Source organism: Rhinolophus ferrumequinum, chromosome 11, assembly GCF_004115265.2.
Source record: "Rhinolophus ferrumequinum isolate MPI-CBG mRhiFer1 chromosome 11, mRhiFer1_v1.p, whole genome shotgun sequence".
Lineage (NCBI taxonomy): Eukaryota > Metazoa > Chordata > Mammalia > Chiroptera > Rhinolophidae > Rhinolophus > Rhinolophus ferrumequinum.
In genome coordinates this window covers 45,681,121-45,753,209 of record NC_046294.1, presented here as the reverse complement: position 1 = coordinate 45,753,209, position 72,089 = coordinate 45,681,121, and the positions used below count along the sequence as shown (strand labels likewise).

Sequence of the window (72,089 nt, the reverse complement as noted above, 5' to 3'; positions counted from 1 at the left end):
CTGTCTACTATAACCAGGAATAGAACACATGCTGGTGGACGCCGCTTCTCTCAACCTGGATCACAAACAGGGTAAGGATATTCTCCATCAAGACCATCAACATATAGAACCAAAAGGAAAGCAAATCCAAATGTACATTGCTTCCAACCCTGGAACTCTTACTGGGGAAAAAAAGAGAAGCTGTGAATTTGGGTGTCATCCAAGAGATAGCTTTCCTCTTTTGAACTTCGGGGTGGGGGTAGGGGCAGAAAAAGAAAAAAGTAATGACAAAAATTAATCAAATGCAATAGCCGTTAAGAGTTAGAAATCAGCTCAATATTTAAGATTTTATGCTAGGCTAAATAGTTTTAATTTGTTCAATTTTAACAAACAATTGTTGAATACCTACCAATCTAGGGAACAAAACAGCATATGAGGGCAATTTGGAGTTAGTAATATTTCAGTGGTCCAGGCGAGTGATTTGGATCTTAAGATATGGAAAGAAAGACAATCATAAAAGACTTTTTTTTTTTAATTAAAGTTTATTGGGGTGACAATTGTTAGTAAAGTTACATAGGTTTCAGGTGTACAATTCTGTAATACATCATCTATAAATCCCATTGTGTGTTTACCACCCAGAGTCAGTTCTCCTTCCATCACCATATATTTGATCCCCTTTACCCTCATCTACCACCTCCCTCATCCCTTACCCACTGGTAACCACCAAATTATTGTCTGTGTCTATGAGATTTGTTTATAAGAGACATTTTTAAAAGTTAAAATCAATATGGTTTCTTTTCTTATTTGAATGTGTGGGATGTCATATTCAGAAGCTAGTTCTATTATTTTTATTATAAATAAAAATATTTAATTTTGTCAATTTTTTTTTCTTCCAAAATGAGAATCCAGCCCCATCCATTTAAATCTAGAAGGCTGAGAGAGCTGACATTTTTGAAGGTGACACTGGTGAATGGTGAAGAATATATTCATGAACACTGACAAGGTGATGTTTATAAGGAAAGACTTTTTTTCAGGGTGTTTGTATCATTAGGCAAGTGGTTTATTGAATTCTTCAGGGGAAGCAGGCACTGGGCACACACAATTTGCCTTTGTGTCAGCCTTCCCAGTGTTCTGTTGCTCCCAGATCTGTGGAAGATACAAGGCATGAAATGACAGCTACAGAATGTTTGGGTATCCTAATGCTAACAAATTATCTTTCCTGTGCTTGAATTGGTATTCAGTGAAATCTATATTTGGAAGTCAGTTTTTCTGATTTGTCATTTCAAGTCCTCAGATAACTCCAGGGTCCCAGGGGGACATTTGGCATATGATTCATCCAGGGTCACGGACATGGAGTAACTGCTTAACAATTCTAACCTCATAGGGATGTCTGATGGAAGTGGGTGTAACAAATATAGACCACTCCTTGGGATAAGTGGATAGAATGATAAATAAAGCTTAATCTTTCAGATTCCATGCAAGCTGGCCACTCAGAGAGGCAGTTGGTCTGCTACAGAATACCATGAAAACTGGCTACAAATGAGTCATAAATTCAATACTGGAAGACCTTTCAGAAAGTGGATTGTTTAACAGTTTGCCATGCCACATGTGGCAGTAAATTATTTAGTTCAGTGTTATTCCTTTACCTTGTCTTATTCTCCCGTTTCTCACTGACTTCTCTGATTTTCATATTGCCTTTATTAACCTGTATCCACTTATATATGGGAGGATTTCTAGCCTTTTTACCAATTACTCTGTTGTCCTGCTTGGGTAAATCTGCTCATCCGTGGTGTAGCCTAGACCCTCAGAACCTAATATATGTTGGTCCAAACAAAAAGGACATGGAGCTTACACAGCATGAGAAGGAATGTCTGAGCTCTGAATTCTGTCATAGCAGAATAGGGCTTCTACTTCCAGTCACAATGATGCTGGATCCCAGGGGAAGGGACATTAGATCTCCGGGTATGAGCTCAGAATGTAATATGTAATGAGCTGAAAACCTGTCCCTGCTCCAATCTCCATGAAAGTTACTAATTAACACAGTTCTAGAAGATTTGGCTTGTGCACTATCTGGCCATTTCCCCTTGTTTAATTTAACCCGGAGTAGAAGTATCGCAGAAGGTCTTAGAGCCTTTCTGCTCACTGCTATTCAGGACCACTTTTACATGCTATGGCATTAACATTATTTTTATATTCATTATTTCTCCACACTATCATGTCATATAGTTCCAATTATATTGTCTTGCTTCTGTTACTGTAAATCGAGGCCAAATCATGTAGGAGTTTAATGTTGCTGGTCCCAAGGTGATACTCAGGGGTAGAGTCTGTGGGGATCGGCAGAGTGGAGAATAAAAAAGGAAGGTGGTAGTCATAGATCCCATAGTTCAAAAATATACTCACTGGAAGATTAGTTATTTCCTTTCAAGAGGAGGAAGCTTCCAAACCCAAAGGATTAATGGCCCTGTGGGAGATGGGCTAGTGGTTGGAAGCCTATTGCAACACAAGTATAAACTTTCCTTTGTAGGCATGACAAAACAGAGAAGGAAAGATATTGCTTTCGTCTGAACTTAGAAAGTTCACGGTCATGGCTATGATGGTGATGCTGCTCAAGGCTGGGTTCTGGGAGTGAGGCACCAAAAATGATAGACAAGAGATCTGAGAAATAATGGAAAAAGAAGAAACCCCTGAAATTGGAGCTGTGAGGAATGGAAGAACATAAGGCAGGTGGTGTTTGAATATTTTTGGTAGGGTAAAGCTAAAGTCTCCTATTTTGTTTCTTCTTAATTTCAGGGTTTCTTTTTGCAGTATAGTTTAAACAGGGTGTTTAAAAATAAGGTACATTCTTTTTTGTTTTTTCTATCCAGAATTTTTGGAGTAAATTTCTATAGAAATTTTGATAGAAAACTTGAGAAAGCCCTTGAAAGTAAGTTCTTCCTTGGTATGTCCATCTTACTGGGTCTCATGTCACGGAAGGGCTCAGGGATTCTCTCAAGCAGAGGTACACCTAGCTCCAATTTACCACACTAGCCAGGCATCATGGAAGAAGAAGGAAATAAAATAAGGAAGAAGAGTTTAATTTTCTTTTTTACTCCTCACAAACCTGCTTTCTGTTCCCCCAGACAGAAAGTTACTGACTTTTTCACAGCCTTATTAAAAAACAGCAATTGTCACCACTTTTGTTCATGCTCCATAGAGCTAAATGAATATTCCTTTTAGAATTCAAATTGAGGTGTCATCTTATGTCTTAAACATACTTAATGCTCATTATTAACTTTAAGATAAATCATCCCCATATTTCATTCATGTATCTGCTTAAATGTTACTTTGTTAGAGAGGACTTCCCTTGTGATAAATTTAAAATCACACCAGCTTAATCATTATCCAGTTGTCACATTTTGTTTTCCTTTAAAGCACTTATGTCTTCTATCTATCATCTATCATCTATCTATCTATCATCTATCTACCTACCTATCCAACTATAAACATTTATATACTGTATACATATTTTTGTGAAATCAGAGATTTTGTGAAGTCAGAGATTTTGTCTGATTTCTTTGCTATACTTGGCAGAATTGTTAATATTTTTGAATGTCTAAATGAATCCATACTTTAAAGGATGGTATATAATCTTTGTAATATCCTGCTGATTATCACTCCAAATGTATTGTATTCTTTTATTTGTTGTGGTTTGATTTTTTAAATTGTTTGATAATTTGTTTGTTTTCTCTGTGGTTCCAAAAGAACAAAGAGGAGATGCCCCCCTTAAACGACACCAAAGCCCACCCCTCCTCTTTCTTCCTTCTGGGAGTTCCAGGCCTTGAAGAGATGCACATCTGGATCGGGTTTCCTTTTTGCTCTGTATATGTGATCGCCCTTGTGGGGAACATCACTATCCTGTCTGTGATCAAAAATGAACGCAGCCTTCATCAGCCTATGTTTTACTTCCTGGCTATGTTAGCCTCCATTGATCTGGGCCTGTCCACATCCACTGTCCCCAAGATGTTGGGTATATTCTGGTTTAATTTAAAGGAGATTACCTTTGGAAGTTGTGTCACCCAGATGTTCTTCATTCATATGTTCACTGCTATGGAGACTGTTGTGTTGGTTGCCATGGCCTTTGATCGCTATGTTGCCATTTGCAACCCTCTGCGGTACAGCCAGATTCTCACTAACCGAACTATTGGTCTCATCTTTGTGGTGGTGTTTGGCGTGAATTTCATTTTTGTTATCCCTCTGGTGTTTCTCATTTTGAGGCTCCCCTTCTGCGGACATCATATAATCCCCCACACATATTGTGAGCACATGGGAATTGCTCGGCTGGCCTGCGCCAATATCAAGGTAAACATGATATTTGGATTAATTCTCATATCAATGGTGTTTATTGATGTGGTTCTGATTGTCATCTCCTATGTGAGAATACTCCAAGCTGTCTTCCACCTTCCCTCTAAGGATGCCAGACTCAAAGCACTTAATACTTGTGGCTCCCATATCTGTGTTATTCTAGTCTTCTTCATTCCAGCTTTTTTCTCCTTCATGACTCACAGGTTTGGCAGGAATGTTCCCACATACATTCACATTCTCCTGGCCAATTTATATGTTGTTGTTCCACCGGCCCTTAATCCTGTCATCTACGGAGTGAGGACCAAGCAGATTCGAGAGCGGGTTTCAGGCATCTTTCTGAAAAAAGGCTGACATGAACTGTCTTAGAGATATTCATTTTAAAATTCAGAAAAGAGAATGTGTTTCTCAATTACAGAATCTTGCAATAGAAAAACGTCTCTGATATTAGTATTATTTCATTCATAATTTCCTTAGATATATACCATTTAGAACATATAATGTGATTAATGTCAAAACAATCACTGTGAAAATTTATGGAACACTTAAAAGTTTTGGACAACTTAGTTGCAAGATTTTATTAGAATTACTTTCTGTATAACCGCTACAGAGCAGGTCTTGTAGATAGGATTGTGTGGAATAAAATGCTTCTTTTTATTTGCAGATAGTCAACTCTGCCGGCCACATTACCAATTCATATATATCCCTACATCAAGGACTACAGGTTTTTAATACTTGTGACAGATTTTTCTATTCCTTTCTTAATTGCTTAGTTCTTTTTTGCCTTAATTTTATTGATACTTTGTTATATATCAGAATCTTATGTCATATAAGTATAAATATAAAAATGTACATGACAATTTATGGGTCTAATAAGAAGAAAAATTCGGAGAAATTCCGTGTGGAATTTTCCCAGGGTCATCATGTAAATGCAGATCACTCTATAAGTAACATATTGTTCAAAGTGAACTAGGCTGCTTGCAGACGTGTGTATATGCAATAAATTAGGTTGCTCAGGAATGAACACCCTTAAATGGGTGAATTCCTATACATGCAATTACATTCTCAAAGGTCATCTAATGCTATAGTAGATGGTATTTATTCTCAGATTCACAAACTTTAGTCATTCATTCATTCATTCATTCATTCTTTATTAAGTTCCTGGTAATGTTGAGCCTTTTTCAACTTGCATTTTGTCGCTTATCAGATGAGTCTCAGTATCTTACGCATGTTTTATAGTTTGTGACCAATGATATGCATTTGGTTAATACTTAACCTCATGGTATCTTGTTACTCACATAGTAGATGCTTAATAATTGATTATTTACTTAAAAATATTGTCTTCTAAGAAGACATACAGATAACTAATAGATATATGAAAAGATGCTCAACATCATTAATCATCAGAAAAATGCAAGTCAAAACCACAATGAGATATCACCTCACACCTGCTATAATGGCTGTTATAAAAAAGACAAGAAACAGCAAGTGTGGGTGAGGATGTAGAGAAAAGGGAACCCTAATATACTGTTGGTTGGAATGTAAATTGGTGCAGCCACTATGGAAAACAGTATTAAGTTTCCTCAAAAAGTTAAAAATGGAACTACCATATGACCCAGCAATTATACTTCTGAGTATTTATTCTAAGGAAATGAAAACACTAACTCAAAAAGATATCTGCACCCCCATGTTCGTTGCAGCATTATTTACAATAGCCAAGACATGAAAGTAACCTAACTGTCCATTGGTGGGTGAATGGATAAAGAAAATGGGGTATATATACAATATTATTCAGCCATAAACAAGAAGGAAATCCATTTGCAACAACACCAATGGAACTTAAGGGCATTATGCTAAGTAAAATAAATTAGACAGAGAAATACAAATACTGTATGATCCAACTTATATGTGGAATCTTAAAACAAAAACTGAACTCATAGATACAGACACCAAATTGGTGGTTGCTAGAGGTAGGAGGTGGAGGGGTGGGCAAAATAGGTAAACACAGTCGAAAGGTACAAACTTCCAGTTATAAAATAAACAAGTCATGGGGATATAATATACAGTATGGTAACTACAGTTAACAATATTGTAGGGTACATTTGAAAATTGCTGAAAGAGTAAATCTTAAAAGTTCTCATCACAAGAAAAAAATGTAATTATGTGGATGATGAATATTAACTAGACTTACCGTGGTGATCATTTCACAATATATACAAATATTGAATCATTATATTAAACACCTGAAACTCATATAATATGTCAATTATAACTCAATAAACATAAAAATATCCTTTTTGCTAAATGCAGAATATTGGTTTTCTATAGCTATTATAACAAATTGCCACAAACTCCATGGCTTAAAACACCACAATTTATTATCGTCCAGTTTTGTAGTGCAGAAGTCTAACATAGGTCTCACTGAGCTAAAATCAAGGTGTCGAGGGGGCTGCTTTCCATTCTGGAAGCTCGAAAACAGAATCTCTCTCCGTGCTTTTTCTAGCATCTAGAAGCCCCCTTCTTCCATCTTCACAGGCAGCAATGTTACTTGTAGCCTTCTCCCATACTCACATTTTCCTCTGACTCCTCTTCTGCCTTCCTCTCCCACTTTTAAGAGTCCCTATGGTTACATTTGAGCCACCTGGGTAATCCAGGATAGTCTCCCTATTTTTAGGTCTACTGACTATATAATAGTCATCTGGAACTTAATTTCAGTTGCCAGGTAACCTAACATAATCACAGGGGTGTAGGATAAGGACAGCATTTGGGCAGCCATTATTCTCTTTAGCACACTAAGTTTTGCAATTTGTAAATTATGTTTGTGAAACTCACTATTCTTGATTTATTTTAATGTCTACATATCTTAGTAATAATAGGACGCATTTGAAAGTCTCATTTTGTTTTGTTAATGTATCCTTGATTCTTAGTTAATATTCTGCAATCAAGGCAATATTGTTATATACGTATACATTGACTTTTCCATATATTCTGGTGGTTTGCCCCATCATTCTGAGTGGGATCCCCTCTGACTCATCTCTTTCTTTTTAACTTTCTTCTTGTACTTCTTCTCCCAGTTATCCCATTCTATTCTCCAAGGCACTCTGCCTGAACCAAAGCTTAGTGTGGTGGCTTCTGATCCTGATCCAGCGATGATTTTATGGATATCGTAAATCTAGTTACAGAAGGATGATGGATTTAGTTCTTAAGGGCAGAATGTGTCTATATTTTCTCACATCTCCAGGCAAATCCATCTCTATGAACTTAATTCTGGAAGGTGGTTTGACACCAGGTTGTTTTGTGTGTGTGTGTGTGTATGTGTGTGTGTGTGCGTGTGTGTTTAATTTATGTTTTTGATCAGGAACACTTTTTGGCTTTAAGTAATAACCTCAGTTTTGATTTTCTATGTAAAAGAACTTGTTAAAAATCTTGCAGGAGCTAATTTCTTTCTAGGCTACCATTTCCTTTTTCTAGATCTGTAACTCAGAATATCTATGAATTTGTGACTTCCTGACCTATAATCCTTCCTTTCTTTATTTATTTCTAATCTACAAAGATGTTATTAGTGTTTCAGGATTCACAATTCCACACTTGTTTTCCCAGAACCTGAAAACACATATTTCATCTATTTCCCCCATTTTCCTATTAGTTTAAGATGAGAAAGTTTTATTTGTATCATTTACTTTAAACTAAAGACAAACTACTTGTGTTCATTTCTAAAATGACAACTATCAAACATCTCAGCTCCATTTCTCCACAAGGGAATGGCCTTAGGTGCTGGGAATACTGTGGAGGCATATTTAAAGTGTTCAAAAAAGGCTTCCCCTGACTTCCAGGACATCTTATTTTTCATATCACCTTCCCAAGTCTCAGCTTCCTACTGCTATTATTTCCACAACCACTTTGGAGCTGCTTAAAACTTCTCCTTAGAGAACATCAGGTCAGTATAAAACTTTAAATTTTAAACTCTTAGTGTTGGAACATAGGATGAATTGAGGGCAGATATTATGTTTCCTCTGGTAGAACATACGAGATAGTTGAGAGATCCATAAGCAATATGGCTGCATGTCAAGAAAAAAGTCAAGACTAAAGAAAGTCAATAAACCAGATATTAAATATAAAAAATAAAATTATAAAGTTTCTAGAAAACATAGGAGAATATTTCACAATATTGAGTAAAGATGTTGAAAGAACTTTCTAGACCCAAGATGGAGCCACTCCTGCCTGTGGTGTCATGTTAGCAAACCAAAACTCAGATAACTTTTGTGTCTCCTATAAACACTCCGTTTGACCAGAAAGTCCCCAAACACCAAGCCAGCTCTGGGTTCTATATTTAATTCTTTGTTCTTTCTCACTCCAAGCAAAGTTAATTATGTGGCACCAGCCAATAAGATATTTTCTATCTGTCTTTTTCTTGTCCTTTATTCTTTATCCCATTTTGCAGTTCTCTGAAAGGATACTGACCACAAAGTGTTAAATAAAGATTTGTTTGGCATCACCTAAATTGTCTTATTTAATCATTTGTAACAAAGATTTCCTGGAAAAGATCCAGAAAGAATTAACTCATTAAAAGTAATAAATTATTATGTTTTTTAATTTTAAGTTGTTCTGAATCACATATACCATTAAACAGATGCCTACGCAAGCCAAAGACAGAGAGAAAATATTAAAATATTCACCAAAGACATATCTGACAAAGGACTTGTACCCAGAATCTATAAAGAATTCCACAAATCAATAATAAAAACACAAATCAATCTAATTTAAAAATGGGCAAAGGTTTTAAACAGACATGAAGTAAATTTAGGAATGGCCAATTTGCACATAAAAAAAGTGCTTGCCATTAGGAGTTCAGGAATATGCAAAATAAAATCACAATGAAATAGCACTACAAACCACAAATGCTTAAAAATAAAACGATTTACAGATTTAAATGTTGGTAAGGATGTGTATCAATCTGAATCCTCATACATTGTCAGTGAGTGTGTAAAATGGTACAACAACTTTGGAAAAAAATCCAGCAGTGGTCTTAAAGTGAAATACACATCTATCTACCCTGTAACAAAGGAATTCAATTTTTAGGTATATTCTCAAGAATAATTATAGCATATGTCCGCAAGAAGACTTGTACAAGAATGTTCATAACACCTTGATTCATAATATCCAAAAATTGAAGACACTTCAAATATCTCTCAACAGGAGAATGGATAAATACTTTGCTTATTTGCTTATTTGAATTGGATAATCAGCAGTAAAAGAGAACAGATGACTGATATGTAAACCAATATGAATAAAGAACAAAAATGTTAAGTTAGGCGTAGGAAGTCTTACATAATGGAATTTATACTGTATAATTTCATTCGTAAGACGATCCAAACAGGCAATAATTAGGTTCAGCTTCAAATAGTGGAAGATTTCATTCTATCAAAATAACCCTCCCATAGATAACTTAAAATCATGTGTGTGTCTGTGTGTGTGTCTGAAGGCAATAAGTATCTGAGGGCACTGTAAGATAATAAAAAACAGAAACTAAAAGGGAATTTTCTTTTCCTCTTAGTAAAATGGAAACGTGGTGTTAGTTTCCTATTTTTCTGTCTTTTTACCATGCTGTACATTAAATCTCCAGAACTTGTTTATACTGCGTAACTGAAACTATACCTTTTGACCAACATCTCCCCATTTCTTTCAGTCCCCAGCACCTGGCAACTACAATTCTACTCTCTGCTTTTATGAGTTTGACTTTTGTAGCTTCCACATATAAGTGAGATCATGCAGTATTTGTCTTCTGTGATTTTTTTCACTTAGTATAATTCCCTCTATGTCTTTTTGTGTTGTCACAAATGGCAGAATTTGTCCTTTGCAAGGCTAAATAAAAATCCATATACGTGTATAATCTCCCACCTTTCTTTATCCATTCATCTGTCAATGGACATTTAGGTTGTTTCTGTGTCTCAGCTATTGTGAATAATGCTGAGATGAACATGGGAGTGCAGCTATGTCCTCAAGATACAGATTGTATTTTCTATGGATATGAATCCAGAACTGGGATTGCTGGATCATATGATATGGTACTCTCCCAATCAGTTGTCAGACTAGCTAATTAAAAACAATAAGCCAAAATGAAAGTAACAGTGAAGACTTTAATTACTCACTGCAATAGTATAAGGAAGAGGTTAAATGGGAGGAAGGACCAACTACTCTAGTCTCTTCCCCCCCATGGAACCGTGCACAAGTTGAGGGTCAGGTGGATCAGCACAGACATGGGGGTTTTTCTCACTGTCAAGGGAGCCCTGGACAAAAGGTTCCTGAAGTTTTATGAACACAGGGGCCAGAGAGCCCAAAGGGAAAGGGCTAGGAGTGGGAAAATACTGAGAAGTGAGTCAAAGTGGAGAAAAGTGTCTTCAAGGTTTATGAACACAGGGGCCAGAGAGCCCAAAGGGAAAGGGCTAGGAGTGGGAAAATACTGAGAAGTGAGTCAAAGTGGAGAAAAGTGTCTTCAAGGTTTTCCAATAAAACCTTGGACTCCAAATGGAGGCACCTGGGCTAGGAACGTTACTATGCGTAAGAGCGTGGCCTGCCAGGGGGACCTGCGTCCTTCACTGCAACTCTCTTCAGAAACAGCGGTGCACTGGCTGTGCTCTAAGTCTGGTGTGGGAGGGCAGATTTTCCCTGTGAGGCCTGCCCTGTGTAGTAAAGCCTTTGTAACTGCCAACAGTTGGGCATAAAAAATTACACATAGGATTTCAGCCTGGAGCAGGACTCCTCAACTCCAATCCCTTAATTTTTCAAGATCCTCAGCTACAAATATTGGCTACACCCTAATAAACCTGAATGGGTGAGATTTTAATTAATTAAGTCAAGAACTAGGTAATTAGTCTGAGGCAATGGTGGACTAAAGCCACGATGATTACTCCAAGATGCGACATGTCTGAAGGAATGACTGTAACCATGAATCTCAACAGTTACCAAGCCAGAAAAAGATGTACCATAGCCATTAGGGTCTACTTTAGAGAGTCAGGAAGCTTTCTCCTTAAGTTTCAGTATGAATCCTTTTCATCTGTTCCAATGCATTAACTCAGGCATACGACAGCTCTGACCACATCACCGCTGATGATGACCTGAAGCCTTCTGGGCAGCTGAGGCACTACCATTATAGTCAGGGTATGCATACGAGGAGTAAAATCCCCGGGTACACGTGGTCGCCCAGAAACACAGTGTACAATGTGAGGGCATCCCAAGCAAGACATATGCCAATCAGACACCAGGTTACTAGAGTTCCCAAAGCGGCCTCCATGTGGAGCCCCCATCCCTGGGGTTTCCAGACCAGACCAAATAATTCATTTTAGTCCTTGGTTTCAGAACTGCCACAAAGGTCAGTTTCCATTTTGTTTGTCTGTGATATCAGTGTATCAGCCTGAGGAATGTGGACGACATTTGTGTTGGTGTGGAAAGTGCAGGAGCCAATTCCTCCCCTTCCGTCTCACAGTCAGAGCTGTGAGATTGTGGACTCAGCGGTCAGGCTGAATCCAAAAGCTCACAGCAGCTTGCAAAGGCAGCGCGGGGGGTTAATTCAGGAGGGGAAGCTTTCAGGGGCAGTTCTGAAAGATCTGAGAGATCATGAATATTTCCCCACCCTGATCCTCCGCAGACACCCCGGTGTTAGCTTTCTTTTCTGTTGTTGTTATCAATATGCCCCATGTAATAATGAATTTTACATGTTTAATCCCTTATTCTCATCCAGAACTTTTAGTCCAGACTATAAGTATGCAAGACGGACAAAAGAATTTTCACAGAAAAACATTCTTAGACAACTTAATCATAAAGAAACATCAAGTTTAAGCGTTGGTTAGCCCAGAAATGAATCTCTCATCCCTACTGTTTAATAAGCACTCTGATTTCTTACCTATTTGAAACTTTAGAAAGGGGTTGAAAGGGATAGAATGCACTTGTAAGTTCCCCCACAAAGACCAAGATGTTGAAATTGTAAAAGAAGGGTATAAAATTGAAGGAAGGAGGCAGAAAGCCTGATCACACCTGGGAGCAAATGACAAGTGTCCTTTTGGGGAACTGCTGCCTTGAGACCCCAGATTGCTCACCTGAGACATGTAGTACAGGCTGAACTTGTCTTGTCCTCTCCCATCAGCTGCATAATCCTGTCCTCTAATTGTCCATTAAAATGTTTACTTCCCCCTGCGGTTTGCGTGTGATTTGATCATGTGGGTCATTCATATGTCCCCTGATTGGGCCCACTGGTGTGTAGCTTGGGCTGCAAATCCAGGGCCATTATCCAATGCAATATGCTCAGGATACCCGAACAAGAAAGATATAACATTGTAGGGTCTGAATAATGTGGCTTGCGTAAGTGGGATGCACAGGATGGCTACGCCAAATAGGATACAGTGAAATGTTCTGATGGGACAAGAGGCTCCATAGGAGGCAGGAACATTCCCGCCCTTTGGCTTGGGGAATCTGCCCCTGGGCAGTGATTTTAGCAATGGCCAGAAAATGACATGTGGGACAGCCTTTTCATGCCATTTCAGCATCTTCTTACCGTAGTGGCAGTCCATGTGTGTAGGCCTAATCTAAGATAGTGTCCAGATGTTCAAGGGCCATCCTGTCACGAATTCAGGAGGCGATTGGTCTCACATCTGTTTGCCCTGGGGCAGAAGACTCTTTAGTCTTTATGTTCAGTTGACAAGATGCTCTGCTCACTGACTATGTGTCCTTGGCCGAGCACAGGGGCCTCTCTGGTGAGCACCCACAAGGGGAACAAGGCAGAACTGACTTTTATCCCAATGTGCCCTCTCCACAGGGGGTTGTTTCAGATGCCAGTCCCAGGTTTTCCAGAGGCCCAATCAAACAGCCAGACCCGTATATATAGCCCAGGGACCCACATGCCCCATGACGATGTCTCTGCTGGCAGCAGTTCCCATTTGGCAGGAAGGCAAAGACTACAAAAGCTACATGAACGATTTATCCATATCGGTAATATATTCAGCAGTGGGGGCCATCACAATAGAGCTTTGTAGGGTCACAAAGACACCCACCCACAGCCAGGCTTGGGAAAGAGCCTGGGTGGTGACAAAGATTCTCTCCTTGAACAAACTCTAGTCAGGCTTCTCTGAACTTTCTTCTCACTGGGCCATGACATTTAGGCTTCTGGTGTTCATCTCTGCATTGTCTAGTTTTAGCCAAAATCTTGTTGACTCAGTTTAGTGAAAATTCCCCACTCCCAGTCTGACATCTTATCACCCAGGCCTGCCTTCAGCAAAAATTCTATTAGGTCAGTTTAGCAAAGAATTACCTTACCTCTTAGTGATTTTCCATTCACTAACCTCTGATCTTGTTCCTTGGCTACAAATCTCCAATTTACTTTATTATATTCAGAGTTCAGCCTAATCTCCTTCCTCTATTATCAACTCCCCTTGTAATAGCCCACATGGAATAAGGTCTTCCTGACCTTATGTCTTTAAAAAGTGTCCTGAATAATTCTTTAACAGTGGCGGTGACTGCAGAACCCAAATCAGAGAGCATTCATTATCTTCGTTATCTGTTTTCCCCTTATCTCAATGCCAGGGATTGGTGGGGGAGGGGGCAGAGGTCACGGTCACCTGTGCACCAATACCTAAAATGCCCAAGAAGTACAATTTTCTTTTTTCTCCCTACTGAACTCTAACCCCGGCTAAGAGCTTCTGGTCCCTCCTTGAGACAGAGGCACCTCCACTTAATTCCTAGTCTTATTAATTTCTGAAAGTTGAGATGTCTGAGCAAAAGCAGCAGGGCCCTGCCACCCAGCCCTGGGCCCATAGGGACGGGCAGGGGGAACAGCCCCTCAGGATTTGGACACAGTTTTTTGCGACAGAGGGAGAGACCAGAGAGCCTATGGGACAGTGCAGGGCAGGCCAGTGTGAGCTGAGGCCAGGCTTCCCCCAGGCTGTCCTGGCAGTGCCCAGAAGGGTGAGGCTGTGCTGTTTCTGCTGCTGCTCCTGTTCTGTTACCATGGCAGCAGCCACTGTCACGCAGCAAACCCCTCTGCAGGAGGGGTTTGTAGTAAGGTGTTCACATTGTGCTGCTCTCACTAACTGAGCAAGATTACCTACATTTATTACCTCCAGAGGACATCAAATTAAGACTCTAACATCTCTTTAGATCTGCTGGGCAAATGGATCCCAAACGACTCTGCTCTCTTTTTTTCCCCTTCATCTGAAGTTTGAGGAACTGGGTGCACTGCAGGGTGTTTATCAGGGCCAAAGACTGGGGAGGGTCACTCAGCTCACAAAAGCCCCCTGGTCATTCCTGTTGGCAGAGGGTCCTAAGCAGTGGCTAGGGAACAGCTTTTTTAGCTTCCTCTGAACCCCTCTGAGGTGAACAGACCCCAGTGATCCCCATATTCCGGTGTTCATGTCTTTGTGGGCAGAATTTCTGAATTCTTTGTAACCACTGGAATGTGGCAAAGGTGACGGGATGTCACTACTGTGGTTATGTTACATTATCTAAGACTGTCTTCCTAGACTAGTTCTCTATCTTCTGCTGGACTTGAAGAACTAACAGACACATTGTGGGCTTCCTATGGAAATGCCCTCGTAGCAAGGAACTTCAGAAGCTGTGGGTCTCACAAAGTCCCACAAAGGCAAGGAACTGAGTTCTGCCAACAACCTACGTTAGCTTGGACCCAGTGCCTTCCCAACTCTCACTTGTATCCCAGCTGTCACCTTGAGTACATCCCAGTGAGACCCTAAAGGAGAGACTCCAGCTAAGCTGTGCCCAGACTTTTGATCTACAGAAATTGTGACCCTAAAAAATTGGTGTTTTTTAAGCCTAAAATTTAAGTCTACCTATAAATTTGTGGTAGTTTGTTACTCAGCAATAGAAAATGAACACAATTTTTTTATCTAGCATGTTGAGTTACAATAAAGAGACTATTATAATTATAGAAGATGATGAGAACAAAGTTGTTTTTACAATAATGTCATATTTATTTTATAATTGGATAACATTTATAATTGGATAACAATTATTTTATAATTGGATAACGTTTTGAAGACTGATTCTTTACTCAAATTATCCTATTTCTTGAAAAGAAAATGATTTTTGTCAGAGGTGACAGAAGTCCTGGGGTAAGAAGTTACAGGGTCTTCAAATCACCATGTTCTGATCCCTTTTCAGAAGTGTGGTTACCAGTAAGTCCAAAGATCTTAGTTTCATGTGTCCCTCCCAAACATGCATACATACAACAGTTCTTAAGTGTCCTACGCATCTCTGATCCACTAATGCAAGCTCCTCCCCGTCAATTCCCAATATTCCTCCACAATGTCACAGGACAAGCTGGCCTTGTATAATTCACCTGACTGTAATTTCTCCTGCAGTGGACATTATACTGCATCCAGTCAATGCTGTTTTGAATATTGTGGATTCTGAAGATCAGAGACAAGTGATAGTTGTGCACCCTTTTATGTCTGGTGATATTCATTCATGTAATATTTTTGTTCTTGATGTCTTGGGACATCCTCGGAGAAATATTGGTAGGAAGTAGATGTGTCTGGGAAGATTGCTTGGATCCTAGGAGTATACAGTAAAAAAGTTTTCTTCAATAGAAAAAATGAGGCCTGGGTTTGTTTTATTCAACAATGTGTATATCCATCTTTTTACTTTAGATACGGACATGAAAATGGCTACTGGTTTGTAGGATTACAGAATGAATCTGAGTACAATGCCTTTGAGGACTCTTCCACCTCTGATCCCAAGGCCTTGACTCTTCCCATGGCTGTTCCTCCCTGTGGTATTGGGGTTTTCCTAAACTATGAAGCAGGCACTGTCTCATTTCTTAATGTCACAAATCATGGGTAACTCATCTACATATAAAGATATGTCACTTTTCACTTGCAACAACATGGATGGACCTGGAATGTATTATGCTAAGTGAAATAAGTCAGACAGAGAAAGACAAATACCATATGATCTCACTTAGTGGCCCTTATCAAATTAACTAATTTCTATGGGATTCAATTTATCTTTTATAAAATAAAGAAAAATGATAAAACTTACCTGATGGGGATAATATGGAAATTAAATAATCAAATATTTGTAATAACTTCTGCTATTTTCCAGCATATACACACTCATCCAAAGGGGTATGTATTAATGCTTTGTCTTGGCTTCTTTTCTGACTCGAAATAAATGATTCTAAAAACACACAATGCAATATATAGATGATATATTATATTATAGAATTGTATGCTGGAAACCTATGTAGTTTTGTTGACCATTATCATCCCAATAAATTTATAAGGAATATATATACATTATGTACATGTATCACTATTTCTTTATCCAATCATCTATTGATGGGCATTTTGGTTGTTTCCAAAACTTGGCTATTATAAATAGTGGGGCAGTAAACATAGGGGTGCACATATCTTTTCGAATTTGTGTTTCGGATTTATTTGGATAAATACCCAGGGGTGGAATTGCTGGATCATAAGGCAATTCTATTTTTAATTTTTTGAGGAACCTCTGTAGTGGCTATACCAATTTGCAATCCCATGAACAGTACACAAAGGTTCCCTTTTCTCCACATTCTCACCAACATGTGTTGTTTGTTGATTTATTGATGATAGCCATTCTAACTGGTGTGAGGTGGTATCTCATTGTGGTTTTTATTTACATTTCTCTGATGATTAGTGATACTAAGCATCTTTTCGTATGTCTATTGGTCATATGTATGCCCTCTTTGGAGAAATATCTATTCAGGTCCTCTCTGCCAATTTTTTAATTGGATTGTTTATTTTTTTGGTGTTGAGTTGTATGAGGCTGTTTTTGTATTTTTGTTTTTTTTAAAATAAGTTTTGAATATTAACCCCTTGTCAGATGTATCATTGACAAATACCTTCTCCCATTTAGTACGATGTCTTCATTTTGGTGATGATTTCCTTTGCTATGCAAAAACTTTTTAGTTTGGTGTAATCCAGTTTGTTTATTTTTTCTTTTGTTTCCCTTGCCCAAGGAGACATTTTGGTAAAAATATTACTAAGGATAATGTCTGAGAGTTTACTTCCTATATTTTCTTCTACGATTTTTATGGTTAGGACTTAAACTTCAGTTTAATCTATTTTGAGTTTATCTTGTATATGGAGTAAGAAGGGGGACTGTAGTGATATTCAGCAATGAGGTACGTAGCACTTTTTTTAGGATGAGTTCATGAGCGTATAGTCCAGAACTCGTATAGTCCTCCATAGAATTCTTGTATGATTCTTTGTATTTCTGTGGTATCCATTGTAACCTCTCCAATTTTATTTCTGATTTTGTTTATTTGCATCTTTTCTCTTTTTTCCTTAGTGAGTTTAGCCAGGGATTTGTCAATTTTATTAGTCTTTTCAAAGAACCTGCTTTTTTGTTACCTTAGTTTTTTCTATTGTCTTTTTGTTTTTTATCTCATTTAATTCTGTTCTAATTTTTATTATTTCCTTCCTTCTGCTGACTTGGGTTTCATAAACTACTCTAATAGGTTGTAATTCTTCATTTTGGTTTTAGTTTGCATTTCCCTAAAGTCAAATGATGCTGAGCAATTTCTTATGCGCTTGTTTGCCATCCATATAATTATCTTTGGTTAAATGCTTGTTCAAATTGTTTGTCTATTTTAAAAATTGAGTTGTTGTGTGTTTTTTTTAATCTGAGTTTTGAGAATTCCTTATCTGTTTGTGTACAAGTCTGTCATCATATATATGTTTTGCAAAAGTTTTCTCTCATTCTGATTTGTCTTTTTCTTCCTTAAATATGTCTTTGGAAGAACAGAAATCTTTGATTCTTAATGAAGTCCAACTTATCTTTTTTTTCTTTTAAGTATAGTAATTAACCAAAGGGTCACAAAGATTTTATTTTATGTGGTCATCTAAAAATGTGCTTTTAGCTGATACCTTTAAAATTTATGTTAACTGTTTCTGGACTTTACTTTAATATAAAGTATCTTAGGATACTTTATATTAAAGTATAACAGACTTCTAAATTGCATAAAATGCATAAAACACTAAGTTTAGGGTTAATAAATTTTGACAAGTTGCTAACATTAAACAGATCATGAAACAGATATTACTAGTAATTCAGAAGCCACCTCATATCAGCTCCCAGTTGTTACTACCCACAAAAAAATAACCACAATCCTGACTTCTAACACTGTGGACTGTTTGCCTACAAGGAAGCAAAGAATTAGCACCAAACCTGAAAACATGTTTTCTCTCCTGCCTGGGTGGCCCAGGAAAAAATGACTCTAGTTAATTCCTCCTATAAACATACTAATAACTAGACATCCTGGTAAGAATAAATCGACAATTCAGCTCTTCTGTTATCACTCCTGTTTTGAATACACACACACACACACACACACACACACACACACACACACACACACACTCTCGAGGTCAGGCAATTAAATTTGCGAACTCCTCCTAGAAAAGTGCTACATACCTTATTGCTGAATATCACTATGGTCACCTTCGAAGCACTCCCCGTGGGAAGCTTTGCACCAACGCCAGTGCCTAGTCCACCTTTCAAAGCAATTATGGAGCTCTTTTTCTTGAATGGTCATCAGAGCTGTCATCGCATTGCCCTTGATGTTCTGAATGTCATCAAAATGTCTTTCTTTCAATATTTCCTTTATCTCTGGGTAAAGAAAGAAGTAATTGGGGGCCAGACCAGGTGAGTAGGGAGGGTGTTTCAATACAGTTATTTGTTTCTGGCCAAAAACTCCCTCACAAACAGTGCCGTGTGAGCTGGTGCATTGTCGTGATGCAAGAGCCATGAATTGTTGGCGAAAATTTCAGGTCAGCTAACTTTTTCACGCAGCTTTTTCAGCACTTCCAAAAAGTAAACTTTTAGTCCAGTTGGTACAAATTCATAAAGAATAATCCCCCTGATATCAAAAAAGGTAGCAACATCGTTGCAACAAGTTCGCAAACTTAATTGTCATGGTGTGTGTGTGTGTGTGTGTGTGTGTGTGTGTGTGTGTGTGTGTAGCTTTTTTCTATCTGGTTCATTTGTTGTTTATACTTATCGTTTGTTCATTCTCACTGCTGCATAGTATTTGTTTAAATACATCACACTTCCTTTATAAATTCTATTAATGTACATTTGAGCTGTATCAGTTATTGTTACATAGAGTGCTTCTGTGATCATTGATGTACATATCTTCAGGTGAATTTATGCAATGCTTTTGTTGTATAATTTCCTAGGAACAGAATTTTGGAGTCATAGAATATACGTATGATTAGCTTTCTGAGATATTGCCAAATAGTTTTCTAAAATTATTTTACCAATTTATCTTCTCACCAGTAATGTATGAGGATTCTAGTTGCTCCAAATGTTTGCTACTACTTAACATTTTTTTTGTTTTATCCACTCTGACCAGTATATAGTACAAGTGCTAATTGATTTTAAATGTGTTGCCCTTATGGCTAAATAGAACATCTTTTCATTTGGATGAATTTCTAATTCATCCAAATTAGAAATTTGGATATCCTCCTTTATGAAATATCCATACAAGTCCTTCATTAATTTTTCTATGTGATCATGTTCCTTTTTCTTATCAATTTATAGGAGTCCTCTATATATTCTATAATACAAGTCATTTGGTTTGCCTATTCTCTCTGTTAATGGTATGTTTGATGAAACGTGTTTTTAACTTTATTATATACTGACTGATAAATATGTTTCAAATATTGTTAGCATGTATATGTACTTGTCTCTTATTTTAGAATCTTTCCTCACTAAAAGGTTATGAAGATAGTCTCTTTTTTCCCCCAGAAGTTTTATTGTTTTTCTTTTCAACTTTATATTTACGATTTATTTGGGAAGGATTTTCTGTATGATGTGAGATAAATATCAAGATTCATTACTTCATATGGCTCCCCAATTAACCAAGCATCTTTTATGGAATATCATCTTTGTCACTGCATTGCAATGTTATCTCTGTCATAATTGAAGTAAACATATATCTGTGAGTCTGTTTCTGGACTTTCTATTCAGTTTCATTGGACTGCTTTTTTTTTTCTATATTTGCACCAAAAACCACATTTTCCCAACTACTATAGCTTTGCTATAGGTCTTTGCTGTAGCTTTAAAACATGTCTTGTTTTCCGGCAATGTAAGTATTCAAAGTTTGTTCTTCAGGAAAAAGTAACTATTCTTGGCTAAATATATCTACATAGATATTTGGACAGTTTCCTGTCCATGAGTGTGATATCATTCCGGGTAGTCTGGATTGTGCTTAGGTAACAACCCCCTCCGAAATTTTAGTGTATTAAAATATCAAAGGTTTAATTCTTGTTTATATTACATAACTAATACAGGTTTGGGGGTGGGGGAGAACATCTATCATAGTCACTCAGTGATTTATTCTTATGAAGGCACCAGATTTTATGACATGGCATCTTAACAAAACCTTTCAGGGTAAACAAAAGCAGGAGGGAAAAAAATAGAGAAGCAAATAATCACTCTTAAATGTTTCCTCTCAGAATTGATACCAGTCAGGTTACTTTAACAAATATTTTATTTGTCATAGCAAGTCCCATGGCCAAGTCTAACTGCAAGAGGTTGGACACATATAATCCTCTCATGTTCCTGGAAGAAAAAGAAAACTGGAAATATCAGTAAACGCCATTAATGTGTAGCTTAAGTGTGCCAAGCAAATTTTTTTAAAAAGATTTTATTGGGGAAGGGGAACAGGACTATACTGAGCAACAGTGTGTACTTCTAGGACTTTTCCAAGTCAAGTTGTTGTCCTTTCTATCTTAGTTGTGGAGGGCGCAGCTCAGCTCCAGGTCCAGTTACCATTGTTAGTTGCAGGGGGCGAAGCCCACCATCACTTGTGAGAGTCAGAAACCTTGTGTTTGAAAGGACGCTCTCCAACCAACTGAGCCATCCAGTCACCTGGGGCTGAGTGGCAGCTCATTGACTTCATTCTAGTTACAGAGGGCGCTGCTCGCTGGCCCATGTGGGAATCGAACTGGTAACTCTGTTGTCCAAAGCTTGCACTCTAACCAACTGAGCCACCTATCCATCCCCACAATTAATTTTTTAATATACTTTTGACTCTTGTCTTTAGGTCTCTGATCAATTTTCTCTATAGTGTAAAGGAAGTGTCTAAATTCATCTTTTTGCATGGGGATATTAAATTATCCCCATCCCGTATTATAATTAATGTACATATTATTAACTTTAAATATAAAGTGTGAAGCTGAAGGATAATTAATGCTATTGGTCTCAATATTCCTCTTTGTCTCTCTCCTTTCTACTGCATTAGGTATAAGACAACTCTAATTTTTAATCTTCCATGATCTCTGACTGGTCAGCTCTCTATCTGTCCTGAGGAAAATCCTCAGAACTCGCTCCCTAATCTGTTTTGTCCTGACCCCATAGATTACAGGATTGAGAGCTGGTGGAACAACCACATACAAGTTGGCCAAGAAAATGTGAACATATTGGGGAATATTGTGGCCAAAGCGGTGTGTCAAGAAAGAGAAAAAGGCAGGTATGAAAAAGGCTAAGATAACACCAATGTGGGAGCCACACGTATTGAGGGCTTTCAGTCGAGCATCCCAGGAAGGCAGGAGAAAGACTGCATAGAGGATCCTGACATAGGAGACAATAATAAGGAGCACATCCAACAATAAGAGAGAAATGTTGCCAAGACCAAACATAATATTCACTTTGATGCTGGCACAGGCCAGACGGGCAATGCCCATGTGTTCACAGTAGGTGTGAGGGATGATATGATGCCCACAGAAGGGAAGCCTCAGGAGAAGAAACACCAGCGGGACCACCATATACAGGCTCCGCAGAATAGCAATGCCTGCAATAATGCCGATGATTTTGCTGGTGAGGATCATCGTGTACCGAAGGGGTTTACAAATGGCAATGTAGCGGTCAAAGGCCATGGCCACCAATACAATGCTCTCCATAGCAGTGAAAAAGTGGATGAAGAACATTTGGGAAAGGCAGCATTCAAAAGATGTGTCCCTGAGGCTAAACCAGAAGATGCCCAGCATTTTGGGGATGGTGGCTGTTGACAAGCCCAGGTCGATAGAATCCAACATGGCCAAGAAGTAGTACATGGGCTCATGGAGACTGTGCTCAGTCTGGATCACAAACATTACAGTAGCATTCCCCAAGAGTGCAACAAGATACAGAAAGAAAAAGGGGAATCCAATCGAGACATGCACACCTTCTAGCCCTGGGATGCCCAGCAAAAGGAATGAAGAAGGACGGAACTGGGTGTCATTAGACATAGACATTGTTTCTGCCACAATTAGCTGTTCTGTATCTCAGAGACAATGTTGACTTCTCTTACTGATTCTTGTTCTTCTTATCGCTTAGTCCTGATTTCTGAAGAAACACAAGAGAACATTTTAATTGTACTTTGGCCCTATTCAGAGGGGAGATTAAACAATGATTTTCACTAAATACTGTTATATCCTTCAAAATTGCTATGAAACTAAATCTTACATGTTCTTATCTCCAAAAAGAAATGGTAATTATGTGAAGTGATAGAAATGATAGTTAAAGTTATGGTGATAATCACATTATAATATATAAATGTATCAAATCAACATGTACACTTTGAACTTACACAATGTTATATTATATCTCAATTATAATATCAAATATATCTCAATTCTTAAAAAAAAAAAAAAGGAAAAGACATTAGATATACTCTTGTTCTTCTAACCTCTCCTGAGTATCATATGACACCAGGAATAAAACCAGCCTTACCCTGCTGTCATTTACCCTAATGAAAAGACTGATACAAAGAAGAGAAGGCAGGGACAGGTCCAAGATAGTAGATTAGATAAATTCTGTACTTGCCTAATCCCATGAACACATCAAAATCACAGCTAAATTATAGAAAAAATCAACATGGAGAACTATCTGAACAGAAGTCTAGCTGAACAGAAGCTTTATAGCTAAGGATATAAAGAAGAAGCCATGTTGAGACTGGTAGGATGGGTGGAGATATGAAACAGGTCAGCCCAAACCTCCATGTGGCAGACGAAAATTGGGAGGAATATCTCAGCCACAGAGGTTCCCCACAGAGAAGCAAGGGAACAAAGCCCCATATCACACTCTCCAGCCTGCAGTACTGGTACCAGGAAGAGGAGCCCCCATAACATCTGGGCTGTGAAAAACAGTAAGTATTCAACAGTCTGGGTGGGACAAAAGAATGTGGGAAACCCAGAGGTTCTCTTAAACGCCCTACACAGACTCACTCACAGGCACTCATCCTGTGCTCCAATAGAGGGACAGTGACTTGGGGGCCATCAGGAACATACAGAGGGCAGACTGAGGTGTGTTGCTTTGGGGCAAGGGCTGGAAGACCATTTTCCCTGTGTGGGGTCCTTCTCCCATGTAGCCTGCAGGCAGGTGCCATCTTTCCTGTGTTGAGCCCACCCCCACACACACACCCATGGCCAAATCTGAATCTGAATTGGTCTGGCAAGCTCTGTTCACTCCACCCTGGTGACTCACTGAGACCCTGCCACACCAACTCCATACTGCAGGAGGCTTTATCAGTGACTGAACCTTACAGGAGCCGGCAGTTGGCAAAAGGCCTCAGAGTGCCCTGACTCTTTTCAAAATGACCCCAGATCCAGTATTGGTGGTAGCTATTCTCAGTTCACAGCATGGACTCTCCCACATGCCTCCAGGTCCAGCACATGCAGCGACCAACTGTGTATTGCTTTATAGCACCTACCAGGTACTCCCCACCCAGTTACAGGCAGTGGCTGACCTGGGCCTGCACAAGATCCCCCCCAATAGGCCCCAGAACCAACATAGTTGGAGGCTGGCTTCAGACCACAGCAGAGCAACACCCAATTAGCCCCACAAGTGGCACACCCAAAAGGCAGTCTCAACATGCATCAGAGCCTGCTGGGACGAATCCTGCTTCAAGTGGTAAGCCCACTGCACAGCAGCCATAAACTGTAGACATGGCTGAACCCCACAGCCAGTCAGCCTGAGGGTCAATCCCAACTACTGATGTGCCAATGGCAACCAAGTTTCAAATATAACAGGAGGGTGCACACAACCCACACAAAGGACACTCCTGGAGCACCCAGTACAGATGACCAGGGAGACTGTGCCACTGGGTTCCACAGAGCACCTACTACATAAGGTCACCTAGCAAGAGTAGGAGAAGTAGCAGATCTACCTAATACATAGAAACAAACACAGGGAGGCAGCCAAAATGGAGAGACAAAGAAACATGTCTCAAATAAAAGAAAAGAACAAAGCTCCAGAAAAAGAACTAAACAAAATGGAGACAAGCAACATACCCGATGCAGAGTTCAAAACACTGGTTATAAAGTTGCTCAATGAACTGATTGAAGGGAGAACTTCAACAAAGAAATAGGAAACATAAAAAGGGAGATAGAAAATTTAACAAGACTAGTCAGAAATGAAGAATACAATAATTGAAAAGAAGAATACATTAAAGAGAATCAATAATATATTAGATGAAGCAGAGGATCAAATCAACAATTTGGAAGAAAAGATAGCAGAAAATACCCAATCAAAACAGCAAAATGAAGGAAGAATTTTAAAAATGAGGATTGTTTAAGAGACCTCTCAGACAACATCAAGTATAATAACATTCGTATCATAGGGGTACCAGAAGGAGAAGAGAGAAAGCAAGGAATTGAGAAACTATTTGAAGAACTAGTGACAGAAAACTTCCCTAACCTGATGAAGGTAATAGATATACAAGCCCAGGAAGTGCAGAGTCCCAAACAAGATGAACCCAAACAAGCCCATACCAAAACACATTATATTTAAAATGGCAAAGGTTAAAGACAAAGAGAAAATCCTAAAAGCAGCAAGAGAAAGGCAAATAGTAACTTATAAGATAGCTCCCATAGGATTGTCAGTTGATTTCTCAACAAAAACTTTGCAGGCGAGAAAGGATTGGCGGGAAATATTCAAAGTGATGAAAAGCAAGGATCTACAACCAAGACTACTTTACCCAGCAAGGCTATCATTTAGAATCAACAGACAGATAAAGAACTTCCTAGATTAAAAAAAAAAAAAAAAGCTGAAGGAGTTCATCATCACAAAATCAGTATTACAAGGAATGTTAGAGGGACTTCTTTAAGACAAAAAGATAAAAAATATGAATAATGAAATGGCAATAACTACATATCTGTCAACAATATTACTTTAAATGTAAATGGAATAAATGCTCCAGTCGAAAACATAGGGTGGCCAAATGGATAAGAAAACAAAAAACTTACATAGGCTGCCTACAAAAAGTGAGTCTACAAAAGACTCACTTCAGATTGAAAGACACACACAGACAGTAAAAATATGGAAAAAATTATTTCATGAAAATGGAAAAAAAAATATGCTTTAGTAGAAATACTTGTACCAGACAAAATAGACTTTAAAACAAAGGCTATAACAAGAGAGAAAGAAGGACCCAGTAATCCCACTTCTGAGTATTTATCTGAAGAAACTCAAAATGCTACTTCGAGGTTACGTGTTCATCCATATGTTCATTGCAGCATTATTTACAATGGCCAAGGCTATTGTGGAAGAACCCTGGGTGTCCATTGATGGATAAAGAGGAGGTGGTATATATATACAATGGAATATTGCTTAGCCATGGAAGGGAATAGGTTCTTGCCATCTGCAGCAGCATGAATGGACCTGGAGGGTATTGTGCTGAGTGGAGTATGTCAGACAGAGAAAGACAGATGCAATGTCATTTCACTTACATGTGGAATCTAAAGAACAAAACAAATAAACAAACAAACAAACTAAACAGAAACACACTCATAGATAGAAGATTTTGATGGTTGCCAGATGGGAGGGGTTGGGAGTTGGTCAAAAACGAGAAAGGATTAAGTAGTACAAATTGGTTTTTACAAAGTATTGATGAGGATGTAGTGTATAGCATAAGGAAAGTAGTCAATAATATTGTAATAACTATGTATGGTTTCAGATGGGTACTTGATTTATCTGGATGATTGATGGGAGAGAGGTTGGAGGATAGGGCAAAAAAAGGTGAAGGCATTAAGTAGTACAAATTGGTAGTTACAAAATAGTCATGGGGATGTAAAGTAAAACATAGGGTATATACTCAATAATAAGGTAATAGGCATATATAGTGCCAGGTGAGTACTAGACTAGTCAGGGGGATCACTTCTTAAATTATACAAATTTCTAACCACTGTGCTATACACCTGAAATTGACATAAAATAACATTAAATATTAACTATAATTGAAAAATTATAAAGGGAGGGAAGTTGAAGGGAAATAAGAGGTTCAAATTTCTAGGTATAAAACAAATAAGTCCTGGGGATGTAATGTACTGCATAGGGAATAGAGTCAGCAATACTGTGATAGTATAGTATGGTGTCAGAGGGTTCCTGCAGTTATGATGATTACTTCTTTAGGTATATAAATATTGAACTACTATGGTGTACACCTGAAACTTATATAATGTATGTTAACTATATTTTTTAATAAAAATCTGTTTTAAAAAGAAGAGAAGGCAGAAGAGTATCCTCTGCATAATGGAAATTCAGACTCTGAAGTGTAGCCAGAAACAAATGGAAAAAATAAATTCCAATCTGTGTATCTGACAGTTCCACATATTTTGCGTAATGTGTAAAAAGATTTCTTTGGTGTTTGTAATCTGAACTATTTCTCTATTAAGGAATCTAGAGAATCCCAAAATGTGGAGTGCATATTCCTGAGTGTATCTGTGCATGTGTATGTGCGTGTCCGTGTTGTGTATTTATGAATTTTTTTGTGTGTCTGTGAATACCAGATGGCCTGGTTCTTAGAAACACTTTATCTTTGCTTATCCATATGCATTAAAAAAATTCTGTCACATAAAAGTTCTTAATTTTAAAGTTTACAAATAGATGAATTGATTAAGAAGAGACAGGACTGTAAGCAATTTCAATGTCATATTTTAGAAAATAAACAACTTAGTTCATGTCATAATTTGTTTCTGAAAAAAATTACTCATCACATTTAGAAAATGGATAATGACAAAAAGAGATACTTGACAAAGAGTATTTTGCAGTTATGATGAAACATGAACTGAGAAATTATTTTAATGTATAAAAGCCTATCATTTGGAGAGTACATAAGTAAACACATTGTGTAAAGAATCTGTCCAGGTATAGTCATCTTGGGGAGGAGAAATTAATATTCTGGGCTCAGCAACTTTCAAATATATCTCTGCCTTGTATCTATGGGGAGAGAGAAGAAGCATTTAGAATATCTTAAAATTTAATTCCTACCAAGATTCTATCCTAGCTCTCATGTCTTTATGGATGCCTTAGAGTAACACTGAAAGGGGAATTATCAAATGATTTTGTATTACAGCACTCATCTAGAATATGTGAGTATTCTGAACTTACTTATAGTAAATTACAATTTTGAAGCAAACAAAAGAGAAGTTCACTACTGTACAATTTATTTGGGAAAAATTAGTCATACAGAAAATGTGTAAATGATTAAATGTGATGTCTGAAATCATGCAGAAAGCTTAGATTCAAATTTAGAAATGCATGCATGTTGGAGAAAGTCAGAGATGAGAGGCATCCATCTGAGATAAATGCATATGAAGGTAAGTACATCATAATTGAAACCCATGTCAAGGCAAATGCCTTGCTTATTGTGCCCATTTAAAACCTATGAAGAGTAGCAAAAAGAAGAGATAATTTTGTAACTTGGGAAATTCACTCAGGAAATACACACACACACACACACACACACACACACACACACACACACGAGGTCTGACAAATAAGTTTACGAACTTGTTGCAACGATATTGCTAACCTTTTTTGATTTTTTGATAGAGGGATTATTCATTATGAATTTGTACCAACTGGACAAACAGTTAACTAAGTTTACTATTTGAAAGTGCTGAAAAGGCTGCATGAAAAAGTTAGATGACCTGAACTTTTTGCCAACAATTCATGGCTCTTGCAGCACGACAATGCAGCACTCACACGGCACTGTCTGTGAGGGAGTTTTTAGCTAGAAGCAAATAACTGTATTGGAACACCTTCCATACTCACCTGATCTGGCCCCCAATGACTTCTTTCTTTACCCAAAGATAAAAGAAATATTGAAAGGGAGACATTTTGATGACATTTAGAACATCAAGGGTAATACGATGACAGCTCTGATGGCCATTCCAGAAAAACAGTTCCAAAATTTCTGAAGTGTGGACTAGGTGCTGGCATCGGTGAATAGCTTACCAAGGGGAGTACTCTGAAGGTGACTATAGTGATATTCAGCAATGAGGTATGTAGCACTTTCTCTAGGATGAGTTTGTGAACCTAATTGTCTGACCTCGTGTGTGTGTGTGTGTGTGTGTGTGTGTGTGTGTGTGTGTGATGTATATGCCTGTGTGTGTGTGAGACAGTGTGTGTATACACTTGGACTGCTAGGGTTGAGTAGGAGACAGCTTAAATTCTCAATTTTGTAATGTGAAACTATCACAGATAGTTTTCTGTTTTTCATTAGTGGAGAATCTCGTACAAGGTAAATGGAGATGTGATTCCTCTATGTACCAGCATTGATTTGGCAATTTGAATACAATTTTGAATAAAACTCATCACAGACCCTCAGAAAAACTATTGAGTAGTAAGGGAGATAAAATTCCCAAGATGAAATTTAAAAATTGTTTTGCAAGTGCTATGTTACGAAGTGTGCACAGAATATTGTAGGTATAGAGGTGAGTCAAGAAAAATTCCATGGAAGAGGTTAGCCTTATGTTAAGACTCATAGAATAATTCTTCAGCCAAAAAAAGTAAATAAATTTTATTCTAGATGGAGTAAAGAGCAATGACAAAGTGAAAATAAAAGCACAGTGACCATTCGGGATATAAAAAAGAAATCTGTCGTCCTCTCAATGAACTTATCCACAAATTCAGTAGATTGATAGCCAAACTCTTAATTGTCTAGTGTCTCTGTCACTCTTGGAGCTCCATACAGCAGAAACTTATAAAATAAAATCTTGAGATTATCACACTAAGCAAAATAAGTCAGACAGAACAAGTTGAGAACCATATGATTACTCATATGTGAGATACACAACTGAAAGCAACAAACAAACAAACAAAAACTCATAGACACAGACAACAATTTGGTGATTACCAGAGGGGAAGGGGGGAAAAGGATGGTGGAAGATGGAAAAGGGGGTCTAATTAATATAAGGTGTTGGAAGGAGACTGACTCTGGGTGGTGAACACACAATGCAATATAGAGATGATATATTATAGAATTGTACATTTGAAACCTATGTAATTTTACTAACAAATGTCACCCCAACGAATTTAACAAAAATTTAAAAAATATATGGTTACATCCCAAGAAAATCAACTTATGCCATTTATTTCTATTGATTTTCTAGGAGGGCTTGAAACTGGTGCTTTCTTCCTCTCTGAGAGAATATCATTTCTAGTCTGTAAATACGTATCAAAGCAATCAATCACTAATCATTCTATAATATACACTGACCTATTACTTCAACACATATTCATATATCTTCCAATCTCTGCTGCATTCAGACATAAGACTGTATCCCAGCCTCTCATTTGACCTCCTAACTCTTAAGTGCTATATGGGATTATATCTAGCTATCCAGCAGTCATTTCCTCAATGTGGAATCTTCTTACTTGACCCTATTCCACCAACCTCCACATGTGCCAAATACCCACATTCTTATTTCCTGGAACTGATGAACATAAAGGAGAAGCTATAATATTCACTTTCTTTCTCATCCTTGCTTAATCTTGCAGTCTCCTGGCCATCCTGCCACATCTTTCTCAGATGCTTCATCACCCTAGCCCTAGGTCTTATTTTTACAAAAATCTACCCCTCAGGGCCATACTTTATCAGTCAATTGTTCATGAATGTATTAAATCAAAAACATTTATCGATCACCTTTACTATACCTGACACGGTTCTAGAAAATTGAGAAAGTTACCACTTACCCTCTTCTTATTCACATTAGTGCACGTGTAATACAGGTCAGATGCAATAGCTAAATTGATACAGGATATATTGGTGCAGCTCCTTCCACATCAGCTTTCACCATTTAGTTTTGCATGTGAGTTTTGCATGGTCATAGGTATAATTACATATAAGTAAAAGTGTAGCTTCAGGATGTTATGAGTATGAGCATACATTCTCTCTTCACCTTGTTCTCCTTACTTTCACTTTTCCTCCATCTCTCCATACTATCTTCATATAAGCACTTTCTCTATCCCTTTTGCTATTTTTCACAACTTAACCATGATACGACTTACCTTGATCTCTAAATCTCTAAATCTTGGCATCTTCTTGAGGCATGCCATTTGTTATGTGGAATAGAAGGTATTTATATTTTTCTTACAACCCCACTTCCCCTGGGATGAGGACTAGTAGTATTTTAAAGACACATTCCCATCTGGCACCTTACACAATTATAAAGATTATGTAAGGTGCCAGATGGGACTTATCAAGGGGATCACTTCATAGACTGTGTAGATGCATGAACAATGCACTGTACAACTGAAGCTGAAGTAGAATAATATTGTATGTCAACTATAAGTGTGTGTGTGTGTATATATATATATATATATATATAGTCACAGGAGGTGGAGTATAGCATAAGGAAGATAGTCAATGGTATTGTAATAAGTATATAAGATGTCAGGGGGGGAGTAGTTTGGGGGAGGGGGTTATCACTTTGTGAGGGGTGTAAATGTCTAACTATTATGCTGTTTTGTACACCTGAAACTAATAATAAAAAAAGGACACCTTCCCAGAGAATTATTATTTGAACCTATCTGGAAGCTCCCAGGAAGTTCTCTCTCACAGGATACATCTTTATTTGACCTGACTCAAAACTCATTCACTGTGAACAGCTTTTTCCCTGGGCTATTAGTCAAAACAATCAATAGAAATTATTTAACACTGCATCTTTCTGAAGCAGGAACAACAGTTGGAGCTAACAAGACACTGGCCAAACAACTTAAAAGAAAAAATTGGAAAATGAATTGACCATACAGTAAAGACCTGATAAATCCCTAATCTGCCACTTCTGTCTCACCTTGAGGAAATAATATTAAAATATAGAATGTGGCTCATCTGGTGAATTCAAGAAGTCATTTCTCTCTCTCTCTCTCTCTCTCTCTCTCTCTCTCTCTCTCTCTCTCTCTCTCACACACACACACACACACACTCACACAGTGGGGTTTTGTTATGTTGCAGACTGTACATATTTTTAATAAGAAAACTACAGATAAATATCACTATGAATATAGATTTTAAATTCTCAACAAAATACTAGTAAAGAAAACGCAACAGCATATTGAAAAGAATTATACACCATGACCAAGTGTGATTAGTCCCAGGAATGCAAGGTTGATTAAATATAAGAGAATCAACCAATGCATTATACAACACTAATAAAATGAAGGGAAAAAATGTGATCCTTTCAATTGATACAAAAAGAACATTTGACAAAATTTAGCACCCTTTCATGATAAAAACACTCAACAAACTTGGAATATAAAAAAACTATATTCTCTTCCTCGACATGATAAGGGCATTTATGGGGGAAAAATACAATTCATATCATACCCAATGGTTAACATCTGAAAACTTTCTCCCTAAGATCGCTGAAAAGACAAGGATGTCTGCTTTCACCATTGCTATTTAACATTGTATTGGAAGTTTTAGCCAGAGCAATCAGGCAAGAAAAAGTCATTCAAATCAGAAAGGAAGACATAAGTTATTTCTATTTGTAGATGACACAATCTTATATAGAGAAAATTGTAAAGAATCCACAAAAAATCTATTAGAGCTAATAAATTCAGCAAAGTTACACAATACAAGATCAAAATACAGAAATCAGTTGTATTTCTCAACAATAATCAATCTGAAAATGAAATTGAGAAAACAATCTCATTTACAATAGCATCAAAAATAATAAAATATTTAGGAATAGATTTAACCAAGTAAGTGTAAGATGTATATACTACAGGCTGCAAAACACTGCTGAAGGAAAATTTTAAAAGCCTAACAAACGGAAAGTAATTGTGTATTCATGAATTAGAAGACTTAATGCAGTTAAGATAGCAATTCTCTCTAGTGATCTATATACTCAATGCCATCCCTATCAAAATCCCAATGTCCTTTTATATAGAAAAGTGAAAGCTGATTCTAAAATTCCTATGAAATAACAAGGTTCCTGAATTAGCAAAATAATCTTGAAAATGGAAAACAAAGTTGGAGGACTAGAACTTCCTTATTTCAAAATGTATTACAAAGGTACAGTGTTCAAAAAAGTGTGGTGGCATAAAAATAGATATACAGATGAATTAAATGAGATTGTGAGTTGAGAAATAATCACATATGGTTATAGTCAATTGATTTTTGACAAGGGTGCCATGAAAGAATAGCATCCTCAAAATGGTACTGGGTGTGGGGACAGAGTCTCAGAGAGCAGTTTCCAGGCAATCGGCCTCGCGTGGGGAGGTCCCGGCTGGGGTAGTGAATGACCATCAACTGTGATTGGTTGGCCATCAGCTGTAACTGGTTAGCCAATTGGCTACTGATGTAACTGCAGGGCTGCGTTGATTGGCTGGTTGGTTGGCAGGCAGAGAAGTGAATGGTGGACTGTGGATCATGTGGCTACTACTGTGTGTGTCTCACCGGCCGCCAGAGAGAACATGGTGGTATGATTCCCCTATGTATGGCTCCTGTGGGTGTTCCTTTTTGGCCTAGCCATGTTCTGCATTCTTATGTGGGGAGCGGGACCAGAGGCACCAATGACACCCTGCACGACACTGGGACAATTAGATTTCCACATAAAAAAAATAAAGTTGGATCCTTAACTCACACCATATACAAAAAAATAACTCAAAATGTATCAAATACCTAAATATAGTAACCAAAAAAAATAAAACTCTTAGAATAAAATATAAGGGTAAACCTTGTTGTCTGGCCAAACAATTCTCCAGATAATCCATTAAAAGAAAATGGTTTATTCGGGAAAAGAAAAAGAAACAGAACCACCACGGAATACAAACATGCTCACACCAGGAGGGCAGTCCTCCCTGGCCAAAAAAGGGCCTACACAATATGGCTTCCCTTTTTATTTCCATCCCTTCTCCCCGGAGGTTACCATAGAGTTCAACAGGAAGTCAAGACTAGAGAGTTAACAAGGGGCCCAGCTCCACACATAGTCCTCCCAGCTCTGTGGTTAAGTATCTTAAGATGTCAGTTTACTTTCAACAATCTTCATGACCTCAAATTTGGCAATGATTTCTTAAATTGGTCAATAAAAGCAAAGCAATAAAAGTAAAACACATAAATTGAACTTCATCAGAATTAAAAACTGTTGTGAATCAAATGACACTATCAAGAGAGTGTTAAGACATAGAATGGAAGATAATTTGAAAATCATACATCTGATAAGGGCCTAGTTTCCAGAATAGATAAAGAAAACTTACAACTCAACAATGTATAGACAAGTAACCAAAAAATGGGCAAAGAACTTGAATAGACATTGCTTAAAAGATGTACAAAAAGAGAAGAATCATATGATTTCACTCCTTTGTGGGATATAAAACAGAAAGCAGCAATGAATGAGCCAAACAAACAAACTCATTGACAAATAGCAGTATGGTGGTTTCTAAAAAGGAAAAGGAGGCTGGGGAGAGGTTGAAAAGGGTAAAGGAGGAGAAAAAACTTTGAGTGATGAGCACACAGTGCAATATATAGATGATGTATCATAATATTGTACATTTGCAACTTATATAACTAATGTCACCTCAATGCATTTAATTTAAAAAGATGTACAAAAGGTGAAGGTGTCCATGAAAAAAATGCTCAACATCATTAGTTATTAGGGAAATGTAAATCAAAAAGTTAGTTAGATACCACTTGGCACCCAGTAGGCTCCAATTGACAATAATGGAAAATTACAAGTATTAGAGAGGATGTGGAGAAATGGGAGTCCTCATATATTGGTGGTAGAAATGTAAATTGATGCAGCCACTGTGGAAGACTTCCTCAAAAAGTTAAGTGTAGAATTATCATATGACCCCCAAAATTCTACCTCTTGGTGTATATACCTAAAAGAATTAGAAACAAGTGTTCAGACAAATCTTGTATAAGGTTCACAGCAGAACGATTGACAATAACCAAAGTACAGAAATAACCCAAGTATCCACCAACTGACATATAAACAAAAATGGTACATCTATACAATACAATATTGTTTAGCCATAAAAAGAAGTACTTATATGTACTACAATAAGGATACAACTTAAAAACATTATTCTAAGTGAAAGAAGCTAGGCACAAAAGGACACATACATGTGATTCCAATTATATGATATATCTAGAATAAATTTATATAAACAATTCATAGAGGCAAAAATCAGATTAGTGGTTCCCAGGGGCTAGAGGTAGGAAAGAATGAGGAGTGATTGCTTAATGGGTACAGGGTTTCCTTTTGGAGTGATAAAGATGGAACTAGATACTGGTGATAGTTGAACAATATTGTGAATGTACTAAGGGCCACTGAATTTTAAACTTTATGCTGTCTCAATGTCTTTGGCATTATCACGCCATGTGAATTCCCCATGTGCATGTATTAAAATTTTGATTTTCTCCTGTTAAAAAAATAGTTAAAATGGTAAATTTTATGATCATGTATATCTTACCACAATAGGAATAAGTTGTTGGTTATATAAATGCCCAACAGTGCCCAAAGAATTAGTCCAAGCAATTCATAGACTAACAAAGAGAAAGATAAGGAAGAAGGAAGAAGAGAAAAAGATAAAATGTGACCTGTCATAATATTATGTGAAATAAGAAGAACTGAAAATTGACCAAGTAGCAGGCAGCAAGGTTCACTGAGATTTCCCTACAGCTGCTCTGGTGGGATGACCAAAGGGAATTTCTATTCATTTAGTTTCAATGCCTTAGACTCTCTGGCACCTGGAGACTTCATTTCAAATTCTCCCCAAACACATACACACAAAGATATTTTGTTAATGCCTCTCAGGGTATATTGAGGCTCTGTTCTAAACCATATATATATATACACACACACACACACACACACACACACACACACATATATGTTCTTCTTATTTCACATAATATTATGACAGGTCACATTTTGTCTTTTTCTCTCCTTCCTTCTTCCTTATCTTTCTCTTTGTTAGTCTATGAATTGCTTGGACTAATTCTTTGGGCACTGTTGGGCATTTATATAACCAACAACTTATTCCTATTGTGGTAAGATATACATGATCATAAAATTTACCATTTTAACTATTTTTTTAAACAGGAGAAAATCAAAATTTTAATACATCCATATATATATATATATATATATATATATATATATATATATATATATGTAAAATTTCAATAACTGGATTCACGGTTGCTACATAACACCCTAAGACTGAACGCAAGGTAAGTACTTGTGATCAGTGAGTCTGCACAATGTGCACTTAAGATTAGAATTTGGATTCACAGAAATTGAGTTAAGACCTAGAGTATTGGGGTAGGAAATAAAATGGTACAGATGAGTGGTCTGGGGGGAGGTAGCAGGAGGACAATGATGGGAAGAATTTGGAAAGAAAGTATCTACTGGGCATCTGCAATATTTCACACATATAGCCTCATTTATCCCACCCAATAACAACACAAGGTAGACTATACTCTGCTTATTTCTAGATAAAACTGAAAACAGAACATGATGTACAGTCATAGGGCCAGTAAGAACAGAATCAGGACTCCATTCCAAGCCACAATACAAGTAATATAAAATACTGTCTATTATTAATTGTTTTTCCTACACATACTGCTTGATAGTGAGTGAGACACCAAAAAAAGAGCCATAGTTGGCAAATAGGATAGGATAATGAGCTTGAATTCCCTTATACTTAGACTGACTGCACATATACACTGTTATATAGATAGGTAGATAGATAGATAGATAGATAGATAGATAGATAGATAGATAGATAGATAGATAGATAGATAGATAGATAGAATATGGTGATCAGCTGTTGGTCTCTATCCATGCTTCATACTTCAGAGGGATTAATCTGAATTCAAAATTGATTACTGGGACACCTGAATTTATGATTGATGCCATGGCCCAAGATGAGGCATGAGGTGAAAACCATAGCTACTGCAGGAGTGAAAAATATCTTTGGAACTAAATGAGTAGATGTGTAGTAAAGAACTTGGCACTGCCCAAATTGAGGTCTTGGCCTTCGCTCTTGGCTTCTAGGTAGTTTTGGCTGTTCTAGGTCCTTTTATTCTTCCCCATCCTTCATTTTTCTTTCTCCCTCCGTTCACTACTTCCACTAACAAGTTTGCAAAGACTGGTCCAGATCAGTGTCACAAAGCCCAATTTCACATAGAATTGTGGAGAGAACTAAATGAGATAATATATACAAGTAATGAGAAGAATAATGTCCGAAAAATAGTAGGTACCCAATTAATGATAGCTATCATTATTGTGGTGGTTATTATTACTATCAATTTTATTATCTCCTAATAGCATTTATTTCTTGAGGAAGAGGAAGTTAATGTATTCACTTGGAGCCCACACTTTTGAGACATAGTGTTAGTTTCTATTGTACAGATAAAGAACGATACTGAGATTATTTATGGAGAGCTGAACAGGGGAAAAGAATTAAAGGTCTTTAGAGAATCTTATTCTTAATATCAACCCTTTGTTCGGGGACAGTTTTATTTCTAATTTTTATAGATCCCAGTTAACGGTGTATGAATTCTCCAATGGGAACCAGCAACAACTTTTAAAAACCAGGCCACTATTAGCCCGCATAAGAATGTCTTCTCCCAATGTCACCTTTCTCGTCCTTCTTCATTCCTGTTGCTGGGGATTCCAGGGCTGGAAGTTGCACAAATCTGGCTTGGCCTTCCCTTCTGTGTAGTGTATCTCATTGCTCTTGTTGGAAATGTCATCATTCTGTGTGTTATCTGGACTGACCATAGCCATCACCAGTCCATGTTCTATTTCCCGGCCATGCTGTCAGTGACTGACCTGAGTCTCTCTACTGCTACCATCCCCAAAATGCTGGGTATCTTCTGGTTCAGCCTTCAGGAGCTGTACTTTGGGTGCTGCGTTGCTCAAGTCTTTTTTATCCACTGTTTTTATAGTTATGGAGAACATTGTACTCTTGTCATGGGCTTTGATCACTATGTGGCTATTTGTAACCCCCTCAGATATAGCATGATTTTCACCAACAGCGGCACTGATGTCATTGCTGTGATAGTAGTTCTAAGAAGCTTATGTATGGTTGTTCCTATAGTTTTTCTCCTCCTGAGGCTACCTTACTGTGGACATAGAGTCATCCCTCATACCTACTGTGAGCACGTGGGAGTGGCATGACTGACTTGGCATGACTTGATTAGTGCCAATGTCTAGTATGGTCTTGGGAATATTTCTATTTTGTTTCTGGATTTGCTTCTTATCATTATCTCCTATGCTAGGATCTTATATACTGTCTTCCACCTCCCTTCGCAAAAGATGCCCGCTTGAAGGCTCTAAATACCTGTAGCTCCCATATCTGTGTCATTTTAGCCTTCTTTGGTCCAGCTCTCTTCTTCCTCACTCATCGCTTTGGCATCCCCCCAATATATCTATATCCCAATATATCCATATCTCGCTAATCTCTATGTAATCATCCTCCCTGCCCTCAACCCAGTCATTTATCGGATCAGGACCAAGCAGATCCAGGAGCGGGTACAGAGTGATTTTGTTAAAAAAAGATTGAATGAGAGGTAATGCATTCCAGTTATGAAGATATAATCTGAGAAGGCTGAGATTTGTGATAAAATTAATAAAGGAATTTCTTTCACCAAAATTAATTGTGAATATTTATATGAACATATATGTATATACATATGTATGTACATATATATATACAGAGAGAGAGAGTGACAAAAAATGTATACACATTTTAAGAAAGGAAAAAACTGTACTAAAATTGTAATACTCAATATATACTGATAACAAAAGATGAACAAGTCATGTGTATACATTTTTTGGCACCCCCCAGTATATAATATTGACTGCAACTGTTGGAGGCATATATGTGTATATCTTTGTATATACATATATAGAGAGGGTGCCAAAAAATGTATGCACATTTTAAGAAAGCAAAAATCTATTAAAATTGTAATACTCAACATATAGAGATAACAAAAGATGACTACAAATCAGGTTTGACTTTTGCAACTACAAGATGTGCTCAAAGTGGTTACCGTCAGCGTCCAGCGACCTGATTACGGCAAACTACTGCTTGAGCAACGTTGACCAAAGTGTCCACTTGTATACATTTTTTTGGCACCCCGATATATGTATATACTCATGTATGTATGTATAAACATGTATATATATATGTATATGTTACATATACATATATATATATATAATATTGACTATAACTGTTGGAGGCATGTGTGTTTGTGTGTGCCTGAATGTGTACTTGCAATTATATTCTCTATTGACCCCTGGCATAAAATAAGCTATATAAGAGTATATTTCAAGAACTTTAATTCACTGTTAAAAGTGTATGGGGATCTAGCTCTCTTTTAAGTAGTAACAAGATTTCTTTCATAGAGATGTTTAACTAGAGATCACATGGCCAATGACAAGAAGTAAGTGAAATACAAAAAGTTTCTATAAATAATAAAGTGCTTCCTAAAAATAAGCAAAATATGGGAATTAGACTAGTTTTTTTTCTTTTTTGTGTTTTTTTTTTTTCCCTCCTATGATCTAAGTTTCTGATTCTATGAAGTTCTTTATAAGCCTAATCCTGATGTCACACCCTTTCATTCTTGAACTGGTAAATGTAATACTATGTCATCTGTGATGGCTCTTTTTTCTTAGAGTTTAAAAACGCTTGTGAAACGAATGAAAATTATATGTGAAATCAAATGATGATTATAAAACATTGTGAACATGTTAGTGCTTATTGTTTCTCCATCCCATGTCTCCCCCCACAGAAACAAGTATTTGTCAGCCATCAATGGACAAAAATGCTTTTCTGGGAGCTTTGGGATCCAGGTAGGATGCTGTAAAACCCAAGTAGAGCCGAGGGCTTCTTTGAGAAGGCAAGCCCACACACCAACGCAGGCCTGCTGACTGCGGTCCTGCCTGCACACTGGAAGCATCGCTGTCCCCTGTGAACTCAGCTCCAATCCCACCTGTATGTGGTCCTGCCACTAACTGCTTCTGCCACGGGACCCAGAAGGTGCCGTGCCGTCTGTGCCCTCTGTAACAGGCACACCAGTGTCAGACCTGACTATGATCCCTACAGCAGTCCGATGACCCGATTCCAGTCCCACTGTACAACAGACCAGACGCAGTTCTGCCCAAATAGAGACCAGCCCAGTGACCCAATGGGAGCACAGTCAGGAACCCAGTGATAGCCATAAGATTTGGTTCCAGCTCTACTCAACCATGATCTCAGAGGTAGTTCCATGAGTCCAGGGACCCCTCAAGGGAAGGACTTTATCTGCCAAACCACTCAAAAAATTGGAAGAGGTGTCTGTTCATTCAAATGCACATATGAGGTCTGACAATTAAATTCGCGAACTTATTGCGATAATGTTACTAAACTTCTTTGATATCAGAGGGATTATTCATTATGAATTTGTACCAACTAGACAAACAGTTAACCAAGTTTACTATTTGGAAGGTCTGAAAGGGCTCTGTGAGAAAGTTAGATGACCTGAATTTTTCGCCAACAATTCATGGCTTTTGGCGACAATTCATGGCTGAATTGCCATCACAACAATGCACCAGCTCACACGGTACTGTCTGTGAGGAAGTTTTTAGCCAGTAAACAAATAACCATATTGGAGCATCCTCCCTACTCAGCTGATCTGGCCCCCAATGACTACTTTCTTTACCCGAAAATATAAGAAATACTCAAAGGAAGGCATTTTAATGACATTCAGGACATCAAGAGTAATACGACGACAGCTCTGAAAGCCATTCCAGAGAAAGAGTTCCAAAATTGCTTTGAAGGGTGAACAAGGCTCTAGCATTAGTGCATAGCTTCCCAAGGGGATGACCATAGTGATATTCAGCAATGAGGTATGTAGCACTTTTTCTAGGATAAGTTCACAAATTTAATTATCTGACATTGTAGCAACTCAAAGCTACATGGAACACAAAGAATCAGACAAACATGAAATCAACAAAGATATCTAGTAAAGCACCAATAACTGATTCTCAACAAATGGTGATCCATGAACTGTTTGACAAAGAATTCAAAATAATCATCTTTGAAAAGCTCAATGCACTACAAGAGAAAACAGACAACTAAATACAATCAGGAAAACTACATGACTATAATGAGAAGTCTAACAAAGGAATAGTTATTATAAAAATGAACCAAATGGAAATACTGGAGCTTAAAAATATAATAATTGAACTGAAAATTTCAATAGAGATAAAGAAAAGATGGTCTATATATGCAATGGAATATTATTTGACATTAAAAAAGAAGGAAATGCTGCTATTGCAACAACATGAATAAACCTGAGGACATCATGCTAAGTGAAATAAGCCAGTCACATAAAGACAAATATTTCATGACCTCACACAGAGAATAAATTGATGGTTGCCAGATGGGAGGGGTAGGAGGTGGCTGGGTGGAAAAGGTGAAGGGATTATAAAGTACAAATTGGCAGTTATGAAACAGTCATGAGGATATAAAGTACAGCATAAGGAATATAGCCAGCAATATTATAATCAGTATGTATGGTGCCAGGTCGGTACTAGACTTATCAGGGGATCACTTTACAAGTGATAAAAATGCCCAACCATTATACTGCACATCTGAAACTAATATAATATTGAATATCAACTGTAGTTTTTTTAATTAAAAAAATATATTGCATGATCTCAGTTTTATGTGTAATCTTAAAAAAAAAAAAAAAAAAAGCCAAACTCCTAAAAACAAAGACTAGAACAGTGGTTACCAGAAGCTACAGCATGGGGAGAAGGGATATACAAATATATATATAAAGTAGCTGCCAGAGGATGAGAAACAGGGACCATGGGGAGTTTAATGGGTGAACAGTTTCAGTTTTTTGCAAAATAAAAAAGTTCGGAGATTGATGGTTGTTCAACAACATGAGTGTACTTAATACTACTGAACTGTACACTGAAAAATGGTTTAGATAGTAAATTGTATGTTATGTGTATTGTACAACAATAAGAAATTGGGGAAAATGGGAAACATAGAAACACTAAATCAAAGGGGAAAATGTGCATGTTATAATAGCAGAGCACACTGATACGGAGATATAGAGATCTTATCTAGATGGTTCATACAGAACACCATCATGGAGGACATGGTAATTGAGGGAGAGTTGAAGGAAAGTTTAAATGAGCAGTACTTATTACATAAGGAGAACGTTTGATGACCAATGACAGTGTAATGTTTTGAAGAGTGATGAAGTAGAATTAAAATGTAAAAGGTTGATTTGGTATTAACTTAAAGTCTTTGACAACAATGATGTTTGTACTATACAATATGCTATACAATGGAGAAATGGAGGTCGTAGGAAGGGATTTTAAGAAAAGATTAGATAGAGTCAGACTTGATTTGGGAAGTTAAAAATTGATACAATGGGGAAGGTATATACCATGATGAAGTGACCAGTGACTATCCCTAGTAACCTTCTCGTTAATCAAAAAGAGAAATAATGAAAGTGAGAAAATGTCAGATCTAAGTAGAATTTCTTTTGGACCATATACAACACTACCTTCTCTCTCATAAAAACTCAAAATTGTTTGAGTTTAGAAGATAAAAAATACAAACTACAAAAGGGGAAGGAGGTTAAGAAGTACAAATTTCCAGTTATAAAATAAGTCCCAGGGATGTCATGTACAACATAGGGAATGTAGTCAATAATATTGTAATAACTATGTACAGTGACAAATGATTACTAGACTTATTGCGGTGATCACTTCTTAAAGTATAAAAATGTTGAATTATTATATTGTACACCTGAAACTAATATAATATTGTGTGTCAACTATAATTAAAAATAAATTTTTTAAAAAATTGATTGTCTAATGTATTCAACTGTCCCTCAGTCTTTTTCTATCTGTATTCAGGAAAACTATGACCTATGGCATGTTCTACTATTATCAGATATACTCCATTATCATCCAGGAAAGGAGACTCTAAGAAAATCTAGATCTTGAGCGCGACCTGGATTCTGTTTTCTCACGAGAATGTGATTTCCTTCACCTCCTGCCAAAAGAGCTAAAATAAACGAAAACCCCTCTCTAAAGGGGTTTACCATTAGCTATAGATTGGGAAAATTTTTTGCTGGGTTGGAAGAAAGTCGATACTATTATCTACAGGTATGAACACTGTCAAAAAACAGAGTTGCTACTGCAACTCTATTTCAGGGGTCTTCTCCATCTTTTGAAACTATAGTTGTAACAATGCCAAACTGCATCAGGATTCACACATTTACATTAAACAAAGCAGAAAGGTTGCTAAGAACAGTTTCCTAAGAAGTCACACTTTGAAGTCTTAATGGTATGAAAATACGTTCAAGATCCACCCATGTTGTCGTAAATGGCAGTATTTCATCTAATGGCCGAGTAAAATTCCATTGTATATACATACCACATCTTCTTTATCTAATCATCTATCTAAGTGTGTATTAGTCTTTTCCATTAACTACAAAATAGGCTACTTTGAGATACATTTGAGTGCAGTTCAAAAGCCTTTGAGAAATTGGAGCTCAAGGGCAAAACTGCCTACGACAAAAGTAAACAATAAGACCAGGAAAATTATATGTGTGTGTATGTTATACTTACATAGTATATGTATACACACATATATGTACACATGTGTTGCATATCATATACTATGAATGGTATATTATTATTTAAAGTGAAATTAAGTTTAAATAGAGGAACCTGCAAAAAAAAGTAAGGCTGCTTAGTGGCTATGTTAGTCAAAGTTTTGGAAAAAATAGTGGCAAACTCAAGCTGGGCCCCTTAAACTATGACAAGAAATAAAAACAGTGCAGGAAAACCACAAGGGACAGTAATAGGAATAGTAAATGTGACAGATGTTTACAATTCCTTGGCCTGAAGAGAAGGGGTTCCTGGAATCTACAGACTCAGAGCGCAATGTGAAGATACCTACATGCAGAGCTAGGATTTATTTTGAGAGGCTCACCCAGCCCATGGTGACCTACAGTTCACCTGCAAGGAGAAAGCAGGTGGAAACCAGAATAAATATTCTGACTTTACTCCCTTCCAATCCTCCTGCTGATACCGGTACTTCCCATTTTCTGAACCCACACAGTGCCAAAGGGCAAGGGAGACTTCCATGCAGCACACACCTGTGAGTCCTCTAGGACACAGTGTGGAGTGGTCCTGGAGAGGCATGGAGGAAATACCAGCACACTGGCTCACATAAATGAAGAGCTGGAGGAAAATTCTGAACCAAAGCCTTGAAGGCCAGCATTTTTGTATATTCTCCTTTCAATTACTATTCTATGCTAATTTGTCAGGATTAGACCTGTGATATTAGATACTGCCTCTCTTTTTGTTCTCAGAATTTCTTCAGAAGAGATTTGAATTTCTTTGTATCCTTTTAGGTGCCCAAGAGTTATCCACAATAACACTGATTTTTAAAAATCATGTGGACAAATACACTTTGAAATCAAATCTAGTATGTTTACCTTGAGGATGAAATTTTTTTAAAAAAGGAATGGAACAATCATGTAATTGCCATCCATGTTCTATGTTTGAATCCGTAGGTGTTCTCACATACTTTCAGAGTATTCTCTCTCTAAGGCCCAAAGTGGGATGAAGTAAAAAAACTAATATGCGCAGAATATTCTTTTATATGTTTTATAATATAAAAGAGAAAAATACTGACCTTTCTAAAGCTTTAACTAATATTGAAATTCAAAAACATTGATATAAAAATGTATAGCTTGATATATCAAATTTTGTAGAGAATATTATAAATAATCAAGAAGAGAAACTAACTTTTTATTTTTTACGCTCATTTATCATAAAATAAATCAAACCTCCCTGAAAAAAAAGATGGTTCTTAACTTTGGAGCTATACAAGTAAAGATATATCTGTGAAATATCTTTAAAAATTGCAGTTACCTAGCCTAATAATGCACATGAAATCTTTTATGTGTTCAAGAAATATAGTCGATTTGACATTACATATATAAAATGCTAAACTAACAAGCAAGCTTTTATTGATTTAGCTTATATATATTGAGCACCTAATTAGTGTGTGGTCAAACTCATAGCAAGAGCTTAGTAAACTAGGCTAAATAAATAAATATTTGTCATATGAGCATTACTGCCATCTAGTGGTCAAACTAACTACATTTCTTGAACAAATAAGTGAGCAACATCGTGAACTACGAAGTAACTGCACTCATGTGGGATATAAAACTAAAAGCAACAAACAAAAAAGACAAACAAACAAGCAAAAACTCATAGACACAGACAACAGATTAGTGGTTACCAGAGGGTAAGGGGTGGGGGGGAGATAGAAGAAGGTAAGGGGCCAAATATATGCTTGCAGAAAAAGATTTGACTTTGAGTGGTGAACACACAATATGTAGATGGTGTACTATAGAATTGTACACTTGAAACTTATATACTTTTATTAACCAATGTCACTGCAATAAATTTAATAAAATAAAATAGCTACAGTTTTGTTTTCTATTTAAATTCAACACCAAAACAAAATTATTTCAAATAAGCAGTAAAGATATTATCCATTTTAAAAATAGCATAAATCTATTGTTAAACGTTGTTATTTTACTTAAATGCATTATCTCACTTAATTTGGAGGAAAAAACAAACAAACATGTGAAATGTAAATTGTCATTTTCACTACCATATGAATCTATAGGGGTAAAATGAAGCTCAGAGGGGTTAAGAAATGTGCTCAACATCTCTCAGCTATTGAATTAAAGTTATTCAAGCTATCTGACCCCAAAATAATAACTTCAGAGATAATGCCATACAATAATTATAATAACCAGTGTTTATATTAATTAATTGCTAATAAACAGTTGCTGAGCACTTTCCAGGCGTTATCCTATTACACCATTAAAGAAATCCCACAAGAGAATATAATTTTTTCTCATTTTGCCTGTGAGAAACAAGGCTTAGAAGGGCAAATTAAATCGGCCAAAGTCACAGAAGAAATGGGTAGATGAAAAGGTCATGTTCTTCATGTGTGTGATAAGTTGCTTTCCTTTCTAGACACATATATATATAATGTTTTTGTTAATTAATTTCATACAGTGTTGGAAGCAGTATACTCTCACACAAAAAAATCGTCTACTGTAATTCTTAAAACAGATATGGCTTAGGGTTTGGAAACTTATATTGGAATTCTGGCTGTCATTTACTAAATGTTTCATATATTTCTGAACTGACTTTGAGGAAATGCTGGGTTTGGTTTTTTCCCTACAGTGCTCTTTCCCTGCCTTCCCTGCCTGTCTGTCAGAAGTATCTGTTCAGCTGGTTCCATAGTGAGATTTAAAGTGTTGGTAGGAGGTCAGTATGCCTCTGACTGACTAGAATCCTCATCTTATCAGAGAGGGTGCTTGCTGGAAGAAGCAAATTGCACATCATCTATCATCCGAAGGTATATCTGAACAGAAAGCATAGAGCTTTATCCTCAGGGATATTGAAATTTTCTATCCCATTACTCCAGGTCCCGAGACACAACTCACTGTTCGGTGGCCCTTCCTATGGGACTAGAGTTCTCATATAACTCCTTGGTCCTGGCTATTGAGAACACAGTCGCATGCAGGTTGCAGTCTGTGGCATCCAGTTTTCACAAACAATTTCTCAGATTCTGGACAGAGGTATGTGGGTCAGCTCCTGGTTATGCTGGAAGAGGGTTCACAATGACAGTAACTTATGTGGTTCATAGGATGATGGCGCTCCAGTGACTCAGCCAGAGTCTCTATATATAGGACCATCTCCAAGCAATTGGAGAGATAAGAGTTGTGTTGAGAATAACCTGGATTCATAGCAGCACAGAGAGATAAGAGTTGTGTTGAGAATAACCTGGATTCATAGCAGCACAGAGAGATAAGAGTTGTGTTGAGAATAACCTGGATTCATAGCAGCACATCAGTCACTAACACAACAGTGTACAACACAACTCACTGTGCTAAATAACAACTGAGAGCAACAAACCCAGGAACATATACGTAGATACAAACATACGAACAAAGAATGTTATATGCAAAAATGAGGAAAATACCACAAATGATGTCTTTTCTTCCCTACATCCTTCTATTTTGTCACCTCAGAGGAGGACTTCTTACACTGGGCACAGTCACCTTAGTGGGAAAAACTTAGAGCATATCTGAAAATGGGACACCGAGGGGTTGAGAGATGGGGAGACTGGGAACCTGGGCAAAGAGGTTATCTAATTCTGCTGCAAAGGATGGAAGCCAGTCCCTGGGAGAAGCTCTCCACAATTTACCCTGGGAACTGAGTGTCTAAAAGGGAAAAGAGAGGTTCAGAAAGAGAGAGGGAGAGTTGCAGAGAGTTATGGTGAAGATAAACTTATAAAATATACATGAAAGTGCTTATTAAACAGAAAAAATGATTAAGCAGACAAAACGTGAAGGTGACTTCACCATTGGTGGCCATAGTAATGATAGTGGTTTCAGCAGAGGCAGTGACCTAGATAGACAATAATTTTTGCCGATGACAATACACTTATTGATCGAGCATTCTGAATTTACAATACATTTAGAATACCAAAGCACCTTCTGGAAAGTTTCCCTATAAAGACTGTTAAAAAATGAAAGAATTTTTTGGCCTCACAGTGTGAGGCCAAGAAGCAAAATGCCGACATGACTAGACTTTAAGTCCGTGATTTTGGGGACCTTGACTCAATCTGTGCTTCTTGCCTGAATTTGGAGCAATACTTGGCAGATAGTAAGCACGCTACAAATACTTGTTAAATGAATTAAAGATTAATAATTGAAACTTCTATAAAATAACACATGAGGGCAGAGAGTGGCAGTGGTGGTCAGTTTGCACATGATCCTAAATATAGAAGGGAGAAGAATAGAGGTCATTGGGAGCAGTTATTAGCACGTGTAAAAGTCTATGTGATTTTAGGACTTTGCAATAATCTTTTGCTGCAAGAACAATATAACAAATCCCACCAGCTTAATAAGCTCCACCCCCTGCCCACTGTAAGTTCCACCATGAAGAGTGAACATGGGACTTCTCAAACTATGTGTAAGTCCTTAATCCCTCTCCCGTAGATCTACACAGAGCCCGCTGGCCCCTTCTCTTAGGGTGTGAATAACTGCTTCTCAATCACATTTTTTGATGGGACTATACTGATCAGTCATATGTTTTCAAAAGGAAGAATATTGAGGGCCATTGCTTGAAGAAGAATGAATTGTAGGAAAAGTTAAAAGATTTTACATGTGTTATTTAATTCAGTAGTTGTGAAGAGGAAGAAAAACAGATTTGATAACTATTTCTGAACTCTAACATTATCACCCCAAAGGTGACCTTCTCCCATCAGTCACTAACAGCATGGTATGAGGTAACATTGTCTTTAATCTGATCATCTGTGATAACCTTCTAACAAATCCAACTATAATGCACTTGCTGCCTTTAATACATTTTTGACAGTGCAACCAAGTGATATTTTTGAAATGCAAATTTGATCAGGCTACACTACAGCTTAAAATCCTGCACTTTCATCCTATTGTTTCTAGGACGAAGAAAAAATCACTTAAAATTAATCACAAGGGCCACCATGATCCCTTCACTTAGTCTTTGCACCCCCTGTTTCTATTAACTAGAAATATTTTTTCTGCTCAATTCCCTCTTCCACTTATTGGTGGATTCTCATCCTTCAGCTATTAATTTAGTTAAAACTTTCTCTGAAAAGCATTCCCCGTGAACACATAACATAAGACTTTGTAGTTCTAGGAGGGACCACTGTTTTGTAGGAATTGTATAATAGTCTCCCAACATGTCGAAATTTCTTAATTCCATTACTTAGCTCACATCTAAACACCAGCTACCCAATCCTTCACCTCTACCAGTTCTTTCCCACATAGAATCTTTTTTTAAAATTTTAGGTCTACTTTGCAAAAATGTGTCATTCCCCTGAACCGTCAGACCAGCTGAGTCATGAGCTCCACCTCAATCCCAGTCCTATGATATTTTACACACACACACACACACACACACACACACACACACACACACCATTTTTTATGTTTTACATCCTGATTAACAGATATAATTAACAACAAATATTTGTTAATTTAACACTATATGCAGGCTCTTCTTCAGAGACAGAAGGGAAGAAAGACATGAGAAGTGCAGAATTGTCGTATTTGGAAATTTTCTGCATGGTTTTCTATGTAGGGGAGGCAAATATATCTAAGAGTGCCTTTTTAACTGTGCCTCTTATTCCTTCTCTAGGTCTCCTCTGCTGTATTATGGAATTAAAGAACGGATTTTATGTTTCTACAGAAAATAGGCAACATGCTATGAAGGAGGTTGGAGGGACACAAGGAATCTCCAGCAAGAAATGTGTCTATAACCAATTCTCACTGATATGCTGCATCCCAACAATACTCTATTCCACCCTCCTTCTTTCCTTCTGATGGGCATTCCAGGGCTGGAAGATGTACACATCTGGATTGGCTTTCCCTTCTTTGCAGTGTATCTAATAGCCCTCCTGGGGAACATCACTATCCTCTTTGTGATCCAGACTGAACGCAGCCTCCACCAACCCATGTTTTACTTCCTGGCCATGTTGGCCTGCACTGACCTTGGCCTGTCCACAGCCACTATCCCCAAGATGCTGGGCATTTTCTGGTTGAATCTCAGAGACATAGTGTTTGGTGCTTGCATCACACAAATGTACACTATCCACATATGCACAGGCCTGGAGTCTGTGGTGCTCACAGTCATGGCCATAGATCGCTACATTGCCATCTGCAATCCCCTGAGATACAGCATGATCCTCACCAATAAGGTGGTGGCCATCCTGGGCATAGTCATCATAGTCAGGACTTTGGTGTTTGTGACTCCATTCATCTTTCTCATCCTGAGACTGCCTTTCTGTGGTGTGCGGATTATCCCCCACACCTATTGTGAACACATGGGCTTGGCAAAGTTGGCTTGTGCCAACATTAGGGTCAACGTTATCTATGGTTTGATTGCTTTCTCAGTGGGATACATTGACCTTTCTGTGATTGGATTTTCCTACGTCCAAATCCTCCGAGCAGTCTTCCACCTCCCATCCTGGGATGCCCGGCTCAAAGCTCTCAGCACATGCGGCTCCCATGTCTGTGTCATGTTAGCTTTCTACCTGCCTGCCCTCTTCTCCTTCATGACACATCGCTTTGGCCACAACATCCCTCATTACATCCACATACTTCTGGCCAACCTGTATGTGGTTGTTCCCCCTGCTCTTAACCCTGTTATTTATGGGGTCAGAACAAAACAGATAAGAGAGCGTGTACTAAGGATGCTTAATCCTAAAAGCTGTTGACATTTAGTCCCAAAAGAATTTCATGATAATTCACTGGAACAATAATAAGATCAAAACAGAAGTAAACACTGGAAATATTTTTGCTAAACTCCTCTGGCATTCCCACACAAGACAGTCACAATACATTTCCTCCCATTCCTCATAATTTGTACACCCCACTAGAAAGCATAGCTCAAAGATTCCAAAACAATCTCTCTACTGTGCCACAAGAAAAGTACAAAAAATATCTCACATTTGAACCCCACCAATACTACAAAATTCCTAAAGGGAGAAAAAGGTTTGCAAAAAGTTGTGCCTTGAATAACTGATGTGAAAAATCTCCTTCTACACAGAGATTCTCTTCATTCACATGTCAGAAGCTGAAGTTCATGCTTTAAAAATGATGTGGCATTCTTTGAAAATGGAGTCCTATGATCCAGGTTTAAATTCAGGCTCTGGCCTTGACTGGAAGATTTACCTGAGAATTACGCTTAGAATTCTTTCAGCTTCAGTATCCTTGCCCATAAAAAGCTATAAAGCAATATTAATTTGGCACTGTGAACTCAAAAATAAAATGTTGTAAAATCTTTACAGCTTGTAACACATTAAAAGATTTGGAAATAAACTAATTCATTTCTAGTATGGTTGTTACTTTTAGTGTATGTAGATTTCGTTTACCAAATCCAATTCTAGCGTACAGTTACGGATATAAAGCAAACTCTCCAACTCCACCAAGCTTTTGGTTCTCTTTAGTGACTCTCAGCCCTTACTTTGGTGAGAGGGTCTTTCAGTCAGGACACTCTAAGCCTAAAGAGTGAAGAGGGCTCTACCTGGGCTTGAGGATTTACTGAAAGCACATCCTCCACAGTTATTAGGGTGAACTTTCAGGCAGACTGTAATACAGTGGCTGCTGCCAAAATATAAAGTCATTTTGATTAAATAATGGAAGCTAGATAAGACAACTGATTTGGAGGGTATTCTAGGAGCTACAAAAATAAGACTTTGGAAATGGGGCCCTGGTTGGAACTCAAGGTAGGACGAGCAAGAAATATGCAAAGAATAAGGCTAAGGGGATTGCAATATAAACTGAGAGCAAGTGAAGTGAAGAAATAGTGCTTTGTATAAATATATAAAGAAAAAGTGATTGAGTGACTATTTTATAAATAGAAATTACAATATTGACACCAACAAGGTTTAGAAAAACTAAGCACATTAAAAGGATGAATGAAGATGACAAAAGTCTTTGCAGATTTTCTTTCAAGTAGGATGCCAGGCCATACTAGCTCTTCATGTTTCTTATGCCATCTTAACTATTTCACAGTACTAAATAATTTGCAAAGCTTTAAAATCCTTTTAGAAAATTAACATTATTCTGATGCAAAATCAGAAAATGGAGGAAAAAAACACGGAAGAAAAAACCCAAGAGAAAAGAAAAATACAGGTCAACCACACATACAAATGCAAATACAAAATTATAAATAAATTTGCCAAACCAACTTGGTTATATATTTTAAAAATAAAATAATGTATATCATGAGAAGGGTGTCCAGTGCTTTATTTCCTTTACCTCATTTACTTTTCAAAATAATACTAAAAGAGAGATACTAGTATTAATGTCAGTTTACGTAAGTGAAAACTGACTTCAAAATGGTACTTTTTTCACTTAATATAGTGTAGCTACTAAGTGCCTCTCTAATTTTACATTCCAGGTTCTATACCTATATCATACTCTGCCTATATGGAGTAATTACAGAGATGTGCATGTCAGGTAAATTGGTACGTGTAAATTGCCCCAGGCTGAGTGAGTGCTGGTGTGTGTGTGTGAGTGTGTGTGCAAACTGCTATGAAAGGGCATCCTGTCCAGTGTGTATTCCCCGCCTGCACCCTAAACTGCAGACAGAGGCTCCGGCCACCCCCCACCCCTGAACTGGAATAAGAAGGTTAGAAAATAATGATTTTACTATTTCTATTAATCTTTATTAAATGTATGTATAGCTCACATTTCTTTCGATGTTGAACATAAGAAGTGTTTTGGGTCTTTATTTAGAAGTTTGGTGATGTTTTTGTGACCAGAAATACACCATAGGAACTTAAATCTTGCTTATTTCAGTTAGCCTATGGTAAAATTAGTTTTGTTATATGTCATTTCACTTAAAGTTGCAGTTTCCAAGAAACTGTCAATGACGTTAAGTAAGGACTTACTGTATTTTTTGTTATTATATATTCAATTAATATGCATATAAAATCTTGTCAATATTCAAATTTTTACTAAATTGTCACTAAAAAAGCTGCTGGAATTAATAATATAGAAACACATTTTTAAATACACTAAAGAGTTAAGAAGGAACAATCAAAATCTAGGGGAAAGTAAAATCTGAGAGATAAACCCAGGATTTAAAGCTACTTTGGCTCTGCGGACTTTTGCCAAACATAAAGAAATCAGTATAAAACACAACAAGAAATTGTCAATGTCCTAGCATAAGGGAAAAAAATTAAAGCCTGGGACCCAGCAAGTATAATCTGATAATCATCTTCCCACACTCACATTTTAAACTGGAACCTTGGGATATACAATCAGACTGTAGTTGAAATTAGGTTCATCAATCTTTTTGTTAACTGGTAACTGCTAAGTTGATTATATCCACAAAGACGTTATTTGTAACTAAGGTCACATTTTCAGGTTTCTGGGGGTTAGGACTTCAGCATATCTTTTGGGGGACACATTTTAACCCATAATATGTATACTTTAGATTCTTCATCAGAAATTATTAACTGTGATAATTGTTGACTGTGATAATAGATAGATATCTCATTAGTTTGTTAAGAGAAATAAATGAACATAGGGTAGCAATTGAAATAGTATGACACATTAAGAACCTTATGAAAATTTACTATTATTAGTAATAGTGTAATCCTTGGTGTGACTTTAAGTTGTGGTCTCCTCTAAGGAGGCAGATGTCATTTTCTGAAATACCGTATTTCTAACATGTAGTATAATGCTTTGTACAAAGCAGGGTCATAACATTTGTGTAATGCAAGTAAAAGCAATTTTATCCTTTCAACAACCCTCTGTCAGAAGGTTCAATATCCTCATATTTCAGATGAGAAAATTGTGGTCCGAGAGCTCATGAAGTTGTCCAGGAGAAGCAGCCAGGAAGTGCTACAACAAGGGTTCAAACTTAAGCCACCAGTTGCCCCTTTACCACACGCACATGATCTGAGAGTGGAGAAGGGTTACTCGTTTATTAGAAACTCAGGACCAGGATATTTTGCCCAGTGCATACTGCATGTTCTAGCAACATACTTTCATTAAATGAAGATGATTCGCTCATGGAATAGTTTTCTTCGTTGAGCATATCTACCAACTTTATCTGATGCGTCCAAGGACTTTGGTGCTTCATCCAGGACGTCCAGGTAGCAAGGCAGAGGGAGGGGCAGGAGAGGAATTAGTGCATGGAGGGAATGGGATCACGCTCCATCTACATTTCTGCCCTGCAGTTGTGGGTAGGAAAGAGTAAGACCTAGGACCAGACTCCACTTTCTCTTCTCACTCCAAGATTCCTGTGCCCAAAGCCCCAAAAATCCTAGGTTTATGCCAAGTATCCTCATCCTGAGCAGCATCTAGAGACCTTCACAGAAGAGGACATTTTCCAGGTCCTATTGCTCATCAGTGCAGAGTGGTGGCTGTACTGGTGACAAGCCCACTGTTTTCCCAAGGAATCAATGCCAAGGGTTGCTCTAGGGAACGTGAGTATTGTTAACAGTTGCATTTTCTACAACATACTAAGGAAATAGTTTAGACAAAGTACAACTATGAAGGTGAAACTTAGACAATGAGACCACGTGTGTAAACAGGGCCACTCTCAGGGATTTGCTTGGGACCAGAGCACAGACACTCCCACTGCATGAGAAGGGCTCGCAGACAGTGCTCCCTGCTCCCCTCAGTTGCCCATGTTCCATGCTCTTCTGAGGTCCATGCTCTTCTGACGTCCATGCTCTTCTGAGGTCCATGCTCTTTTGATGGCTGAGGCTGTTTCTCTGTTACCTCCCTCCACAGAGTTATAGTCCTGAGGACAGTTATTCAGTTCTTCCCCATGGGTGTAGCCATAGAAATGTTTCCTGAGAAGATTCTCATCCCTCAGTTTCCTTACCATCCTTTTCCCAGAGTTTCTTTTTCTTTATTTAGACTCCCTACAGCCTTTGATCTCTCCACCCTCACTTTATTCACAATGCTGTAATAAGCCTTTTTAAATATACTCTCCTGGGAAATAGACCAGAGAGCCTCAGAACCCAAGTGCTTAACCTGGGCACCAACTCCTGTGAGCAATGGGGAGGGGAGGGAGCATAATGGATTTCCTAAAAGCAAAAGTCTGGGACCAGATGGCTTCCCTAGTGAATTCGACCAAATATTCAAAAAGGATCTAATACCTGTCCTACTCAAACTCTTCCAAAAAATTGAAGAAGAGACAACTCGTATTATGAGGCCAACATTACCCTGATACCAAACCTGGTAAGGATAACACAAAAAAAAGAAAATTACAGACCAATATCTCTGATGAATACAGATGCAAAAATCCTAAACAAAATTCTAGCAAATCGAATACAACAACGCATTGAAAAGATTATACATCACAACCAGGTGGGGATCATCCCATGGGCACAAGGTTGGTTCAACATATGCAAATCATTGATTTGATACACCACATAAACAAAATAAAGGACAGAAATCATATGATTATATCAATAGATGCAGAAAAAGCATTTGACAAAATACAACATCTATTTTTGATTAAAAAACTTAATAAAACAGGTATAGAAGGAAAATACCTCAACATAATAAAGGTCAAATATGACAAATCCTCAGCTACTATCGTAATTAGTGTTTAAAAACAGAAGCCCTTTTCTCTATGTTCAGAAACACTACAAGGCTGTCCCCTATCACCTCTGCTTTTCAACATATTATTGGGAGTCCTAGTCAGACCAATCAGGCAAGAGAAAGAAATAAAAGGCATCCAAATTGAGAATGGAGAAGTCAAATTGTCACTCTTTGCAGATGACATGATGCTATATATAGCAAACCTTAAAGACTCCACCAAGAAGCTATTAGAAACAATAAACAAATACAGTAAAGTTGCCAGCCACAAAATCAATGTGCAAAAGTCCACTGCATTCCTATATAATAACAATGAAATCTCAGAAAAAGAAATAAAGAAAACAATTACTTTTGCAATAGCAACAAAAAGAATAAAATACTTAGGAATAAACTTAACCAAGGATGTGAAAGACCTATATGCTGAAAACTACAAGACATTTTTAAAAGAAATTTAAAAAGACACACAGAAATGGTCAGACATTCAAGTTCATAGATTGGAAGAATCAACGTAGTTCAAATGGCCATATTACACAAAGCAATATATAGATTTAATGCAATCCCCACCAAAATCCCAATGGCATTTTTTAAAGAAATAGAACAAAAAGTCATCAGATTTGTATGGAAACACAGAAGACCCTGAATAGCCAAAGCAATTGAAAAAAGAACAATGCTGGAGGTGTCACACTTCCTGACTTCAGCTTATACTATAGGGCAACAATAATCAAAACAGTATGGTATTGGCAGAAAAACAGACACACAGACCAATAGAATAGAACTAAACCCAGAAATAAACCCACATAAGTATGGACAGATAATTTTCAACAAAGAAGTCAAAACATACAGTGGAGAAAAGAGAAACTCTTCAATAAATGGTGCTGGGAGAACTGGAAAGCCACATGCAAAAGAATGAAACTAGACTGCTATCTGTCACCATGTACCAAACTTAACTCAAAATGGATCAAAGACCTAAACGTAAGACCTGAAACAAAAAACTGCATAGAAGAAAACATAGGTACTAAACTTATGAACCTTGGATTCAAAGAGGATTTTATGAATTTGACTTCAAAGGCAAGGGAAGTAAAAGCTAAAATAAATGAATGGGACTATATCAAACAAAAAAGCTTCTGCACAGCAAAAAGAAACCATCAACAAAATAAAGAGGCAACCGACTGAATGGGAGAAGATTTTTGCAAACAGTGCCTCTGATAAACAGCTAATATCCAAAATATACAAGGAACTCATACAACTCAACAACAAACAAACAAACAAGCCAATTAAAAAATGGGCAGAGGACCTGAATAGACGTTTCTCCAAAGAGGACGTACAGATGGCTAATAGACACATGAAAAAATGCTCAACATCACTAATCATCAGAGAAATGCAAATGAAAACCACAATGAGATGTCACCTCAACCCAGGCAGAATGGCTATCATCAACAAGACAAATAGTAACAAGTGTTGGAGAGGCTGTGGAGAAAAAGGAACCCTCATACACTGTTGGTGGGAATGCAGACTGGTGCAGCCACTATGGAAGGCAGTGGGAGGTTCCTCAAAAAATTAAGAATAGAATTACCATACAACCCAGCAATCCCTCTCCTGGGTATCTACCCAAAAAATCTGAAAACATTTATCCATAAAGATACATATGCTCCAATGTTCATTGTAGCATTATTTATGGTGGCTAAGACATGGAAACAACCAAAGTGTCCTTCAATAGGTGATTGGATAAAGAAGATGTGGTGTATCTATACACAATAGAATATTATTCTGTCATAAGAAAAGATGAAATAGTACCATTTGTGACAATATGAATGGATCTTGAGATTATAATGCTGAGTAAAATAAGTCAGACAGAAAAAATTGAGAACCATATTATTTCACTGATATGTGGTATATAAAACTGAAAACAGCAAAAGAATAAGACAAACAAACAAGAAGACAAACAAATAAGAAGAAACAAACAAATGAAGAAACAAAATCTCATAGACACGGACAATAGTTTAGTGGTTACCAGAGGGTAAGGGGGGAGGGGGTGGTAGATGAGGGTAAAGGGTGTCAAATATATGGTGATGGAAGGAGAACTGACTCTGAGTGGTGAACACACAATGGGATTTATAGATGATGTGATGCAGAATTGTATACCTGAAATCTATGTAACTTTACTAATAATTGTCACCCTAATAAACTTTAATTTAAAAAAAAGATTAGTAGTCTGGTTTTCTAATTCCTGGGCATGCATTTTTCCAGTAAATTCAGTGTTAACGAAATGTATACGAAACTCTACTCCTAGAGAATTTCAAATATCAAAAGTTTAAGTAGGTGAAATACCACAGAACAGTAATCATTTCATATGGTTTGTCAATAAATTCTAAAGAAGTAAAGTGAAGATTTCAGTAGGGGATTGTAGCTCCATGTATACTACCATTTGGGAGAGAATTGTCATACTTCTGAGTCAGGATGAAAATGAGATGGGGAGAGAAGAAGGGGAATTTGCCCAGTTTTGCTTACAGATCATCCCAAATAGGTGAAGTATATAAAAATTAACATAAGTGAAGTAGACAAAATTTTACTTTCCCATCTCTTTTCTCACCTCAGTGAAATAAACTACAGTTATGTACCACATATGATGGTGGTCCCATAAAAAAACAAAACTGACAGATTGTTGAAAGTATCATGATGCCCTTAAGTAATTTAATTTAGCATCTCCATATCTTGCTCTACTATAAACCAGCATTCTTGCTTAACAGTCAGTAAAAAGCTGAACAAAGCAGCATCAGATTAAAAAATAATTTACTGGTAAGAAAAAAGAAAGCAACCTAGTGATTAGAACAATAAACACAAAAGATAGCTGTGCTGCATCTTATTTGCATATGTATTTGGTAAGTAACTGCTTAAAAAAAGAAAAAGAAAGCCACTCTGCATTTCCCTGGAAAAGGAGGGAGGAAATGGAAATGAGGGTTTTAAGATAAGACTTCTAAGAATAATTGAAGAAATATTTAAACATGCCCAGGATATGATGCTACATGGACATGAGAAGAAATCAAAGAGTATCAGTTCTCTTTGAATATCTTCTCAATTGTCCAGGTTCTTGCTTGTGAAGAAGTTGCCAGTTCCTGCTGTGCTCTCCTTTGAAGCAGAGGAATGATCATCTCTGGCAGATGGATATTTGGACATGATGTTGGGGCACCCTTGGGCACAAAAAAATCTCCCAATCAAGGTTTAATGTGTGTGTGTGTTTTTTTTTCCTAGAATATATAGTATGGGCTGCTTATTAGGATTTTCTTTTATGTAGACTGGTGGGTCTCAAATAGGAGTATGTGTCAAATCATGTAGAACTCTTGCTGAAACATAGATTGCTGAACCCAACCCTTAGTTACTAATTTTGTAAGTCTAGGGGGATGCCCAAGAATTTGCCTTTCTAACAGATTCACAGGTAATGCTAATGTTGCTTTTCCAGGAACAATACTTCGAGAATGAGAGAGCTGCACCCAACTATGATAATTCACCTAACCACTGATTCAGACTAACCCTAATCCAAGACTGTTGCCTCAGTTCAGCCAGCCCTAGCCACAGCTCTGCTCAGCTTCACACATTAAGTTGGTTGCTTCTCCCATAATCTGTAGTTATTTAATTGGCACAATTCTGGCCAATCTCTGGTCTCCCAATTTGAAAGTTATCTTCCTCCCATGGACTCTCTGAGAATTCTGTAGGTTCTTTTTTCATGGTTTTGTTACTCTGCTTGGATCCGTAGCTCTTAACCATCTCTCCTCAGAGGGAAAAATGTCAAGGAAAAGTTATCCTTCATTTTTCTTTATGGCAGTTGGCACATATTCAGACAGTTACAATATGCCTCTATTAATCAAAGAAGTAATACTCTTTGGTCAGCCTTCCTGCCAGAGATAGACCTGAGCTGCCCTTCCGTGAGCTCAGCTGACACACACTCTGATGGGCTCATGCTATTCTGACATCAGTGGTCTTCATGGTCTTCACAAACTAACATCCGAAGGTGCAATAACATTCTCTAACATAAACAAAGAATCAAGTCAAGGCCAAACTCAAAGTGTCACTTATGCTTGGCTTTTTTATATTAAATTGATTGGTGTGACATTGGTTAGTAAAATTATATAGGTTTCAAATGTACATTTCTAGAATACATCATCTATATATTGCATTGTGTAAGGGGAGAGTGGTAGAAGAGGGAAAAGGGGCCAAATATATGGTGATGGAAGAACTGACTCTGGGTAATGAACATGCTTGACTTTCCAATGTACTGTTCCCAAAAACATAACATAGAAAGTTGGCTCCAGACAGCAGTTTGACCATTCAGCTGCAAATATGTGACTCCTCAACTTCTCACTGGCCTTCTACTTGTGGCTTTAGCCCCTGGATGATTTTATGATGACGTTGTCCCTATAAAAGCCATTCCCTTGTGGCTGAAACATGGGGAGTCAGTTTGGGGATCCTATTCCCATAGGCTCCCTGCAGATACATGATCCTTTCCCCAAGAAGATTTCAGGGGAAATAAGAAACAAGATGTGCACGTATGAGTTATTCACTTTTATTCAACAACAACAGAAAAGAAAACTACCATATGTAAAGAATTATATTAGCAGCTCTAAACTATATAAAGTTAAGAGGACAAATAAAACTCTGCACCAGACTCAGAGGAATTTATAATCTAGTATCAGAGGGAGATATACACATGGTAGATTAATCCATTGGGTCCATTGTGGAGTAGGTAGAGTTTAAATTTAAACTTCTAGAATGGCAATGCCATGTAAAGTATTCTGATCACAACTGACACTTCAGAAATCCTGGAATGTTTTCTAAATGGTAAGGCAAAATGAATTGTAAGACAAAAATAAATCCATCCAGACATAATAAATACCCATGTAGAATTAACTCATTTTCCAAAGAACCATTGATAAATAATAATAGTTAAGTGCCTGGTACTATTTGTCAAATAAAGACAATGGCGTTGGTTTTCTATGTGGAAGAAGATATTTGAGCATAGACTTTATTAAAATATATTGGAAGACATAATCTGAAAATAATGAACTAGAAGATACTGGAATGATGGGTGAATAGAAGAGTGTTTGAGAACTTTGTATTTAGGTTAGGATCAGTCTTTGGAGTTGTAAAACATAGGAGAAAGAATAGAGAAGAGCTGTTATTTTGATAAAAGACAATACTATACAAATGATAAGCTATTTTATAAGTCCCCCAAGAATGGCTAGCTTCATCATAGACCAGCTATATTAGAAGACATTCTCAAATGACTCTTAGAAAAGAAGCTCTCATTATCCAAAAAAGGGACCTAGTTACCAATGTAAATCAATCCCAGGAAATATTGGCTAATATCTGAGTGCCCACCATTTTCAGAGCATGGTTAGGCAGGGAAATGCAAAGAGTAAAACACACTTATCCTTGTTCAAATAACCCAATAATTCAAAAGCCTGGATCCTATATGAAGCTATGTTGGCACCTGCACAGGATATAAGGATTGACACAGCAGGAATGAAAGTAAGATGAGAAAGCCAATTTTAGTACATCTAAGATAAGCAGGAGAGAGTGGGGATGCAGATAGTGCCTGAAATCTGATGGAAAAGTCAGGTAGGATCAGATAAGTCAGAAGCTGGTAAAGCACATCTGAAACACACACACACACACACACACACACACACACACACACACACACACAGACACCTAAAACAAATCAGACACACATACAACTGAGTTGCCTTAAAGTCTTTAAAAATTCATTTTAAAAAAAGGAAAGAACTACAGGAAATTCATACTATACAGAAGTCTCATTAGATAAATATATTAACAAGATCTCACAGGTCTAGAGGAGGCAGAGGATGGCACATGTCACTCACTCAACAATTAGAATCAAAGTTCTGAAGCCAACTTCTGTATCTCCACAAGAGACCCACTCATGTCACAAAACGAGCTTCAGCTGTGACAGGTAGAACCTGTCTATTATACATACCTAAGTATTAAGCAATAGAGAAAATTAAGAGACATTGAAAGTGGTTGGACTGCCATTTATTCTTTATTTGAAAAACAATCTCACTATAATTAAGCTAATATAATTATGGTTTGATAAATCCTTTCACATAGATGAGGTCAGGAGAAACGTCCAGGTGACTCCAGAATACAAAAAACTTGCTGTCTACGCAGTAAAAAACAGGAACAAGATGTGAATATCTCCATAATCAACTGAAACACTGAAGAAAAATCCAAACTTATTTCTGCAGTAACTATTTAAATTTTCTATGCATCATGAAAATCATTCCCCATTATCAATTTTTGTTCCCTACGTCAGATCTCACTTATTTTACCTCTAACAACCTCCTCAGCAGTTTCTGCATTCCCTGCTTGATCTCCTTGGTTCTCACACCATAAACAATGGGGTTCAGAGCTGGAGGGATGAGGTGGTGCAGGATGTTAAGCAGGATGGGGACATCTGGGGAGATTCTCTTCCTGGCCAGGTTAGTGATGACCAGAACCAGCAGGACTGTGCTGAAGAAGAGGATGAGGATGAAGTGGGAACCACATGTGCTCAGGGCCTTGGCCGCAGCACCCTCAGCCTTGATCCTCAGCACAGCTTTCAGGATAAAGGAGTAGGAGAGAACAATAAGGATGAGGTCAGAGCCCAGTAGGGTCCAACCTGCCACAAACTGGTAGAGCCGGTTGAAGGTGATGTCATCACAGGAGAGTTTGGACACAGACACGTTAGTGCAGATGCAGTTCTTGATGATGGTCTCTGCACAGTATCTGAGTCTGGCAGAAAGGATTGGAACAGGAAGAGAAAAGAGGGCATTTCGGGCCACAACAAAGAGGGCAGCCCTAGCCACAAATTGGTCAGTGATGATGGATGAGTATCGTAATGGGTGGCAGATGGCCACATAGCGGTCATAGGCCATGACCATGAATGTGCAGGACTCCATGGTCAGGAAACTGTTCATGATGAACATCTGGACGAAGCAGCCAGGAAAACTGATGGATTTATTGTCAAACCAGAAGATGGCCAGGACCTTGGGGATGACGGTGAGGCAGAGCACCATGTCCAGCAGAGAGAGGAGGCTGAGAAGGTAGTACATGGGCTGGTGCAGAGAAGCCTCCAGCCAGATGGTGATCAGGATGGTGGCGTTGGCTCCCATGGCCACGAGGAAGAGGAAGCTGAGGGGCAGCGACAACCAGTGCTGCCAACTCTGGTAGTTAGGGAAGCAGATGAGGAGGAATTCAGAGACTGGAGCAGTGGAGTAATTGCTTGGCAATGCCATGTAAAGTATTCTGATCACAACTGACACTTCAGAAATCCTGGAATGTTTTCTGAACGGTAAGACAAAATAAATTGTAAGACAAAAAGAAATCCACCCAGACATAATAAATACCCATGGAGAATTAACTCATTTTTCAAAGAACCATTGATAAATAATAATAGTTAAGTGTCTGGTACTATTCTAAGTACTTGATAAATATAAAGCCATCCATTCTGTTAAAATTCCTAAAAGTAGAAGATAGTAAGATGACCATATTTCTTATTTGCCTGGCATAATTCCCATTAATGCCCCTTTTCACTCTTAATATAAGTTTCCCAACTTGGTTGATGAATTACATGATCATCCTTTTTATGAGATACTACCATTGTTATTCCACTTTTACATGTGAGGAAACAAAGGCAAATGTAAGTAAAATCATTTTACTAAAATCACAGCAGTGACGCCATGATGTGCAACTATGAAGTCTGAATTGCAGCTCTTACTACCTTTTCTGTCTCTATAAACAAAAACACTTATGCAGAGTATGCTACTACAGCAGATCAGCCATAGGCTTCAAACAAATGCCTGCCCCTTCCTTCCTCCAGGAGAGAACATCACAGGCAAAGGAGAAATTAGACAGAAGAACACCACCAGAAAATATCTGAAGACTTCATTAGAGTTATGAGTGTCATTTGTGCAGGAAATAGCACCTTAGAGAAGATATGAAAAGGTTTCCTAATATCTTAGGCAAGCAGTTCAGAACAAGAAATTTCAGGAGTCAGCGAATTTGGTGCAACAGTACTATTCCAAGAGTGAGGGATGTGAGCACCTGTTGTCTTCATCTGATTCCATGTGGATTCTCCATCAGTCCCAAATACAGACTAAACAGGTTCTCATGGGTTCCTGGCTTGGTACACTATAAGTAGTTACAAACAAATTCAAGACACTTATGAGATAACCTTTTATAAGGTTGCCATGCTAAAGCCTGTCTCATAACATTAATTGATCTACCCCAGTGACACTATTTGTTTTCAATAGTAGAACCTGAAACAGGTTGGCTCTGAGGAAGTCCAACCTCAGCCATTTTTGGTCAACAATGGTAGAGGTCTTAAAGATTGTTGGACCCTCCTGGAGTCAGCCTCCCTTTCTTTTCTGAGAGAGCAAATGCCTGTTCCTCAAAGGCAAGAAGTAAGTGGGAATATTTAAAGGTGGATTTGGAAGTTGGAAGAAACAAATTTGCCCTTCTGTTTTGCCTAATATAATTGTCACTTTCCATATAATCTGTAGTAGCACTTCCAATAGAAATACAATGAAAGCCAGATATGACATTGTTAATTTCTAGGAGCCACCCTAAAAATTAAAAGGAAACATGCAAAATTAATTTTAATAATATATGTTGTTTTACTCAACATATCCAAAATATTATAACTTTCACGTGTAGTCAACGTAAAATACTGTTAAAGAGCAATTTTGCGTATTTTGTTTTTGTTTTTGTACCTGAGTCTTCATAATCAAGTGTGTATTTTACAATCACAACACATCTCAATTCTGACTAGCAAAATGTAGCTACTGGCTACTATATCGGACAGCACAGGTCTAGTTTTGGAAAACTAAACATGCCTCTTTTTATTTTGCTTAACATATGAGTTTGCTCTTGGTGTTAGCCACATGGCATCTACGATTCTTGGGTTATATAGAGGAACTCCTTTCATTTAGTTCTATTTCTGGGTCAGCTCAAAATTACAGTTTGTATTTCCTTTTTCAATATTCTCCATCAAGTTTTCTTTAGAGATTTCTTAGTAAAGCGATCTTTCAAATTCAGGATGGGAATACCTCATTAAGGATAGAGATAATCAACACTTCCAGAGTCCCCAGTTTAGGTAACACAGATGCCTCTACCAGAGCCTGAGACTTTCCAGCAACCTCAACCTCCTTGACTCATGCTAGATACCACTCCTCTCCCCACTCCTCCCTTTAGCCAGTGGAGTTATTTATTTATTTTAGAATCAATGTCACTAATTAGTAAAGAGTGCCAAAATGTCCAGATATCTCCAAATGTGGTCAGAGGAACACTATTCTTTCACATAATATATATTTGGCAAGTGGAACTAGGTTATGTTAACAAAGGGTGGCAAAAGATCTGAGGTTCAAATGGGTACAGGGTTTCTTTTGAGGGTGATGAAAATTTGTATAATTAGAAATGATAGGTGTACAACATTGTGAATGTAATGGAATTAAACACTTTAAATGTTTAATAACAAACATTTAAAAAAACAAACAACAAAAAAAACAGAGGTAGAATCAGAATCAGAAAACAATTATAGTTTCTGACATAAATCCAGATAAAACCTAAAACCTATCCCGTTAGTCAGACCATACAAGCTTTCCTATGGCCAGAGCCCAGTTACCTTAAAGAAGGAAGTCTATATCTATGAACTCATCCGCTTTGTTTCCAATTGGTTATGGTGTTCTTTTTTCTGGATCAATGAACCAGAAATAAAGAATTGACTCCACACGCAATCCGGAGTCTTCTGGGGAGCATGGTGGCTTGAGCAATAGTAAAGCTATTCTGTCCCAGCCAGAAAAGCAGAAGGGAGCACTGGGAGACAAGGCAGGAAGAGAGGAAAGGCCAGGAGGGAGTAAGTAAGTAATCAAGGCAGCTGGGATTAAGGTCCTATCTCATCTGGCACTACATCTAGGGCAGTCTTCTTTAGGTGGGGCTAAATTTTTTCAGTTAAGAATTATAGTTAACAATATAAATTCCTGGTCTCTTGTTGCCATAGGCAACAATGAAGGTATAGATTTAATTCAAGAACACTCACCCTGAAAATCTTAGTTTTTATAAATAGGTAGTATACAGCTTACACTAGAAAAACTTTGTTCCCATATGAAAACAGTGACCCACCAGATTTGGGGAAATTAGAAGACTCTGATTCCGAAGTACCAGACATGTCATAGTCCTACAAGCAGAATTTCTTCTTCCAGCTTGTATTGGATACATGCCTCGTCATTCCCATTGTCAGGACTTTCCTGGCTCCAATCTAGACCTACCAGCTTGAGGAGGCTGTACTGTACTGCTACTTATGACTGCTTGCTGCACCATCTGGACCAGCCCCTCATAGGCTCCAGAGGCTAAATTTTCATGGCCCTAAGCTCCTTTCTGTCCCTTCCCTCCCCACAGCCCACAGGGGCTAAGATTACTTTAGGCATCTGAACCTAATCAGGCCCATTGTGTGTGGGGAGAGGCAGGGAAGAAAACACAGAAGATAAAATTCAACATGGGAGTCATGGTGAACAGGTAGAAAGTAGTGGTGAACAGAGGAAACCAGGAAGACATGGGGGGTAAGGGTCACATAAAGAGCATATACGTTTGAAAAACAAATATTTCTAGGCTTAGGACAGAGAGAAACTTATTTCAGACATTAGGTGTGCAATTAGAAAATTTATGTGTTAGTGAGGATTTAATATTATCCTAAAACGGGTTATTTCATTATGGCGAGTGTACAAAAAAATGGGCTATGAAGTATAACATGTTATGGACATATAATTTTCCCTTATTACCCACAGTGCAGTGGTTTAATTGGAAATAGAAATGGATAAGTGAAACTTTTACTTTTTTATTGTGGTAAAATTGGTACACAAGAATATATATATTTCAGGTATACAACATTATAAGTCAATATTTGTATACACTACAGAATGTTCACCACCATAAGTCTAATTATCATTCATCACCATACAAATGATCCCCTTTAACCATTTCACCCTCCCCCTAATCCCTTTCCCCGGTGGTAACTACCGATCTGTTTGATCTGTTTTCTGTATCTATGAGTTTGCTTTTGTTTTGTTTTGTTTGTTTTGTTAAAGAATAAAATTAAACCAAGTAAATGTAATGATCTAATTGGCTTTATTAAGCAATTGATTAATCAGGCAGCATCCCATCCAGCAACTCTCAGGTTGGTGCAAAAGTAATTGTGGTTTAAAGGTTAAAAATAATTGCAAAAACCGCAATTATTTTTGCACCAACCTAATAGAAGAGCTCTGAGGGCCGGTACAAAATGGAAGGTTTTTATAGCAAGAAGCGTGGAGCAAGGGAGCTATTAACAAAAGAAAAGATAGGATTATTTTTAGACCAAGACCTATTCTTTTGGGAGAAAGGGAACAGCAAGGGCTTTTTATCATGCAGACTGCCTCTTCTTTCTATGGAGGATGGAGATGCCTCATTGGTGTTGACCAGAAAATTCCAGACTAGCTGATTAAGATTATATTTCTGGGAGAGATTGAGCTACTAATTAGGTTAGGTATTAAATCTAAGTTTGGTATCATGGGCTTTAGTATAAATGATGCCATTTTGGGTTTGTGGTTTTTCTCTGCAGCAGTTTGTTTTGTGAAAAATGTATTATTAATGATAGGGCATGATAAGAGTGTGAAAGTTTGACTCACTCACTGGGTAAGTAAAGGTGCCATCTGCATATATGTGGTAGTAAAGGAGAAATGCCTTAGAATGCTTCCAGGTACCAGAAATAGAAGTGAGGGAACTAGAGAGGATGCTAAGACACAGTCCTCCATCTTTGCCACCTCACCAGGTCTGAGTTACAGGATTAGGACTGCAATTGTGTTTCAGATGAAGGGATAGAGCTGGGCAAGATACACTTCTGTTGCTTTAAACGTCTCTATGTCTTCTGAAGAGAACCTTGGGTTGAATATCAGCTTCATTCCATCTGGCCAACCTAGTACTGACCATAAGTAATACTTAGGGATAGAGATAATTCTGTTATACTTTATTCTTCCAACGCTGCCACCTCTTCATGAAGGAAAGGGGAGATTCAAAGAACTTGCTGCTACTGCCTGGTTTATGTACTGTCAGTGCACCAGAACCAGAGACCCTCACTCAGCAAGAGTCTAAATTAGTGTGGGGGATGAGAATGAGACACCCCAAGATGTCCATCTGTGATATGTGGATTGTTTTGAGCTACAAGCAACTTTAGCTTCAGTCAAGAGAAACTTCTGCCCTTCCCTTGACTGGAGGAACTTGAATGAGGGGCCTTGCCCATAATAAGAGATTATGAGATAGCTTCTTTCGACCTATAGGGCAGGGCAAATTTCTATTTACTAAATGTCTGTTCTTCTTATCACCCTACAATGACACTTGGAAGTCCCAGAGGTGCATTACTTCATCCATGGCTCAGGATGTCTTATATACCAATGTTCCCTTTCTATTTCTGAACCTCTCGTCTATGTGGGGTCTCTGACTCTCTCGTGTATGTGGGTTTCTCAAACATATGTATGTTTTAAACTTGGTTATTTTCTCTTACTAATCTGTTTCATGTCTATTTGATTATTAGACCAGCCAGAAGAATCTTGAAGGTAGAGGAAAGGTTCTTCCCCTCCCCCACAATAGGAGGAAAAATTAATCAAAGAAAGGGAAAATTTTGATGGACAGGACACAGGTAGATAAAGGTGATGACTTCAATGAATAATACCATCACTCTATGCTACTGAGAACACTTCAAAAGCAGAGAATAATAGCTTAGCAACTTTTCTCAGATGAAGTGCCAAGTCAGAGCTGGTTCTGAGAGAAGTTGCAGGAGCTCTTCTGCCTGAAGAAGGCAAATTGGACTAGAGCAATGACTCCATGGGATCTGAAGAAAATATGTATTACAGCGTTGTGGGCTGTATATCTTTCTGCAATTATCTTACAGGTAAACTGGGAGTAATATTCCTTTCTACTGCCCTGGGCAGGGTTTGCAAAGAAGTTAAATATCTGTACACTATGTGGCCATAAATCAATTACATAATTTACTAAAAAAGCTGCAGAAAGTGTGGTGTGGTAAAAAGCAGATTGCTGTTTCATGATTGGTATGTCAGAGCCTGTCTTTCTAGCCTCGATTATACGAGATGGAAAGCTGGAGATACTTTTACAGGAAAAGTGACACTAGAAATCGGATAGCCTCAAAGGATGAAACAACTGGGGTGGTAATAAGGAGAGGTTGTATAAATAAAAATCTTAACAAGTTCTGGAAGGATCTGAGGAGCCAAAGGATGGCATGTCTGTCCACACATAACAAAGAAGAGAGTCAGGAATGTTCAAGATAAAGCACACAATCCCAACAGCCAAAGTTCTGAGGTAAACTTCAGTATTTTGACCAATCAGCCCTTTACAGCAGAAGTCATGTAGGACTCTGTCAGGCTGACAAAGGAGACAGGACAGGTATCTATGTCCTTTGCAAATCAGAGGACAGACAGATCGTTTTTGAAGACATTGTGTAAAGTTTTTTTCTTTAGTGGGCAAAAACTCCAACTCTAATCCAGCTCCATTTGGCTAAGGCTTAGCAAGACCTCGGTTAAGAATTCAATCAGCTAAAATTCCCAAGTAACCACAGAATCCAGGAGAAGGAGTAGAAGAAACAGGGAACAAAGATTCACAGAGAAATGTTTCTATTGTTCTCTGAGATATTAAGAAAAAGGAGAAGCGGAACTCATTCCACGATTAAAAGTGAAATTTCCTTTCCAGCTCAAAAATGATTTGATTTTTATTAACAATTTCAAAGGTGGATCTGATCCTTTTTACCTCTTACAACCTCCTCAGCAGTTTCTGCATTCCCTGCTTGATCTCCTTGGTTCTCACACCATAAACAATGGGGTTCAGAGCTGGAGGAATGAGGTGGTGCAGGATGTTAAGCAGGATGGGGACATCTGGGGAGATTCTCTTCCTGGCCAGGTTAGTGATGACCAGAACCAGCAGGACTGTGCTGAAGAAGAGGATGAGGATGAAGTGGGAACCACATGTGCTCAGGGCCTTGGCCGCAGCACCCTCAGCCTTGATCCTCAGCACAGCTTTCAGGATATAGGAGTAGGAGAGAACAATAAGGATAAGGTCAGAGCCCAGTAGGGTCCAGGCTGTCACAAACTGGTAGAGCTGATTGAAGGTGATGTCATCACAGGAGAGTTTGGACACAGACACGTTAGTGCAGATGCAGTTCTTGATGATGGTCTCTGCACAGTATCTGAGCCTAGCAGAAAGGATTGGAACAGGAAGGAAAAAGAGGCCATTCCGGGACACAATAAATACGGTAGCCCTAGCCACAAATTGGTCAGTGATGATGGATGAGTATCGTAATGGGTGGCAGATGGCCACATAGCGGTCATAGGCCATGACCATGAATGTGCAGGACTCCATGGCAAGGAAGCAATTCATGATGAACATTTGGAGGAAGCAGGCCGAGAAGCTGATGGACCTGAGGTCAAACCAGAAGATGGCCAGGACCTTGGGGATGACGGTGAGGCAGAGCACCATGTCCAGCAGAGAGAGGAGGCTGAGAAGGTAGTACATGGGCTGGTGCAGAGAAGCCTCCAGCCAAATGGTGATCAGGATGGTGGCGTTGGCTCCCATGGCCACGAGGAAGAGGAAGCTGAGGGGCAGCGACAACCAGTGCTGCCAACTCTGGTAGTTAGGGAAGCAGATGAGGAGGAATTCAGAGACTGGAGCAGTGGAGTAGTTGCTGGGTGTGGCCATGTAAAGTATCCTGTACAAGCTAGAAATTATAATCGCTTAATATGTAGAACAAAATATATCACCATCAAAAGTATATTTCTTCTAGATGTAGTAGAATTCAGGTTTTTCACTGGGGCTCTTAACTTGTCCCAATGAAGTTTTTAAATCATTATCATCATCAATTATTGGTAACATTAACTGTACTAGGCATGATGCTAAGTGTTTATATTCACAATCTCACTTTATCCTTTTAAAAAAACACTTAAGAATAATTAATACTGTTATCCTAATTTCACAGATAATGAAAGGATACATGTAAAGGTGAGCAGCATAGTTTGATCAAAGTGAGACAGCCAGTAAGTGGTGAAGCCAGGACTGAGAATCAGGGAATCCCACTCTAGCGTCTATGCTTCCAGCCACTATACAATATTTGGTCTCAACCAGCACAATGACTTAACTAATCCCCTTCTTCCTACCGTTTAGAAGGGATAGCTAGATGGAGAGCTTTGTTCAGCGACTCCATGAGAATTCCAGAAAAGCCCAGCCCTCTACTCCATACAATTGGACAGGACTTAACTTCAGAATTCTTTTTTTTCACTTTTCAGGAAATGATTGGATTAGAGGTAGAACAGTTCTTGCCCCACCCAAAGGCATGATTTCTTTCAACCCCAAAGAAGTATTTCCTTTAAACACATAGTGTTTATCATTCTCTTACTGGATTATTTGCTGTTCCTTCTCTTTGTGAAGGTTCAGGAGATATCTTCTTTGTTTTGGGTCCTTTAGAATGGACTGTGAATTTCCCATTCTGGTGACAGAGACAGTCAATACTGAGAGATACACCAGAGGTTCATCAAAAGCAGAATAAAAGCTAGCTAGTGAGTGAGAGTTAGGCATATAAACCTATATAAGAATCCCTTTACCTGGTAAGCTAAATTGTCTATGATTCCCTGTGGTCAGGATCCAATTTTCCTAGCATATAGAATCTATGTTGTGAACTCACCTGCTTTGATTCCAGTTGTTTCTCTAGTTGGGTGCTGTCTTATTTCCCTCGCTACTAAAAGCACAGGGCAGCCAAGTACTAAGAAGTGTCACAGTAATGGTTATCACATCAAAGGAGAGGGGAAAAGCCAGGGAGGCATGGCAGGATATATGATGAAGCCCAGGAGACATATAATCAGTATATTTGGGGTTACTGATCCTGCTCACCTGTGCCATCTGATAGTCATCTCTAGGAGGGTGAAATGTGTATGAGAAGGTATTGGACTAGCTGCTAGAGAAGATAAGATCCAGGGACTTTCACTTTGAATATCCCAGACTTTCCAAATACAGAACAAATATACAAACATACACATACAAACTTTCTATCCTTTGCAGGGCTTTAAGGAACCAAGGATTCAGCGGTTAAAACTGGGGTAGGGACAATTATGAATCAGCTTTTTCCTGTAGTTTCATATGTGATTATAAAAATGACCCTTAGTGTGAATCAGAAAACTAAGGATAGTAAAAATATCTACCTTTTCTGAAAAGGCTTCTCCTTTCCAATAACCTCAAGTTCCAAATACTCAGAGTGACTCGATCTGTTTGAACAAGTGAGAAAATAGTCAGCTCTCTGAACCCGGTCTTAATGTTAGGCATACTAATGTATAGCATGGATTTAGCAAAACAACTTCTGTGAACATAAAAATAGAGGAAAACTGGGGTGGGAGTACGCACTTATAATACAGTACAGTTATAGCTCTAATAAAGATAATCTTTCAAACAGTGGGATAGGGACAGAAGTACACACAAATGAATCATGTACTATGGTTGAAAAGGTGATCTCAGACAGGTAAATTCCAAGACTGGCTCTTATACTCTTTTAATGACCCTTACCTCTATTTAAATTCTATGGCACCTAGCTTTCTCATTAATGAAGTAGATATATAATAGGTAACTTCAGGTATTCCTGTGGGTAGGAAAAGGGGCTATCATTTCCTGAGGTCCTGTTAGGCCTGGAGATACAGCAAGCTGAGAGTGTCAGAGAAGAATATGAAAAAAGAGGTAACATTCAGCTGTGGGAGAAAAAGGACTATCCTTGTAGGCAGTGGTAAGAGAAGAAAAGGCCGTTTGGTATGATTAGTGTTAGGGGCTGGTAGAGCATAAGTACTTTGAGGGAAGGAGGTAGGAGAGCAGAGGTTCCGGAGACAATGTATAAAGGTACGCAGTGGATCAAGCAGCCATGTGATGTCCACCACATAACAGGTGTTATCACTCACACTGTAAGGGACCACGGAAGATCTGAAACAGGGAAGTGATGTGCTATAGATGGGACAAAGGGGAATCACACAGAAGATAGGAACTCTTTTTGAGAGTCCTGAATAGTCCGAAGGAGAAGTGATTAGGATCTGAACAAAGGTGATGGGAGTGGAGAAGAATGGATGTATTCGAGGGATCAGAGGACAACAATTTTCGTGTAAGAAGGCTGAGGGGAGAGAGGGACACTGCACTTATGAATGTCACTGAGGATCTTTGA

At 37.9% G+C, this 72,089-nt stretch overlaps 5 protein-coding genes and 1 pseudogene across 5 annotated transcripts; 3 read left to right on the top strand and 3 right to left on the bottom strand.

Moving 5' to 3' along the window:
* Positions 1-3,732: 3,732 nt before the first annotated feature.
* Positions 3,733-4,671, top strand: LOC117030561 (olfactory receptor 52E4-like). The gene has a single exon (XM_033120696.1). It carries the CDS (start codon positions 3,733-3,735, stop codon positions 4,669-4,671), a length of 939 nt encoding a protein of 312 aa, XP_032976587.1.
* A 16,949-nt stretch (positions 4,672-21,620) lies between these two features.
* LOC117029700 (olfactory receptor 52E8) lies at positions 21,621-22,604 on the bottom strand. Its single transcript, XM_033118905.1, has one exon. The coding sequence runs from the start codon at positions 22,596-22,598 to the stop codon at positions 21,621-21,623; it is 978 nt and encodes a 325-aa protein (XP_032974796.1). The 5' UTR covers positions 22,599-22,604.
* Positions 22,605-27,886: 5,282 nt separating this feature from the next.
* LOC117029699 (olfactory receptor 52E8-like) lies at positions 27,887-39,805 on the top strand (annotated as a pseudogene).
* A 9,212-nt stretch (positions 39,806-49,017) lies between these two features.
* On the top strand, positions 49,018-55,895 carry LOC117030878 (olfactory receptor 52E5-like). Its single transcript, XM_033121123.1, has 2 exons — positions 49,018-49,945; positions 55,876-55,895. Exons 1-2 carry the CDS (start codon positions 49,021-49,023, stop codon positions 55,893-55,895), a joined length of 945 nt encoding a protein of 314 aa, XP_032977014.1. The 5' UTR covers positions 49,018-49,020.
* Positions 55,896-61,149: 5,254 nt separating this feature from the next.
* LOC117029698 (olfactory receptor 56A4) lies at positions 61,150-62,103 on the bottom strand. The gene has a single exon (XM_033118904.1). It carries the CDS (start codon positions 62,101-62,103, stop codon positions 61,150-61,152), a length of 954 nt encoding a protein of 317 aa, XP_032974795.1.
* A 6,553-nt stretch (positions 62,104-68,656) lies between these two features.
* LOC117030978 (olfactory receptor 56A4-like) lies at positions 68,657-69,598 on the bottom strand. Its single transcript, XM_033121253.1, has one exon. The coding sequence runs from the start codon at positions 69,596-69,598 to the stop codon at positions 68,657-68,659; it is 942 nt and encodes a 313-aa protein (XP_032977144.1).
* Positions 69,599-72,089: the final 2,491 nt, after the last annotated feature.

What these genes read in the sequence shown, in the direction of transcription:
- LOC117029698 (XM_033118904.1), bottom strand. Translation starts at nt 62,103, where the DNA reads ATGGCATTGCCAAGCAATTACTCCACTGCTCCAGTCTCTGAATTCCTC.
- LOC117030561 (XM_033120696.1), top strand. Translation starts at nt 3,733, where the DNA reads ATGCCCCCCTTAAACGACACCAAAGCCCACCCCTCCTCTTTCTTCCTT.
- LOC117030878 (XM_033121123.1), top strand. Translation starts at nt 49,021, where the DNA reads ATGCTGCATCCCAACAATACTCTATTCCACCCTCCTTCTTTCCTTCTG. An exon ending in GCGTGTACTAAGGATGCTTA is followed by an intron (nt 49,946 to 55,875) that starts ATCCTAAAAGCT and finishes TATGAATTTGAC; the next exon opens with TTCAAAGGCAAGGGAAGTAA.
- LOC117029700 (XM_033118905.1), bottom strand. Translation starts at nt 22,598, where the DNA reads ATGTCTATGTCTAATGACACCCAGTTCCGTCCTTCTTCATTCCTTTTG.
- LOC117030978 (XM_033121253.1), bottom strand. Translation starts at nt 69,598, where the DNA reads ATGGCCACACCCAGCAACTACTCCACTGCTCCAGTCTCTGAATTCCTC.